The sequence below is a fragment of the Euleptes europaea genome, chromosome 17 (genome assembly GCF_029931775.1).
Source record: "Euleptes europaea isolate rEulEur1 chromosome 17, rEulEur1.hap1, whole genome shotgun sequence".
Lineage (NCBI taxonomy): Eukaryota > Metazoa > Chordata > Lepidosauria > Squamata > Sphaerodactylidae > Euleptes > Euleptes europaea.
Genome location: NC_079328.1, coordinates 42,228,530 through 42,299,499, shown reverse-complemented (window position 1 = coordinate 42,299,499; position 70,970 = coordinate 42,228,530). Strand labels below are relative to the sequence as shown.

The 70,970-nt window shown below is 44.5% G+C and overlaps 3 protein-coding genes across 3 annotated transcripts in view; 1 reads left to right on the top strand and 2 right to left on the bottom strand.

Moving 5' to 3' along the window:
- The window catches only part of HEATR3 (HEAT repeat containing 3), a 19,474-nt gene extending 11,614 nt beyond the window's left edge, over positions 1-7,860 (bottom strand). The window contains exons 1-6 of the mRNA XM_056862689.1: positions 7,738-7,860; positions 4,862-5,034; positions 3,860-3,947; positions 2,597-2,709; positions 1,113-1,222; positions 806-946 (exon numbers count right to left, since the gene is read on the bottom strand). Coding sequence (XP_056718667.1) covers positions 806-946; positions 1,113-1,222; positions 2,597-2,709; positions 3,860-3,947; positions 4,862-5,034; positions 7,738-7,860 — 748 coding nt within the window. The remainder of the gene's footprint in view (positions 1-805; positions 947-1,112; positions 1,223-2,596; positions 2,710-3,859; positions 3,948-4,861; positions 5,035-7,737) is intronic.
- Positions 7,861-14,607: 6,747 nt separating this feature from the next.
- CNEP1R1 (CTD nuclear envelope phosphatase 1 regulatory subunit 1) lies at positions 14,608-23,627 on the bottom strand. Its single transcript, XM_056862795.1, has 6 exons — positions 23,540-23,627; positions 19,621-19,692; positions 17,377-17,450; positions 16,670-16,779; positions 16,054-16,108; positions 14,608-14,671 (listed from the first exon to the last, which is right to left on the bottom strand). The coding sequence occupies exons 1-6, from the start codon at positions 23,562-23,564 to the stop codon at positions 14,630-14,632; spliced, it is 378 nt and encodes a 125-aa protein (XP_056718773.1). The 5' UTR covers positions 23,565-23,627; the 3' UTR covers positions 14,608-14,629.
- An 11,786-nt stretch (positions 23,628-35,413) lies between these two features.
- LOC130488737 (nuclear receptor coactivator 5-like) lies at positions 35,414-51,041 on the top strand. The gene is made up of 10 exons (XM_056862376.1): positions 35,414-35,478; positions 39,591-39,623; positions 41,159-41,239; positions 42,669-42,751; positions 43,380-43,506; positions 46,832-47,031; positions 47,835-48,110; positions 49,127-49,351; positions 49,634-49,759; positions 50,986-51,041. The coding sequence occupies exons 1-10, from the start codon at positions 35,420-35,422 to the stop codon at positions 51,039-51,041; spliced, it is 1,266 nt and encodes a 421-aa protein (XP_056718354.1). The 5' UTR covers positions 35,414-35,419.
- Positions 51,042-70,970: the final 19,929 nt, after the last annotated feature.

Here is a 70,970-nt window from a genome sequence, read left to right as displayed (position 1 = left end):
AAAAGGGAAGAGGTTGAGACAAACCAAGGCCAATCACCCGGAGTTACCACAGCGCTCAAACTGCGCAAAGCACAAACAGTGTAACGAAACCGAAGCTACAACAACCCGTTGGATCCAAACATGGCATGTTCTTTTTGTTAGGTGCACCAGCCTCATTACACCTGATCTACGCATGCGGTAGGACAAGGTAGTACACTCTTTCCTTGAACAGAACTCCAGCTCTTCCAACAATGGACTTCAACCCTTCCAAACCCAGGACCGATTGACTGCAAGCATATGGCAGGAAGTCATGTGACGACAGAGCCCTGTGATAGGAAGACAAGGAGCCAGAAGAACGAGGACCTACTAAACTTCAGGCATGTGACAGGGAGTCAGGAGATGTCACAGCCCAGTGACAGGAGGACACAGAGCCAGTACTATGACCTCACTAGTGCTGATTAAGAAAGGTACAACAGGTAGGAATACAGCATAGACCAGGGGTGTCAAACATAAGGCTCGTGGGCTGGATCTGGCCCCTTGAGAGCATTTATCCCACCCACAAGCCATCCGAGGCAGCCACCCCTCTCCACTCTCAATCTGGGCTGGTGAGGCATGGCCCGGCCTGACCAAGTGACATTTATGTCATATCCGACCCTTGTAACAATTGAGTTTGACACCCCTGGCATAGACTGTTTGGCTGATACTTCAAAAAGTCGTCATTATACACATAACTGCGTTGTTGGGATGCCATAATTATCTGTGCGAACCCAGACCAATAGTAATTCATCTACAGTTGTCGCCGTCCAGTTAAAAAAGAAAAATCTACCTGCCACCAGCGTCCGCAGAAGAACGTGCTCCATAGTTTTGTCCGACGACGCCATAGCCATTTCCAGCAACTGGTGCACGGAAGCATCGAAGGACGAAAGCAGATCCGGGTTATCTTCAGTGACGGCCTGCAAGCAAGAGGCTGTGGAAACCAAGAAACACGAGCAGCTTTTCACGTAGGCTCTCTGAGCCCTTTCTTTGACAGCATTGAACTGATTCGCCGGATTATATGGCTGTGACACTTTACATTTTTTACACGGTTTTAATCTTGTTGCTCCCTCCTGAGTCACTGTTTTCTTGCCACTTACCCACTGCAATAGCCAGGTCCACATTTGTCTGAAACCTCTTCAAATACTGGAGCACGATGTTCAGGCATCCTTCTCTGTTGAATATGGAGACAGCTGTACTGTTGCATTCGCTAACAGGGAAACAAAGAGCTTGAGAAAACTTGTCCTGATCCCCCCTAACAGTATACTAAAGAAAGTCACACAAACTAATGCATCTGCCTTATATTGAATCAGACCCTTGGTCCATCAAGGTCAGTACTGTCTACTCAGACTGGCAGTGATTCTCTAGAGAGCCAGCGTGGTGTAGTGGTTAAGAGCGGTGGACTCTGATCTGGAGAATGGGGTTCAATTCCCCACTCCTCCACATGAGCGGCGGAGGCTAATCTGGTGAACTGGTTTTGTCTCCCCACTCCTACACACAAAGCTACCTGGGTGACCTTGGGCTATTCACAGCTCTCTCAGCCTCACCGACCTCACAGGGTGTCTGTTGTGGGGAGGGGAAGGGAAGGTGATCATAAGCTGGTTTGAGTCTCCCTTAAGTGGTAGACAAAGTCGGCATATAAAAACCATCTCTTCTACTTCTTCTAGGGTCTCGGGCAGAGGTCTTTCACATCACCTGCTACCGTTAACTGGAGATGCCAGGGATTGAACTTGTGATTTTCTGCATGCCAAGCGGATGCTCTACCACTGAGTCACAGCCCCTCCTAAAGTCTACTTCTGTTCTGTTTTATCCCACGCTTCCTCCAAGGAGCTCAGTATGGGTCTCCCTGCCTTCCGTTTGTCTTTAAAACGATCCTGAGAGGTAGGCTGGGCTTAGAGAAAGTGACTGACCCTACGTCACCCATTGAGCACCATGGCCGACAACCAATTTGAATCTGGGTCTCCCCCATCCTGTCCAACCCCCTCCGATCATTTCATCAGACTGGGTCGCTACCACTTATATCTGTTCTGGCACAAAGCCAACATCAAGATACACACTCATTCAATAAAACAGAACCACAGACCACGTTAAAGGCGCCCGGTCGAGCGCATTATGTATTCGCAGCGATGTATTAAGAGTTTGAAAATGTTATAAAAAATACTGTTTGCACTTTCTATGTATTCCCACCGATGTATTAAGAGTTTGAAACTATTATAAAAAATACTGTTCGCACTTTGTTTGGCCCCTTTAGCTGTGAAGACGTCTTCCAAACATTTTTTAGCCGTGGCATCCAAAAACCCTTTTAAAGCAATGTTTTTTATAACATTTTCAAACTCTTAATACATCGCTGGGAATACATAATGCGGTAACCCCCTATGTTCTTAGCGCCATGAAGAAATTTTATGACGCAAGGATTTTCCCAGCATGCCCCATCGGTACCTTTCTCTACTCTGCTAAAGAAGAAGCATCCTTTGTCTGTTTCTTCGCAGCGACTGAACTTCGTCCCTCCACTTGTTTCTCAGAAGGGGTAAACAAAAAAAAAACACACACACACACACAGCAGCTATTTCCATTTGGCACTTACCACACATTCCACAACAGGTTCACGGCCTCGTTGGCTATGTCTTCAGTATAGTTCTTGACTGTGTCTTTGGGCTCTTTCACGGAGCCGTTGCTCTCTTCCAGCCCCGACTGGCACTATTGTGATCAAGGCAGTCCAAATAGAATAAAATAAAAATCAGTTGAGGCACACCTCACACCCACTGGAGAAGATATATTTGCAGGTTCCAAGGAAGAACGGTAAAACTAACTCTACTGAGCGAAGAACGACCTCTTTACTAGCCACTGGTAGCAGGTAACAGCCAGGACGGTGTGGCGATTAGAGCGTCGGATGAGAATCGGTCAGACTCAGGTTCGAATCCCAGGCCTGCCACGGCAGCTCACTGAGTAACCTCGGGCCCGTCGCACGCTCTCAGCCTCATTTACCTCACAGGGTTGTTGTGAGGATAAAACGGAGGACAATGTAAGCAGTTCTAGGTCCCCATCGAGGAAGAAGGTGGGATACAAATGAAGTGTACTCCTTCTGAAATCCCAGAATCACCCACAAGTTCGGGGACGGCTGGGTACAATGTACCAAGCGACGAAGGGAGCCAGCGTGGTGCAGTGGTTAAGAGCGGTGGTTTGGAGCGGTGGACTCTGATCTGGAGAACTGGGTTCGATTCCCCACTCCTCCACATGAGCAGCAGAAGCTAATCTGGTGAACTGGATTTGTTTCCCCACTCCTCCACATGAAGCCAACAGGGTGATCGTGGGCTAGTCACACTCTCTCAGCCCCACCTACCTCACAGGGTGTCTGTTGTGGGGAGGGGAGGGGAAGGCAATTGTAAGCCGGTTTGATTCTTCCTTAAGTGGTAGAGAAAGTCAGCATATAAAAACCAACTCTTCTTCTTCAATGTGCTGACTCAGTGTAAGGCAGATTCATTATGCCTACTATTGGCAGAGGAAAACAAAGTTGTTATTCGGATTTTGTTTGCTCGCACTTAACAGCCTTTAGGGAGTCACTTTACTTACTTCATTTACACTCCTCCTTTTACCCCAACAGGGACTCAAAGTGGCATACATCATTTTCCCCTCCTCCATTTTATCCTGACCACATCCCTGTGAGGTAGTTTAGGCTGAAAGTATGTGACTGGCCCAAGGTCACCCAGCAAGCTTCCAGGGCAGAGCGGGTAACTGAACCTAGGTCTCCCAGATTGCTAGTCTGGCGCGCTAACCACTATACCATGCGGACACAGCTCATTTTAATCCAGAAACTGGTGGAAACAAAGACCACAACAAGCCTGCGTACCTGCTTCAGCAGAGCCACGAGGGGCGTCATGACGTCTTTCGTAACCATGTCGTCACAGACGTCAAATCCTCCGCAGGCACTGAGATTGCTATAAACAAAGCCAAAAAATAGGTACATTTGAACTGGAAGGGACCTCAAAGGTCATCTAGTCCAACCCCCTGCGCAGTGCAGGAAATTCACAACTACTTCCTCCAGTGACCCCTGCTCTATGCTCAGAGGAAGGCAAAAAACATCCAGGATCTCTGGCCAATGAACATATGAAGTTGCCTTATACTGATCAGACCCTTGGTCCATCAAAATCAGTATTCCGGCCAGCATCAATAGGAGTATTGTGTCTAGATCAAGGGAAGTAACACTACCACTGTATTCTGCATTGGTCAGACCTCACTTGGAATACTGTGTCCAGTTTTGGGCTCCACAATTTAAGAAGGGTGTTGATAAGTTGGAGCATGTCCAGAGGAGGGCGACCAGAATGGTCAAAGGTCTGGAATCCATGCCCTATGAGGAGAGACTTAGGGAGCTGGGTTTGTTTTATTTGGAGAAGAGAAGGTTGAGGGGAGACATGATAGCCATGTTTAAATATTTGAAGGGATGTCATGTTGATGAGGGAACTAGCTTGTTCTCTGTTGCTCCAGAGACTAGGACACGGAGTAATGGATTTAAACTAATAGAAAAGCGATTCCACCTAAACATTAGGAAGAACTTCCTGACAGTGAGGACTGTTCGATGGTGGAATGCACTGCCTTGGAGGGTGGTGGAGTCCCCATCTTTGGAGGTCTTTAAGCAGAGGCTGGATGGCCATCTGTCGGGAGTGCTTTGATTGTGGGATCCTGCATTGCGGGACGAGGGTTGGGGTCACTGGGGATGTGGGGGGGAGGTAGTTGTTAGTTTCCTGCATTGTGCAGGGGGTTGGACTAGAAGACCCTGGTGGTCCCTTCCAACTCTATGATTCTAAGCCCTCGTTTGCCGGTCCCACCTCTCTGGAGGGGATCCAGGACTCACCGAAGTGCCCCCGTAGCCGTCTCTCGAACCGCCAGGCTCTGATCGAGCAGCATGGGCCCCAAACATCGGACAACATCCCTTTGGACAAAGGCCGGGATTGTCTGCTTCTGCTGCAGGAGTTTGGAAATGCTGGCACAAGCAAATTCTCTCACATCGGCACTCGGGTGCTGCAGCTATAAAAGATATATAGATATGCAGAGGGAAGTTAGAAGCTTACACAATCACGTCTTCCCTGTCCTACCCCTGCTGGGCCCAACCATCTGCAAGGCCAGGGTTGTGTCTTAACCCAGAATCTGAATCCATGGTTCAGGTTAGTTCATAGAGCAAGGTTTTGTTCTTTTACTGTGGTTTCCTTTCCCCCAGCAAAAAAACAAAACAAAAAAAACAATATGCCAATTTTTTAAACCATAGGCTGGCCCTGAAGTCCCACAACAAGAAAGAGCTGAAAGGAATTGTTCGGGTTTATAAAATCTTCTTTACCCAACGCTGGTAAGTTATAATAATTGATTACGCAATGTCATTTTAGAAGTTTGCTTCATCCTGTCTCAACCCGAAGGTCACTGATATTTAGCTTAAGTTTGCCCTGACTTGGATAGCCCAGGCTAGCCCGATCTCTGATCTCAGAAGCTATGTAGGGTCGGCCCTGGTTAGTACTTGGATGGGAGACCTCCAACAAAGTCCAGGGTTGCGACGCATAGGGAGGCAATGGCAAACCACCTGAACCTCTCTCGTCTTGAAAACCCTACAGGGTGTCCACACATCAGCTGCAACTTGATAGCACTTTCCACCACTACCATCCTAAATTCAGGTATCTGATAAAATCATCGAGTTGGAAGGGACCACCAGGGTCATCTAGTCCAACCCTCTGCACAATGCAGGAAATTCACAACTACCTCCCACACCCACACAGTGCCCAGAAGATGGCCAAGGTGCCCTCCCTCTCATGAACTGCCTAAGGTAATAGAATCAGCACCGCTGACAGATGGCCATCTAGCCTCTGCTTAAAAACCTCCAGGGAAGCCTTACCACCTCCCAAGGAAGCCTGTTCCACTGAGGAACCGTTCTAACGGATTTGTTGATATAAGTACAGTGAATGGTTTTAAAAACACTTAACAAATATTTGACTTACCAACTGATCTTTCTTTGCCCAGAGAAATGCTCTACCCAATTTTGGTCTAATGGATCTTTGGTCTGATCCACTCAAATTACCTTCAGTTTACAACAAAAAAGTAGTATATAAGTAAGTGGGGGCCCTACGATAACTCAGGGGGGAATCTCATTCTCTCACTCCGTCTCTCTCTTGGAGCATAGAGGGAGCACACTTCTCTCGCCACTGGTACTGGCACAGATCCCTGCTATGCCTCCCGGGATATTAGAAGAAAGCTTTAAGAAAACACACTTTGGAGATATACTAGCCCCAGATTCTTCCTGTAAAGAAGTCTGCAATGTAAGGCCCTCTAGTCATTGAACAAACGAACATTTAAGGAAACCTACCAGTTGAACAGGCATTTGATCTGCAGTAAACGGCAAGTAGCGGTGTGGTGTAGTGGTTACAGTATCAGATTAAGACTTGGGGAGACCCACGTTCAAATCCCTGCTCTGCGACTGGGTGACGATGGGAGACTCCATTCCCCCACCCCGAAGCCTAGCCTACCTCAAAGAGCTGTTGTGACAGTAGTGGAGGAAAGACCCATGCTTGAGAAGGATGCATTGGGTTTTTAAAAAAATGGCATTATGTAGTGGTTACAGCATCAAATTAAAACTGGGGAGACCCACATTGAAATCCTCACTCTGCCACTGTTGTGACAATAGAGAGCCAGTGTGGAGCAGTGGTTTAGAGCAGCAGACTCTGATCTGGAGAACCGGGTTGGATTCCCCACTCCTCCACCTGAGCGGCGGACTCTAAACTGGTGAACTGGATTTGTTTCCCCACTCCTACACAGGAAGCCAGCTGGGTGACCTTGGGCTAGTCACACACTCTCAGCCCCACCTACCTCACAGGGTGTCTGTTGTGGGGAGGGGAGGAAAGGTGATTGTAAGCCGGCTTGAGTCTCCCTGAAGTGGTAGAGAAAGTCGGCATATAAAAACCAACTCTTCTTCTAGCAGAGGAAAGAGGGGGGACACATACAGCACAGCCAGATGTCACACCCCCTACCCCGAAAAGCTCCGCCTGTTAGGATTTCTGCAGATCAAACCATTGCTGCCCTATGAGGAGCAGTTAAAACGCTTAGGGCTGTTTAGCTTGGAAAGAAGGAGGTTAAGGGGAGACCTGATAGAGGTCTATAACATTATGCATGGTTTGGAGAGAGTGGACAGGGAGAAGCTTTTCTCCCTCTCTCATAATACTAGAACACGGGGTCATCTGCTGAAGCTGCAGGGCGAGGGATTCAAAACAGACAAAAGGAAGTGTTTTTTTCACACCACACATAAACTGTGGAACTCCCTGCCCCAGGATGTGGTGATGGCTGCCAACTGGGAGGGCTTTAAGAAGGGAGCGGACGTGTCCATGGAGGAAACGGGCATTCATGGCTACTGGTAAAAATGGATACTGGCCATGATGCATCCCTATTCTCTCCAGGATCAGAGGAGCATGCCGAATAGATCAGGTACGGTGCAGCACAGGCAGGACGGTGCTGCTGCAGCCGTGGTGCTTGTGGGCTTCCTAGAAGCACCTGGCTGGCGAACAGACTGCTGGACTGGATGGGCCCGGGTCTGCTCCAGCAGGGCTTTTCTTGGGTTCTTATGCTTCCCCACCCCACCCCACCCCACCCCATGCACAGGAGCAAGCCAGGCCCGGTCAGCTGGCCGCCTCTGCAAGCGGCCGTGCACGCCTCCGCCTCCCGGGGCTGGGGAGAGGGAGCCCCTTCCCGGCTCACCTTCTGCAGCAGCTCGGCGGCCGCGGCCGCTTCCCCTGCTCCGGCCTGGCCGCCCGCCGGCCTGGGCTCCCCCGCGGGCGAGGAGGGCGGCCGGCGGAAGCGCTGCGGCTTGCTTTTGCCCATGCCCGCCGCCTCGGCGCCGCCGCTGCTGCTGCTGCTGCTGCTGCTGCAGCCGCCGGGAGGGACAGGACCCCGCGCGCCGCTGCGCTGCGCTGGGGAGAATGGAGCCCGGACAGCCTCGCCGCCGCCGCCGCCTCCTCTCCCCGCGTGTGCCGCGGCGCAGGCGCCGCGAGCCGGGCCCAGCGTCCGCCCCCGGAGGAGGCGGGCCTGCAGGAAGGAGGAAGAGCGCGGCAGGCCCGGCTGCCCCACGCGAGGCCTGCTTGCGCGGGAGGACGCGGGGGGCGGCGGGCCGAGCTCCGTGCTGCCCAGCAAGCCTGCGGGGCGTTGCAATCCTGTGCATGCTTAGTGCGGCAGCTAACCCCATTGAGATGACCTTTAAAAATGATGATAATAAATAATAATAATAATAATAATGGTTGCAATCCTGTGCATGCTTAATGCGGCAGCTAACCCCATTGAGATTACCTTTAAAAAGATGATGATGGTGATGATGATAATAAAGGTTGCAATCCTGTGCATGCTTAATCCGGTAGCTAACCCCAGTGAGCTTTTAATTATTATTATTATTATTATTAAATTTTTACAGGTAAGGGTTGCAATCCTGTGCATGCTTAATCCGGCACCTAACCCCATTGAGCTTTTAATTATTATTATTATTATTATTATTAAATTTTTAAAGGTAAGGGCTGCAATCCTGTGCATGCTTAATCCGGCACCTAACCCCATTGAGCTTTTAATTATTATTATTATTACTATTAAATTTTTAAAGGTAAGGGCTGCAATCCTGTGCATGCTTAATCCGGCACCTAACCCCATTGAGATTATTATTATTATTATTAAATTTTTAAAGGTAAAGGTTGCAATCCTGTGCATGCTTAATCCGGCAGCTAACCCCATTGAGCTTTAAAAATTAATAATAATAATAATAATAATATTTTAAAAGCTCAATGGGGTTAGCTGCCGGATTAAGCATGCACAGGATTGCAACCTTTACCTTTAAAAATTAATAATAATAATAATATTTTAAAAGGTAAAGGTTGCAATCCTGTGCATGCTGAATCCAGCAGCTAACCCCATTGAGCTTTTTTAAAATTATTATTATTATTAAATTTTTAAAGGTAAAGGTTGCAATCCTGTGTATGCCTAATCCGGCAGCTAACTCCATTGAGTTTTTATTATTATTATTATTATCATCATCACATTTTTAGGGTACAGAAACCTTTTTAAAAGGGAGAACCGGGGGAGGGCGAAATGGGGGAAACACATTAGATTTTTGTGTCAGAGTTTAGTAGGGTTGCCAGCCTCCAGGTAATAGCTGGAGATCTCCTGCTATTACAACAACTGATCTCCAGCTGATAGAGATCAGTTCACCTGGAGGAAATGGCCGCTCTGGCAATTGGACTCTATGGCATTGAAGTCCCTCCCCAAACCCTGCCCTCCTCAGGCTCCACCCCCCAAACCTCCCGCCGGTAGTGAAGGGGGACCTGGCAACCCTAAACTTTAGTCAATACAATCTTTGCCTCATAATTACAAATTAACTCATGGTGCAGCCACCCGGTCATCTAATCATTAAACCGTATATTAGTCTATCCATTAACCATTACACAAGTCAATGTGAGCGTGAGTTCTATCAATATCAAATATATAAGATTTTCTCAAATTTAAACAGTAGCAACCCCATTGAGTTTTGAGTGGGTGGACTTACTCTTAAGTAGGGCTGCCAAGCGCCGTGTGGTGGCTGAAGAAGAAGAGTTGGTTTTAATGTGCTGACTTTCTCTGCCACTTAAGGGAGACGCAAACCGGCTTACAATCCCTTTCCCCTCCCCACAACAGACACCCTGTGAGGTAGGTGGGGCTGAGAGAGCTCTAAGAGAGTTGTGACTGGCCCAAGTTCACCCAGCAGGCTTCATGTGGAGGAGTGGAGAATCAAACCCGGGTCTCCAGATTAGAGTCCGCCACTCTTCACCACCACACCATGCTGGCTCTCTGATAATCATGCCAAGACCCAACCATTTTCAACAAACCAACTGATCCAAAGTTCTAAAACTTTGTATACAGTTTTATACTTTGAGAGACGGGATAAATTTTAGGGCAAAGAGAAAGTAACTTTCCCGAAATACTATTGCACTCACCACTTTAAAAATTAGCCAATTTGCTCTCTCTTAGATCCACAGGAGCCTTCATAACCGCAGTGACACACCACGCTTTCATTCTCCTCCGTGCTATTCTAAAATGGCTATATTTGTTATCTGCTACCAATAACATGCTTTTTTTTCACGCTGAGAAAGGCAAAAAGCCTCTGCTACATCTTCCTCCTGTTTTTGGTTCCTGTTTTGTAATACGCCACATCAACGCTAACCCAAACTATTAGCCAAGCTAAAGAATTAAAAGCTTTATACCAGATTGTCCGCGGGAGCAGCCGCTTCCAGTCTTATGAAGATGGATGGAAGGGTCAGGAAATCTCTTCGTTATGTAGAAAAACTGAAACATTTTAAATCTCCCAGTGTCGTTCCAGATCCATTTCTTGATAACGTATCCCTCTTTCCATCCCGACGTAGCTCCCGACGTGAAGTTTCGTATTGTGTTTGTTGCTTCCAGTCCAAACCGTAAGGCTACAGTGAAGACCAAGGAAGATGGGGCTGGCGATTTCGCAGGAGGGGGGGGGCTTTTCTTTCCTGCTGAGGAGACATGTCGAGACAAGTTCCTGGGCCGATTGCAGGCCTGATCCGACTTATTACCTTTCATCAGAATGGCCATTAAACTTTGCGACCAAAGCAACTCACTGAATAAAAGTACATTACATTTTTGCATTTTATCCACTAAGGGTTGCAGAGCTGATGCTTTATCTCTGATCCATAGGCCATGCGTGAGACAAAATAAAGGACACCTTTTTAAGATTTGCAAAGATTTAAGATTTTGCAAAATGCTTTGCAAAATACGGCAAGTCTTGTGTGCTTGAACATTCTTAAATCAAGAAAAGAGATTCTATGGCCCTTCAGAATTCATTTGTTTTATTCAGTACATTTTAAAATCCCGTTTCTCCTGCAAAGAGGTCAAGGGGGGCATCCTTGGTTCTCCACTCCTCCATGTTATGCTCACAACAATCCTATGAGGTAGGCTAGGCTGACAGAGAATGACTGGCTCACCCAGTGATTTTTCCTGGTGAGTAGGGATTTGAACCTGGGTCTCCCAAGAAGCAATCCAATACTCTGATCACTATACTACACTGGACGACAAAGTTCATATAGGTACATACGCTGCAATATAGAAGTTAAAATTTGAGTAGGAAAAAGTACATCGCCTGACCCAGAATGGTGATGCTTTTATACAATAGACATTTTGTCCAATACATACAAACCTGATGTGGGAACGTATTTCAGAACATATTATTTTAAAAGTGTATATCCCACTTTTATTCAGAAAGATTTCAAGGCAGCACACAGAAAGGATGAAATAATGAAAAGTAACATAAAGAGACCAGCATAAATAACCTTAATTACATACCAGAGGACTAATTAAAAACTGGCCAGAAGCACTAGAACCAAATACACCATTAAAACAGCCAGCATAGTCTAATGGTCAGTGTTGGACAAGGATACGAAAGACCCACAATTGAATCCCCAATCTGCCATGGGGGCTCACTGGGTGACCTCGGGTGAGTCACACACTCTCAGCCTAGCCTACTTCACAGGGTTGTTGTGAAGGTAAAATGGAGATGAGAAGAACAATGTAAGTTGGTCTGAGTCTCCATTGAGGAGAAAGGCAGGATATAAATGAAAGTAGTAAGTAAATGCCTGGGTGCATAGTTTTAACGTGGTGTCTAAACAACAGCATCATTGGCACCATATGAAAATTGTTGGAGAGGTTATCCCGCAAACAGCGTGCCACCACAAAGAAGGCCTAGCCGCTGGACACCAGCAGCCTAACTGCAGGGGTGATCTGGAACGAAGCCTCAAAGAAGACTGCAGAGATCAGAGACGTTCATGGGGAGGAGACAGTTCTTCGGGTAGCTCGGTCTCATGCCCTTTAAAAGCTCTGTAGGCCAAAACCAGCACTTTTAAATTCTGGCTGGAAAACAGAGCAGAAGCCTCCGAAAAGTCCATTGATCCATTTGGATCGGCAACTCCCAAGCAACGGCCCGGTTACCGTAGTCTGAACCACGTGAAGTTTCCAAACCAAGAAGACGAGCTGGTTTTTATATGCTGACTTTCTCTACCACTTAAGGAAGAATCAAACTAGCTTACAACCATCCTCCCTTCCTCTCCCCACACCAGAGACCCTGTGAGGCAGGTGGGGCTGAGAGAGCTCGAAGAGAGCTGTGACTGGCCCAAGGCCACCCAGCTGGTGTCGTGTAGGAATGGGGAAACCAATCCAGTTCACCAGATTAGCCTCCGCTGCTCATGTGGAGGAGTGGGGAACCAAACCCGGTTCTCCAGATAAGGGTCCACTGCTCCAAAGCACCACTCTTAACCACTACACCAAGGTAGCCCCAGCCACAAAGATTTATGATAATCTAATGCAGAGAAAAACCGAGTGTTTGTTCAATTGCAACCCAATCCGTTGAATTATGTTCCCAAACATTTTGAGTCACGGACCACTTTTCAGGAAAGAAATTAGTCATGGAGCACTAATTTTCATCTAGCACCTACATACTAAACTGAACGACAGTAGTATTTCTCTTTCCAATCTCTTCACGGAGCACTAGGAAATGTTTTGCGGAGCACCAAGTGCTCCATGGAGCACAGTTTGGGAACCTCTGAATTAGGCTACTTATTCTTATAAAGTCATCTAAGCCAGGGGCAGAGTTCCAAGGTTACGACGCCTGGAATGCCCATTCTGCATGGTATTCTCAGACTGGACTCCGTGCCTTTTCTGCATCCATCCAATTGCAGAACAAGCCCAGCCCTGCATACGTGTGCTTGGATAGTCTGGGACAGTCAAAGGGTGCTCCACCCCAGTAATTTCACATCCAGCATTTATATGCTCACATTTTTAAAAAAAATGCCAGCAAACATAGCATTATAAATAAAGTTATTTATTTTTATACACATTTCCTACAAAAAAATGTACATCTATTTAAAAGCAAAATAAAAATAAGAGCGAGCATCTGTTGAAGACTTCAAGGGCACAGAGTTTTATTGCTGCAGCTACATATTTAGATTTAACACCAGCATTTTTTGGTTTCACGTTCTGTGTCGTGACGTCTTGCTTGCAGCGCGATGTTCCTATGCATTTGGCCACTGTGCGCTCTTAAAATGTTATACTCTATTAAAAACAGCTTGAAGTGGGGCCTCAAAAGGCATAGGGAGGGTTAAAAGTCAAATCGCAAATGGTTTCAAAACATACTGCATGTAACAAGCCACGTCTCGTAACACTTTTTAATCAGGTCGGTTCAGATTGTTAAATCGGCTGTACAAAGTGATTTATTTCATCCATTCTTTGGTGATACCACTGTGGAAGCTGCTGGTGAAGGATCGTGCACTCGACTCAAGGGCCACCATCTCTTTAGACAGCCTGGCTTTTAAGGCCTGCCAAGAAAATGTGACCACGGAACATTCAAAAGACCAAGTTCCATGCCATGGTGAAGAAAGAGAGATGCATGGGGAAATCGCAATTGCCATTAGGCAACCGAGAGTTCTCCATGGGCTCGTTTGAGCTTTCCCTCCCCCACCCCCAGCCCCTTTTTCGGTTTCACAACCAAAGTTAGCATTGTGCCTGCATCTTCACTAACCGCGGTTAGTGCCAAAGCAGAGCTTAGAAGGTTTGCAAAACTGTGGTTTGACACTAACTGTGTTTTAATAAAAATGAAGTGTGGATGTGACGGTAGCTACAGTTAGCTCCAAAACTGAGAGAGGAAAGGGAATACCAGTGCAAGATGAGAAACTGGCCAGAAGTCCCACTGTATCGTCTTGAACAGCTAGCCGTAGTTAGGTAACTGAGCAGCGTTAAGTCTCCACAGGGCCATAGTGAGGCCAAAGGATTACCCGAACCATTCTGCCTTCGAAAATGTGTGGCACTTTTTATCAAGTAGTTTGAGTCTGAAGTTAAGCAATACTAGTTTCATGGCCAAAGCTATCAGTGTCAATTTCATATACAATACGTTGCTCGTATCATGCCGCAGGAAGCAGCGTGCTTAAAGAGGTTTCCAACATAATAATCGTTTTAAAAACTAGTCATATTGAATTTGCTGAAAATATCAATGCGGGAAAGGTGAAGTGCTGTACCTTATGCGACAAAAGTTAAACGAAGGTTTGGCGCGAAAATAAGAGCAATTTACCATCGAGAGAGGAAAACAGTTATTTTATGCAGACTGGGGGACGGGTGTGCGCGAAAGACGGCTGTCACGAACAAAGGAGTGTGCTGGCAAAACCACGTACGACTGGAGAATTGAGCATTCCCTTCAAACACTGATTCTTGAGAACAAATCCATGCCGCGTTAATTCTTTCCGTCGCCAGCCTTAACGCTGGTGTTCGTTTTTCTATTTACAGAGCTTTGCTCTGTAAAAACAAGCAAGTCCCGTTTTCTGCCTCGGGGAACCACAATGCCAGTAGCATCGCTGTATTAATACTGTAAGGGGGAGGGGATTATTGAAAGTGCAGGCAACATGAGACAGAGAGTGTGAATAAATATACCGGCTGTTGCGCACTTCCTCCGTCAGTGGTTCAGTCACAACTGAACGCTGTTCAGTCCTGTTTGGCCTCGCAGCCATGATGAAAAAGTCTCTCGCTTTTTTGTTTCCGTGACGATAAAGAGTCAAAGGAAGATGGATGGCTACTGGACGTGAAGGCGGGGTTTCAATATCAGCTTTCCAGTCTGGGGAGGAAAGAAAAGAATTGGACTTCACATCGGCTCCAGCATTTCAGTTCCATTTATTGATCGACTTCAAAAGGTTTTAACCACTTACGACAACACCGAGTTAAAACACCGGATGGGGCATAACTGAGAAACGACCCCAAATACAGACAGTCAACTTGATAGTCAGCCAAAGGCGTGTCCATAAATCCCTTTATATGTTGGTCTTCTAACAGAGTGGGTGGTTGTCATTTGAAACCTTCGGGCCACGAGCAGCCTTCGATTAGAAGGGCACTTCCAGCTCGGTCAAATATTTGTCAGCCAATTAAGTAGCAGTCCCAAGCCAATTAAGTAGCAGAATAGGCAACGCAGAAAGAGGAGGATCTGACACATTCATGTTCTGAGTGGTAGAAAACGCATATGGTGGCCTCTACCCTGTTGCTCCACTATGCAAAGAGGATACCTCCCCTACCAGCCTTCATCAGCTTAAGTGATTATGGTTCCTCTGGAAGATTGACTCAAGTTGGGGTAAGGCTTCGAACTGTGTTGAGCAGGACAGTATGACACAAGCCATTCTCTCTTTGGTATTCAAGGTTTAATCTACGATACGTACACACCTAACAGATTGCGTAATCAGTACGGTCCCTTATCTGTTCTTTTTTAACATATTGGAATGGCAGCCCCTCTTTCTCAGCCTCGGGATAACAAACCTGGAACGTTAACGTAAGAGAAGCTGGACCAAAATGAGTGCCGACCAGTTCAGGTTAAGCATAAACACATGAGGCTGCCTTTTACTGAGTCAGATCATTGGTCTTTCATATTGTACATACGAACACATGAAGCTGCCTCATACTGAATCAGACCCTCGGTCCATCAAGGTCAGTATTATCTACTCAGACCGGCAGCGGCTCTCCAGGGTCTCAGGCAGGGGTCTTTCGCATCACCTACTTGCCTAGTTCCTTTAACTGGAGATGCCGGGGATTGAACCTGGGACCTTCTGCACGCCAAGCAGATGCTCCGCCACTGAGCCATGGCCTCTCCCTAATGTCTACTTTAAGTGGCAGCAGTTCCCCAGGGTCTCAGGTGGAGGTCTTTCCCATCAGTGGCTACCTGATCTTTTTACAGAGTTGCCAGGGACTGAAACGGGAACCCTCTGCATGCGGAACACATGCCCTATCACTGTGTCACAGCCCCACCACCTAAAACCTCAGGACCACATCCACCCCCATTCAGTAATTTCATCAAGCTTTCATGTCGCACAAGGGACTCTTTCAAAAGTGTTGCTAGTAAATTTAGAGCAGGGGTCCCCAAAGTGATGCCCAGGGGCACCAGGAGCCCATCTGCCCCACATTATATTTCCGTCCCCAACCCCAAAACTCACACATAAAGCTGGAACTACTTACATCATCACAAGACATATTGTACTCTGCCAGGACCGTCCGACATCGAGCAGCTATTCTGCACACGGTGTGTCAAAGGAATACACCGGTCTCTAGACTTAGAATAAGTAAAGCAAGACTTCACTGATGCATTACTAGTGTTCACGTGGCCATAGCAAAATCAGTTAGTTACTTCTGCAGGAGTTATTCCAGAACTGGGAGTGTTTTTCCTCCTATTATTTACTTTTCCACTCCTCTGCCCGGATGCTCCAATCACCTTGGTCAAGAGTTCCAAGGAGGAGATCAATGTTATTGGGCTAGGAGATTGAACCATCCCCACTATGGACTGGCAGCATCCTGTTTTGCTCGTGGATTGGCTGGAGAGAGATCTGGTGTCATCCAGGGAATCCTTATTTCTAAACAACATCTATATTTATATAATATGAAATAGACTAAAACCTTGTAAATGTGTTTGTGCTCTTTATGTGCTATGACTTACCACTCCCAGAAGAAACAGTAGTTAAAAATAAAAAAATTCTAACACCGAGTAACTCTATTTGCGAACAGGGTTAAATAAACGACAATTACTGTATGGCATGCATCTTGCTTTTTCAGCTAGGAAGCACTCTGAAAAGGATACATCGAGGGTGCCACGACTCTTTTATGTATTCCAGCAAAAAATAACCCTATCAGGGTAATACAGCTAATTGTGAAGAATGGGTGATTCCACAGCGATGTGAAAAAAGATACCTAGGAGACAACAAAAGATTGTCCTATTAAAACTCCCACTGATTTAAAAGAACAGTTAAAATACTACTAAAATTTTTTTAAAAAAAATCCAGAACACTTAACATTACAGTAGACAGAAATAACACACACACTCTGATGCTTCAATTCACCATCAGCTTCGCTCTACCAAAGGTAATTCATGGCACTGACGTTATTATCATGCAGAGTTACTCCACTGATTTCGATGGACTCAGGATGAAGAGTTTTTATATGCTGACTTTCTCTACCACTTAAGGCAGAATCAAACCGGCTTACAATCACCTTCCCTTCCCCTCCCCATAACAGACACTCTGTGAGGTAGGTGGGGCTGAGAGAGCTGTGACTAGCCCAAAGCCACCCAGCTGGCTTCATGTGGAGGAGTGGGAATCAAACCTGTTTCTCCAGATCAGAGTCCATCGCTCCAAACCACCACTCTTAACCACTACACCACGCTGGCTGGAGTAACTCTGCATTCAATCGCACTTGTTAGGACACACCAAGTGTTGTGTTTACAGCTAATTCAAAGAAATGCAACAGAAACCTCACACAGTTGAAACTTAATGGAAAGGTGTTACCTACCTTCTGTGTTTCTGGATCTATTAGCCAGTTCCAAGCACCAGTAGCTGTACATACAGACACCACTATAAGAATTACTAATGAAAAAGTGAAAATATTAAAATAAGTTTGCAAAAGAGCAATAGATAACTCATTGTTAGACACATCGTATCTAACACTTTTTGCATTGTTTCAAACTTTTGTTCTCCTAATCCTATTGTACTGCTTACTAGATGTCCCATCTTACTGACTGAATCGACGTACGCTGTGTAATCGGCCTTGAGTCCCCATTAGAAAGGTGGACGATGTAAGTCAGTAAATAAAAAGGAGTCACTTTTTTTAATTGAATCTTTTTTTATTTTTCATTAATAAGTAGATATACAGAGGGGAAAAATAGGGACAGGGAAGATAATATTATTTACATATCATTTTGTTGATATCTATCTCTACCCCTCTTTATAATACCATCTTCCATATTTTCTTAACATAACAGTAATTTGATTTGACTAGATCTTTTATCTGGTGCTTTTAATATATTCATAAAAGGATTTCCATCTGTCATGATTCTGTTCTCGTGTATTATCTTTCATATATTCTGTTAATTGTGCCATAGTAATATATTCTAGGGACTTATCTATTCATGTTTTAAGTTTTGGGATCTTATTTGTTTTCCAAAGTGATGCCAGGACTACTCTCGCCGCTGTTACAAGATATTTTAATACAATCTGTTGGTCCTCATTCATGGTATCTGGTGATTTATTCAGAAGAAAGAATTTGGGATCATATTTTATGCTCTGTCCTACGATGCCTTCGAGGTTCTTATTAATTTTTTTCCAATATTTCTGCACGACTTCACATGCCGCCAGCAGTGGAAAAAAGTGCCTCTGATTTTATGACATTTCCAACAGAGTCCCGAAGATTTGCTGTTCATATTCTGAATATCGCTAGGAGTAATATACCATCAGTGCAGCATCTTAAGGCAATTTTCCTGAATACTTTGACATAAAGTAAACTTAGAATTTTCCCAAAAGATCTGTTCCCATTCTTCTATCGTTATAGTTTCATTTAAGTTCTCCATCCATTCGATTTGGCAGACTTCAACTTGTTCTTCCTCTGTATCGAACGATATTAGGAGTTTATAGATCTTTCCTAAAATATGTTGTACTGGTTTGCTCATTAGTTGTTCAAATTCCATCTTTTTTCTCGACAAAAAGGAGTCACTTCGAATTAGTCACAGAGGACATTTTATCTGGACAAAGTTAGGTCAGGCATCATTTTGCAATAGTCAGTAAATTGCGCTGTCATTTCTAACAGGCACAGAAGAGTTGAATCTTTGATTGGGCCAACCAGTTTCTTAAGGAGGGTTGCAAATTTCTGAGCCCAAGAGATGTTTCTTTGAGGCATAGGTTACTTCTGCTCAAAACACTCATCTTTCCTAAATAGACGTAGTGGTGTTTCACTAGAACCCATGTGGAATCATCTCTTCTGCTATACCGTCTGCTTATCTACGTATCTAGGTGAGAACCAGTGTGCTGCAGTCAATACTCTGCTGAGCAAATCCAAATTCAAGCCCCTAATCTGCTATAAAGTGAGCAGGATAGTATTGGTCAGCCTCTCAGTCTAACTTCACTTTCAAGGCTGCTGTTACATTAAAAAAGAATTGCTTCTAAATGAAGGCATTTTTTTTCCTGTGTAGTATTCAAGTATGATGGCTTTCTACACTATTTTGCCTATTCATCCCTCCCCCTTTTCTGTAAAAAAAACTTTTTTCCCAATAAAATTAAAGCTTAAACTTTTCTATTATCTCTTTATTCAAAGGCGTGCTCCTTTCAAATATGAAATTTCTGAAGAAGGGAATTCTGACTCATGAAAGGTCTTCCTGAAATAAATTCAGTTAAGGTGCCACTGGACATCCGTTTTATTTTGCGACAACAGACTAACACAGCTACTGCTGTCTTTCCAGAATCCCAGAACAGTCCCTTTCTGCAAACCTGACAATAAGATTGTCAGCCTGACCCTGTATTTTACTTTCCCGTTTAAGCAAATATACAACATAATGGAACATTTGTACTAAAAAGGGCACCTATTAATGAGTTCTACAGTATTACCAAATGGTATTGCTGGTACTTTTCCCAGCCAAGTCTATTTCTCTCTCCCTCAATGTATTAATACAGCATGCTTTAAAAAATCGTTCTGAAAGTCTACTGGTACAATCTGATCCAAACATTAATACTCATTTCCACTCCCGATGGAAAGCCGCAGACTTACTTCTCCAGCGCCCTGTAGCTGGTTGCAAACAAGCTATGTATTCGGTAAGTCTCCTTTCAAAAGCCTTGAGATCTGAAACAGAGGAAATAAAAATCTAATTATGCTCGCCCTGTTTTAATTTGTGCTTTGGACTCCTGAGCCTCGTTTTCAAAAAATATAATAAAATAGGTGTGTCACAAAATACTTCCCCACGGAGTCTCACACATGCTCCCCCACCCCCGCATACTGAAAACTAGTAAAAAAAATGGCAGTACCCTGTTCTATTTTTTTGTTTTCCCTGTAGTTAGAAACGGGACAATATGGCGTTACTTGGACCAAGTGATAGGCAGGATTACCTTAGATGAAGGCTGTTCATTATTCCCTGATATTTGATGCAAGGTGCCTATTTTTAAATAAATAATAGTTTACAATACTTATCACTATCTTTGCTGCAAGTTATAATGCACTAGACTTGCCCAGTATTTCCAAATTCTCTCATATATTCAGCTTCACTTTTTGTTCTGGGTTCCGCCTTTCATTTACCCTGAACAAATGTCTAATAAATGAGGTTAACTGAAAAGGAGAGGTGAACGGAGTCTGCTGCTTGACCAGAAAAACAAGCACCCGATTCCAGAAGGGTAAAGTTAGCCTGTTAACTCCTTGGAAAAAGTACATGCTAACAATATGCTAAATAAATTAATACCCCCCACCTAATGTATTGCACAGGACTGTGAGGGTGACATGGAAGAGAGCATAATTACATGCACTGCTTTGAGATTGTTGAAGTGCATGTGGATAAGTGTCATCAAGTTGCTTCCGATTTAGGGCAACCCTATGAATTAATGTCTTCCAAAACATCTTATTAACAGCCTTGTTCAGGTCTCACAAACTGAGGGCCATGGCTTCCTTTATAGAGTCACTCTATCTCATGTTGGGTCTTCCTCTTTTCCCACTGCCTTTAACTTTCCCCAAAGTTATTGTCTTTTCCAGTGAGTCTCCTCATAATTCGACCAAAGTACGATAGCCTCCGTTTAGTAATTTGAGCTTCTAGAGAGCGTTTGGGCTTGATTTGATCTAGAACCCAGTGATTTGTCTTTTTGGCAGTCCACGGTATCTGTGATTCTTAATAGCAGGATAAAAATATTCTAAATAAATAAACCTCTCTCTCTCTCTCTTACACACAAGCTAGCCTACCTCACAGGGCTATTGAGGATGAACCATGTGTGCTAATCTGAGCCCCTGGGGGAAACAAAAGTTTTTTTTTTAAATGCACCAATAAACAAACATCAGCAACATTCACAGAAACCAGTAAAATGAAACAGCAGCATACCAGTAAGACCTCCCTCCCCACGGGAAAGAAAATAAATTCAGTTCAAACCAGTAAAAAGAAGAACAGCAGCTTGTGAAAAAGTTCCCCATTTTGAACAGCAGAAAGAGGTTCCAAAGACCTCCTGCGGAGATTTATTTGGTTACCTGCTTTAACCCAGATTGAAACGACATGTTTGTACCACCGCGCTGTTTGTTTTAAACAGTTCTCTCTCTTTAAATTATAATTCAACTTTTATTACAAGGTACGATGAAACTACAAAGGTTCCCCAAACTTACAAAAATCTTTAATCCGTTATCCAATGCCAAGTCAGAAGCCTAAAGTCAAAACCAAGTTATCAAAAGTTCACAGTGCCAACACAGACCAACCAAATTAGGGAAAAGGCAAACGGATCAGACAATAGTAGAAAAGGGCAAGAGTCCAGTAGCACCTTAAAGACTAACAAAAATATTTTCTGGTAGGGTATGAGCGTTCGTGAGCCACAGCTCACTTCTTCAGATACAGCTTAGAACAGTGGTTCCCAACTTTTTTTGACCAGGGACCACTAGGACTTTTTTGTTCGGTGCAGGGACCCCAAGGTTCAAAATAAAAATTCTGAGAATTTGAAAATAAACTTTAATCATAACTGTTAAACATTAAACTTAGAATAATATTTGAATATATATATTTTATAATAGAAATTTTAATTGAAAATATTAATTTATTATGGGTTTATAACTTTGTTTCGCGGACCTTAATTTAGTTCTCGCGGACCCCTGGGGGTCCACGGACCCCTGGTTGGGAACCAGTGGCTTAGAATGTGAATCCATCTGTCTTTAAGTAGAGGAGAGTGAATTCAGACAAGAATTAGTATGTAAATATTAACAGTATGTAAATGTGAATAGCAGGCGTGATGGGATAAGGTGTGGTATGCAGAAAAGTCTGTGATGTCCAGGGAGAGATGGGTGTGGAGAAATCAGCATTGGTAATGAGCCATGAATGCGAGGATCAGACAATATATTTGAAGCTGTAGGTACTGTCACAAGACAGTCTTTTGCCCTTGCAACGGCCACACAGTGGGGCCTCTTGAGGCCGGTGTGTCTTTTCTTCTGGGGGGGGGGGCTGTTTTAAACAGTTCTCAATTGTTGGTTGCCTGCTTGGACCACTTTGGGGCTAAGGCGGGGTGTGTGCGTGTGTGCGTGTGCAGAACTCCCCCCCCCCGCCTCCACCCCCAGATGAATGAACGAATAAGCAAAAGGGTCACTAGGCCAGGAAGAAGCAAGGGGGGAGATAAAAGATGTTACAATAATGTTATACATTTACTTAAAAGGGCAAGAGTCCAGTAGCACCTTAAAGACTAACAAGAATATTTTCTGGCAGGGTATGAGCTTTTGAGAGCTACAGCTCACTTCTTCAGATCTAGAACCCACTGATCTGAAGAAGTGAGCTGTGGCTCGCGAAAAGTCATACCCTGCCAGCAAATATTCTTGTTAGTCTTTAAGGTGCTACAGGAGGGGTAGAAAAGAGCAAGAGTCCAGTAGCACCTTAAAGACTAACAAGAATATTTTCTGGCATGGTATGAGCTTTCGTGAGCCACAGCTCACTTCTTCATTTGAAGAATTGAGCTGTGGCTCGCGTAAGCTCATACCCTGCCAGAAAATATTCTTGTTAGTCTTTAAGGTGATACAGTCTTTAAGGTGCTACAGGAGGGGTAGAAAAAAGCAAGAGTCCAGTAGCACCTTAAAGACTAACAAGAATATTTTCTGGCAGGGTACGAGCTGTTGTGAGCCACAGCTCACTTCTTCATCTGAAGAAGTGAGCTGTGGCTCGCGAAAGCTCATACCCTGCCAGAAAATATTCTTGTTAGTCTTTAAGGTGCTACAGGAGGGGTAGAAAAGAGCAAGAGTCCAGTAGCACCTTAAAGACTAACAAGAATATTTTCTGGCAGGGTTATGAGCTTTCTCATATCTGAAGAAGGGTATCTGAAGAAGTGAGCTGTGGCTCGCGAAAGCTCATACCCTGCCAGAAAATATTCTTGTTAGTCTTTAAGGTGCTACTGGACTCTTGCTCTTTTCTACCCCTCCTGTAGCACCTTAAAGACTAACAAGAATATTTTCTGGCAGGGTTATGAGCTTTCTCATATCTGAAGAAGGGTATCTGAAGAAGTGAGCTGTGGCTCGCGAAAGCTCATACCCTGCCAGAAAATATTCTTGTTAGTCTTTAAGGTGCTACTGGACTCTTGCTCTTTTCTACCCCTCCTGTAGCACCTTAAAGACTAACAAGAATATTTTCTGGCAGGGTATGAGCTTTCGCGAGCCACAGCTCACTTCTTCAGATACCCTTCTTCAGATATGAGAAAGCTCATAACCCTGCCAGAAAATATTCTTGTTAGTCTTTAAGGTGCTACTGGACTCTTGCCCTTTTCTACTATTACAGACAGACTAACACGGCTACCCGCTGTGAATTACATTTATTTAAGGCAGAACGAGTAGAAAAAAGCAGAAACTTTTAGGAGGAAACTGGAGTGGGAGGGTGGGGGGAGAGCCGGGCAAAGGCCCCTTTCCAAATGATGGCCCCTCCCACAGCCCTACTCTTCCCAGGGAGGGAAACCCCCACCCCCACCCCCCCATTTACCTTCCGCCTGCTCCAGCGAGTTCATTTCGAGGGGGAGCGAAGTGGACGACCGCGGCCACCCGACGTTCAGGCCCGAGGCCCCGAGCCCATAGCCGGCCCTGCGGTTTCCCTCCTCCTCGCTGCCATCCGTCCAGCTCCCGCGCTGCTTCATTGCGAGGGAATCGTCGCCTCTTCCTATTGGACCGGAGGCCCCCAATTTCCGGGCCGCTGTCGAGCAAGCGTCGCCTCCATTGGGCAGCTTCTGTTGAGGGCAAGAAGCCGAAGAAGAGCGGTTGAGGGAAAGGGAGAAGAAAGGCGCGCATGCGTGGCGTCAGGGCAAGAAGCCGAAGAGTGGTTAAGGGAAAGGGCGAAGAAAGGCGCGCATGCGTGGCGTGAGGGCAAGAAGCCGAAGAAGAGTGGTTAAGGGAAAGGGCGAAGAAAGGTGCGCATGCGTGGCGGCAAGAAGCCGAAGAAGAGTGGTTAAGGGAAAGGGCGAAGAAAGGCGCGCATGCGTGGCGTGAGGGCAAGAAGCCGAAGAAGAGTGGTGGAAAAGGGCAAGAGTCCAGTAGCAGCTTAAAGACCAACAAAAATATTTTCTGGTAGGGTATGAGCTTTCATGAGCCACAGCTCACTTCTTTAGGTATCTGAAGAAGTGAGCTGTGGCTCACGAAAGCTCATACCCTACCTGAAAATATTTTTGTTGGTCTTTAAGGTGCTACTGGACTCTTGCCCTACTACTGCAGACAGACTAACACAGCTACCCACTGTGAAGAAGAGTTGGTAAGGGAAAGGGAAGATGTGCATGCGTTGCAAGGAAATCGAAGGCATCCCACCGCTGCTATTTCTTTTTTAAAAAGGAGGGCTGACAATATTGTCATTATTGTACTCGTCATTGTTATTACTATTGATATTGTTGTTGTCATTATCTCTGTTTCCGCAAAGCAGCAGCGAAATTAATGCAACTTAGAAACCACTGTGTAATAAGGCTGTTTTTACGTTTGCATTCCAATGAAGCCAAAGCCTCATTAGCAGCAGACGTAATTTGGTTCCAGGCACACCGGCTGTGCGATTTACCTTTGTGAGGTTTCCGGCATAAAGCCAAATCATGTGAGAGCTGCCAGGGAGATTTAATGTTTTTTTAAAAAATAAAGGATTTAATAGGAGACTGTGTCACCGGTCACCAAGATTAAGTTAATTCATTCCATCATATTCCCTATTACTATGTATGGGTGTGAAAGCTGGACACTGAAGAAAGTTGATAGGAAGAAAGTACATTCCTTTGAAATGTGGTGTTGGAGGAGAGTGTTACAGATACCATGGACTGCCAAAAAGACAGATCAGTGGGTTATAGATCAAATCAAGCCTGAACTGACCCTAGAAGCTAAAATGACTAAACTGAGGCTATCATATTTTGGTCACATTATGAGAAGACAAGAGTCACTGGAAAAGACAGTCATGCTAGGAAAAGTTGAGGGCAGCAGGAAAAGAGGAAAACTCAACAAGAGATGGATTGACTCAATAAAGGAAGCCGCAGCCCTCAGTTTGCAAGATCTGAGCAAGGCTGTCAAAGATAGGATGTTTTGGAGAACATTGATTCATAGGGTCGCCATGAGTCAGAAGCCACTTGACGGCACTTAACACACACACAGGAGGATGATGTTAGTTCCCTATTTGACTCTAAAGGAGCAGATTTTTGTTTATTTGTTTAATTTCCTTTATAGACCACATTTCTGCCCAAAACTCAAGGCAGGTTTACAAAATACAGAAAACAATTCAATCAGCATAAAACATCCAATAAACAATAGAGGTTGGATTACAGAGACAGGAAACAACGCAGATAAAATGTCTACATCATGACACACCCTAATGCAGAAAGAGGATTACAAAGATAGAAGATAATGAGGTAAAAGCTAGGTGATACATACAACCAATACTGCAATGGACTACAATCCTCTTCCTTTACAAAAGAGTCTGGAGCTGTCCCATTATACCATCATTTTAATCCATTTATAAAAAGGCATTTCTGTTTTGCTCATTCTGCAAAATGATTGGAGGGGGCTTCCTGATGCAGTTTAAATGAGGACCTGAGAATTAAAGAGCCTCAACATAGCTTGTAGACCAATCAAAACCCAGGAAAAACTCTGAGAACCAGTGAGCATCCAGTCCAAAGCTTATGAATAGCTCTGTATCAGGACCATCTGAAAATCATATGGCCAAACCTAGGGTTGCCAGTCTCCAGGTGGGGCTGGAGTTCTCCTGGAATTACAGCTGATCTCCAGGCCACCAAGATCAGTCTGCCTGAAGAAATGGCAGATATGAGGGGAAGACTCTATAGTATACCATAGTATCTATGAGAAACTGAAGTCCTAGAGTAACAAAACACCCCTGCTGAGCTCCTTCCCCGCTCTGGTCACCGTTCCCAAATCTCCAGGGATTTCCCAACCTGAAAGTGGCAACCCTAGCTGGACCACCAATGCAGTGTAGTGGGAAAGAGTGCTGAAGTAGGATCTGGTAGACCTGGCTTCAAATTAGGGTTGCCAACCTATTCATTACATCCTTTGCCGCCTTTTACATAATGATCCCAGAGAGAAAGAAATTTCTTTTCTTAGTGTCATCACTACTAGGTGAACAGATATTGAAAAGAGCCACTATTTAGAGATGTATGACTTATGTGACTCTTGCAGTGCATTTCTAAGGAGAGTTACTCCCGTCTAAGCCCATTGAAATGAATGGGCTTAGACGGGAGTAACTCTCCTGAGGTACCTACGCACAGCCTGCTGCTATTTTAGTGGAGGCGACCACTTTATTACAATAAATATGCTATCCTGTATTGTTTTCCCTCTTCTGGTATACTGGTTAATTTATGAACATTTAGATTACTTCGGTGAATCCCTTTTCAGAATATATATATAGTTTTGCGATGACGAATGGTATTAAGCAAACAAATTGAACTGCATTCCCAAGTAAACATGCATAATATTGGTATTAATAAAGCAGTAAGTAGTACAGTGGTTAGAGTGTTGGGCGGGACTAGAGAGGCCAAGCTTCAAATTTCCATTCTGCCGTGAAGCTTCCCAGGAGTGCAATACTTTGCAGAGTTACTCCTCCCACCTTCTGACCTAGATATGAAGACTGATAGATCTTCATTCTTATTTGTATCTGACAGAGCGAGTTTGACTCACAACAACATATACCCTAGAAAATTATGTTGGCATCTAAGGTGCTACTAGAGTTGCCAGCCACCAGGTACTAGGTGGAGATCTCCTGCTATTACAACTGATCTCCAGCCGATAGAGATCACCTGGAGAAACTGGCAGCTTTGGTAATTGAACTCTGGCACTGAAGTCCCTCCCCAAACCCCGCCCTCAGCAGGCTCTATCCCAAACACCTTCCACCCATTGCAAAGAGGGACCTGGCAACCCTAGGTGTTACTGAACTCAGATATTGTTCCAGTAAAACAATGGGCTCTGCCTAGGATTGCACTCTGTTTGTGACCTTGGGCCAGTGGTTCTCTCTCAGCAGCCTCGTTTTCCTCAGAGGGTTGTTGTGAGGATCAAACGGATAAAGGGAGAACCGTGTTGCCCTAAGTTCCTCCAGAAGCAATTGCACAAAACAAACATTGCTCTAAATCAATATACCATCTGAGTGACTGCAATCCTAAACAGATTTTTGTGTGTGTTATTTGCCTTCGAGTCACTTCACGGTGTCCCTAGGAATTCACGACCTCCAAAAGGTCCCCATCATTAAACACCCTTCTAAATCAATGGAAGTCATTGAACCGCCCTGAGAAAAAAGCAGGCTGTAAAGTTGCCAACCTCCAGGCAGGACTTGGGAGATCTCCCAGAATTACAACCAATCTTCAGACTACAGAGACCAGCTTCCCTGGAGAAAACAGCTGCTTTGGAGGACGGGCGCTATGGCATTATACCCTGTTGAGGTCCTTCCCTTCCCCAAACCCAGGACTCCCCAAGCTCCATCACCAAATCTCCAGGAATTACTATTATTATTATTATTAATAATAATAATAATGGTCAAGCCCTGGGGCATGGTCCATTGAATCGTAGAAGTGTTGCAGTTCTGCTTAGGATTGCCCTGGTAGACATGTCTAAAATAAAACACTGCTGAGGTATCCTTCCCTTCCCCAAACCCAGGACTCCCTACGCTCCACCCCCAAATCTCCAGGAATTATTATTATTATTATTTATTATTATTATTATTATTATTAAGGTTAAGCCCTGGGGCACGGTCCATTGAATCAATTAAGGTAGAAGGGTTGTAATTCTGCTTAGCAGTGCATTCCTAAGGCGAGTTACTCCAGTCTAAGCCCATTCATTTCAATGGGCTTAGACTGGAGTAACTCTCCTTAGGAATGCACTGTAGGATTGCCCTGGTAGAAATGTCTAAAATAAAATATGGCGAAGGTGTCTCGCCCCTCTCCAAACCCAGGACTTCCCACGCTCCAACCCCAAGTCTCTAGGAATTGTTGTTGTTGTTGTTATTAAGGTCACGCCCTGGGGACTCCCCACACTCCACCCCCAAATCTCCAGGAATTATTATTATTATTATTTATTATTATAATTATTATTAGGGTCGAGCCCTGGGGACTCCCCACACTCCACCCCCAAATCTCCAGGAATTATTATTATTATTATTATTTATTATTTATTATTAGGGTCGAGCCCTGGGGACTCCCCACACTCCACCCCCAAATCTCCAGGAATTATTGTTATTATTATTTATTATTATTATTTATTATTAGGGTCGAGCCCTGGGGACTCCCCACACTCCATCCCCAAATCTCCAGGAATTATTATTATTATTTATTATAATAATTAAATATTAAGGTCGAGCCCTGGGGACTCCCCACACTCCACCCCAAAATCTCCAGGAATTATTATTATTTATTATAATTATTATTATTAGGGTCGAGCCCTGGGGACTCCCCACACTCCACCCCCAAATCTCCAGGAATTATTGTTATTATTTATTATTATTATTTATTATGGTCGAGCCCTGGGGACTCCCCACACTCTACCCCCAAATCTCCAGGAATTATTATTATTTATTATAATTATTATTATTAGGGTCGAGCCCTGGGGACTCCCCACACTCCACCTCCAAATCTCCAGGAATTATTGTTATTTATTATTATTATTAAGGTCGAGCCCTGGGGACTCCCCACACTCCACCCCCAAATCTCCAGGAATTATTGTTATTATTTATTATTATTATTATTATGGTCGAGCCCTGGGGACTCCCCACACTCCACCCCAAATCTCCAGGAATTATTGTTATTATTATTTATTATAATAATTATTATTATTAAGGTCGAGCCCTGGGGACTCCCCACACTCCACCCCCAAATCTCCAGGAATTATTATTATGATTTATTATAATAATTATTATTAAGGTCGAGCCCTGGGGACTCCCCACACTCCACCCCAAAATCTCCAGGAATTATTATTATTTATTATAATTATTATTATTAGGGTCGAGCCCTGGGGACTCCCCACACTCCACCCCCAAATCTCCAGGAATTATTGTTATTATTTATTATTATTATTTATTATGGTCGAGCCCTGGGGACTCCCCACACTCTACCCCCAAATCTCCAGGAATTATTATTATTTATTATTATTATTATTATTATTAGGGTCGAGCCCTGGGGACTCCCCACACTCCACCTCCAAATCTCCAGGAATTATTGTTATTATTTATTATTATTATTATTATTATTATTAAGGTCGAGCCCTGGGGACTCCCCACACTCCACCCCCAAATCTCCAGGAATTATTGTTATTAATTATTATTATTATTATTATTATTATTATGGTCGAGCCCTGGGGACTCCCCACACTCCACCCTCAAATCTCCAGGAATTATTGTTATTATTATTTATTATAATAATTATTATTATTAAGGTCGAGCCCTGGGGACTCCCCACACTCCACCCCCAAATCTCCAGGAATTATTATTATTATTTATTATAATAATTATTATTAAGGTCAAGCCCTGGGGACTCCCCACACTCCACCCCCAAATCTCCAGGAATTATTGTTATTATTTATTATTATTATTGTTGTTGTTGTTGTTGTTGTTATTATAATTATTATTAAGGTCGAGCCCTGGGGACTCCCCACACTCCACCCCCAAATCTCCAGGAACTTCCCACGCCAAAGTTGGCAACCCTAGCTTATGAACGACAACAACAGCAACAATAATAGTAATCACTGTTATTATTAGGGCGGTTGTAATTAACTGCTAGAGGAAAGCACTGGCCAACCGCCTCTGTGAGTCTCTTGCCATGAAAACTGATGGGAATTTTACCCTTGTTAGAGGTAGGTTACATCACCTTTGATCTGGTCAGCTTGGTTACAAACCGTTTAACCCTTGAGTGACTGAAATACAATGAAACTCGCTATCCAAAACCCAACAAAAAACCCCAAAAGGGGTCGCCATAAGTCGGCTGCGACTGGACGGCACTTGACACACACTCACACCATTAATTGCTATGATCAATTGTGGCTGTTCTGAAGGTCGAGGCCCGCCAACCGCCCGGGAGGCCTCGGCGTCGCCATGGCGACCGGGCAGGCCCGCGCTAGGCCGCGCTTCCCCTCGGTCCCGGCGGGCGGCGCTGCGCGAGGAGGCCGCGGGCTGGCTCCTTTCCCCCTTATGGGCGGGCGGAGGGGGGCGGCCCCGTCCCCGGCGGCCGCGGAAGAGGAGGAGCCGGCGAGGGGCGGCCGTGCTGGCCTCCCTTCCGCTGCGGGCTGCGGCGGCCGTTGGAGGAGGGCGGGGAAGGCCGAGGCGGGGAAGGGAGCTCCGCGGAGCCGAGGCCGAGCGAGGAGGACGAATTGGGGAGGGGCTTGCGAGGAGACCGCCGAGGTGATGTGCCTGTTTTGGGTGGGGGGCGACGTTGGAAGGTTTATAGGGTCAGCTCCCAAAGGCCATTGAAGGGGGGGGGGGGAAAGCGGCCTTCCTTTTCTCTACCCCCTTCCTCCCCCCACCCCCAATCCTACAGCATTTCAGGTTTATTTACCAGCACTTTCTTTAGTTATGAGGCTATTGGGGAGGGGGAAACGGCCTTAAAAATACACCCCTCCTCTCCCTGCCCTTGTTTTGCATTATTTATTACGATTTTTAAAAAATAAATATTATTATTATTTATTATGAAGCATCTTTCCAAGTGCATGACAATTGTGGGGGGGGGGGAGAAAATTCCAGACAGAAGAAAAAGTTTAAAAAGAAGGGAAGAATACTAATTTGACTCTTAATAGGGGAAAGGGGGGTAGAAGAAAAATAATATCAACTTAATTTTTTACTAGGGGGTATGTAAAGTTTTTTTTTATCGAATCCATTTTCTATGACAGAGAGGAGTGACTGGAGAAAATTATGTAAATGTGTTTTGTTATGTCTCTGTTTTTATTTTTAAAATGCTTTTTTTCTTCTTGTTCTCTCTTATTAATATTATATTAATATTGCTTATCGAAATATATTAAATAAGGGGAAAGTATAACATTAAAATAATGACTTATAAGGGTTAGAAAATATTAATACAAAGAGATACCAGATATTTGTAGGGAGGGAAGAAGTCGGTGGGGGAGTCAATTATAATTAATTATATTTAATACTGAAGACATGAACCTATTAATTTATTTTTTAATTTTTTTATCGCGTCAAAGATAGGTATATAGGATGTATTGTCAAATGAGATGTATAGTAATTATTGAAAAATAAGAAATATATATATTTAAAAAAAGACAATGAGGGGAGGAGAGACCAGAAATACCACGACAATATTTTTTTAATGTACTTCTCCTCTCTCTCTCTCCCCCCCCCCTACTTTGTAATGTTGTCAACAGCCTGCAGGGGAAACGTGTCTTATTGTTTTGCCTTATTTGTTATGAAGCATCTTTCCAAGTGCATGTCAATTGGGGGGGGGGCAAAAATACCACGACAGTGTTTTTTTAAAACGTGCTTTCCCACCCCCACACCAACTTTGTAAGGTTGTCAACAGCCTGCAGGGGAAACGTGCCTTATTGTTTTGCCTTATTTGTTATGAAGCATCTTTCCAAGTGCATGTCAATTTTTTTGGGGGGGGGAGAGACCAAAAATACCACGACAGTCTTTTTTTTAATGTACTTTTCCTTCTCTTCCCCCCCCCCCCACACCCAACTTCATAAGGTTGTCAACAGCCTGAAGGGGAAAAGCGCCCCACCTCTTTAATAGAGACATAATGGTATGGGAATGGGTAGGCGAAACGTTTGCATGGTGATCAAGAACAGGGCCGTTTGTGCCTGGGAGGTTTTGCCTTGGGTTTGTCAAGATGCGCATTTCCCCCATCTGAATTCTCAAAACTCAGCAATGAGCCCCCATGCAGAGTTTTGAGAATTTGGATGGGGAAAATCATAAAATCATAGAGTTGGAAGGGACCACCAAGGTCATCTAGTCCAACCCCCCTGTACAACGCAGGAAATTCACAACTACCTCCCCCACACACCCCCAGTGACCCCCACTCCATTCCCAGAAGATTTCAAGATGCCCTCCCTCTCATGAACTATCTAGGTCATTGAATCAGCATTGCTGACAGATGGCCATCTAGCTTCTGCTTAAAAACCTCGAGGGAAGGAGATGAAAATGTACATCTAGAGAGCAGCAAATCCAAGGCAAAACGTCCCATGCATAAATGGCCCAGGTGAATAACTTATCATTAATTTTCTATTCACAGAGCGGGAAATTTTCCCTCCTGGTTGTTGGCCACCCTACCGCGTTGCTTTGCCACTTTTATTCTTCAACGTCTTAGACCCTCTTTAGAGTAACTTTCCATAGGACTAGATTGCACGCTAGCCTCATTTGGATATACACAGTTCTCTGCTGTTTAGTTTTGATTATGCTCGATCTTTCCACTTTTCTTTTATGCTGTCCCTTTATGTAAAAGTGTATGAATTGAACGTCCTTTGCCTCTTTCCATTTCTGGAGACACAGGCTTAAGATCCCAAACAGACATGAGTTTGTACATGCTTAAAAGAAGGCTGTATGCATGTGCTGGGAGCAGTTGATGTACAGTACTTTAGAGGTGCAGGATTTCTCTGTCTCTGTTCTTTTCCTGTATATGTGTAAATTAAGCAAGTTGCCGCAAAAATGCCGTCAGCCTGTCATGCTCCGTCCTTCAGAAGGAACCAGCCCATGTAAATTACTGTTCTCAGAACTTCTCGCTGGTTGCAGAAGTGGAACGTTCATAACAGTATTTATTATTAGCAGCAACACCTCCTCAAACCCTTCCCTCTTTGATTTGCACATGCAGTTGAAGTGGTAAAATATGCACACGGTTTGCCCACTTATACTTATTATTTGACAACTCCTTTCTAGAGCCTTCTGTTTAGTTAGACTGAATGCTAACTCCTTTATGGTTATGCAAGGCAGAATTTTGAACATAACATACCAAGACAGGACATGTCCTTGCTCTTCTGCCTCTATTGATTCATTAGCTCATGCCCTTTTGGAATGCCGCTTTTATGAGGAACTTCAATCACGTTATTACCTCTCCCCTTTTAACATATACATCTAATACCTCTGTGTCTGGCATAATGCCTTTTTAATTAAGTGACAGGGATCCCAAGGCTACATTGTCAGTGGCAAGATTTATTTCAGTCCTCATATCCCTCAAACATTAGATTTAAAATCACGCTGCTCAAGATCAATGGATCTAAGGGATACAGGAAAGGAAAGGTAAAATATGCTGCACTGCCTCAGAGTGTGGACACTCTGCCTCCATGCAACTAAGTTCAGATGGTGGCCGTGTTATATATTTGAGCCTAGCAGCACCTTAGAGACCAGCAAGATTTTTGGGGTATGAGCTTTTGAGAATCAAAGCTGATGAAGGGAGCTTTGACTCTGAGAAGCTCATACCCCGGAAAAAAATCTTTTTTCCCCATGCTGTGTGTTGTTGTGTTGAAAACCAGCAGCTTTTAATTACATGTTCTGGGATAAAGTTCCCCTGAGAGACTATGATTTTTCAACCCCATTGGTATGGAAACCACAGGCAGTCAGTCCCTATTGGATGTATGTTCCTTATGGATTTTTAACTGTTTGTTCATGGAGGAGAGGGCTATTCATGGCTATTAGTAAAACTGGATGCTAGTCATGATGCATACTTATTCTCTCTAGGATCAGAGGAGCATGCCTGTTATGTTAGGTGCTTTGGAGCACAGGCAAGACAATGCTGCTGCGGTTGTCTTGGTTGTTGGCTTCCTAGAGGCACCTGGCTGGCCACTGTGTGAACAGACTGCTGGACTTGATGGCCCTTGGTCTGATCCAGCATTCCCTTTCTTATGTTCTTATGTATGGCCCAAATTAGGTGGAAAGGTGGGGTTTTAATGTTTAATAAATTACAGTGGGCTATGAGCAGAGAGGGAAGTAGTTCACTTCCAGGTAAGTGAAGCGAGCTGCTTACTACAGAGGAATGTGAATATTAGCAAACAGTTTGATCTAGAGGATGATTCTAACATAGACTCCTAACATGGGATGAAATTGTTAAGAGGCGGAGGTTAAATGATGTTTAGAGGGTTGGTTTTATTTGATCGACTGATTGATGGTATGCCAATAAAGGTATTGAAATTTGACTCCTAACATGGAATATGATCAGTAGAAATCAAGAGCATCTGGAGAGTGTCCTCCAAGGATGGGCTTATTCTGGTTCTTCTCATATACTGGCTCTGTTTTTGGAGTATATAAAAGGTACTGCAAGAGGAGATGGAAGAAGAAGTCTGTGAGTGAGGAGGTTCCCTAGTTAAGAACATAATGAGAGAAGATTAATGAGGTTGCTATGGGATAGTTGAACAAAACTGCCTTCATTTTGTTACAGTAGTACAGTACTGACAGAACAGTGCTTCTATTCTCTCGTGGCAGATATAGAATTTATGTAGCTAGCCAGGTCCCAAGTCGCTAGTCCTCAAAGAGGAGTTTGTGTCATTCAGCCATCTCCCAGCAAAAATCAGAAACTGTTCTCCGCTGTCACCATGGAAGATTTATTGAGAGATGCCAGTAAAGTCCCTCTGGAATCTTAAACCATCTCTCTGTGTGTGTCTTTAAAAGACTCTTCTGCAAATTAGCAGTTCCAGGTGTTTCCTGGCCACATTCTTCAGGCATTGGTACTCTTGGACCAAATTAGGGTTTTTGTGTGGATGCAGAGTGACCACAGCAACATCAACTTTATAAAAAGGAAAACTAATTTAAAGTCATTGATTACCAAAAAAAGGGGAAACTATATATTTAAGTAGCTACAACCACAGAGCAACAGGAAAAGTAAAAGAGTGATAAAGGCACTCTTCCCTCTCTAGTTCTAAAAGTTGGCCCTTTATGATGGTGGATTAAAAATTAGGTAGCATAATCTTAGTGCATTAAGAAGTAGGCAGCATAATCTTGCCCTGACCTGGATGGCCCAGGCTAGCCTGATCTCGTCAGATCTCAGAAGCTAAGCAGGGTCAGCCCTGGTTAGTATTTGGATGGGAGACCACCAAGGAAGTCCAGGGTTGCTGTGCAGAGGAAGGCACTGGCAAACCACCTCTGTTAGTCTCTTGCCATGAAAACCCCAAAAGGGGTCACCATAAGTCGGCTGCGACTTGAAGGCACTTTACACAGCATAATCTTAGTTATCAGATTTTGGTGTTTTTGCCATATTGGGATGATGATGATGATTGCCAGCTAGGCTTGAATGTGGCTTCTCTTCCCGTGCCTCATCTCTGAGGTCTGCTCCCCTGGAATTCCTGGCATTCCGAGACAGACAAAAACAATATACAGACTTTTCTTCCTTTGCCTTAACTGTGCAGATAATCATAAAACAATACTTTCTCACTTTGATTTCAAGGAAAATAACGCTTTCTTTTTTTTCTTTTAGAAATTAAAATGGCTTCATGGGTCAAGGTAACCACAGATCAAGCACCAATGCCCATTGCAGAAAAGAGGTAAACACAAATTGTATTATTCACATTTGTTTTCCACAGGTATTTTTTTGTTTGGTTGTAGTTAGAATTTTCCTAATCCCAGAAGCAAGCTTCACTTTGATTTCTACGTAGCTCCACTTTAAAGAGTTAGTGAAATGCTTTTAATTCTTTATTCCCAATTTAATGGGTCACTTCAATTAAAAAAAGTTATGCAATGTATGCTTAGTGTTTATCTTGAATAGATGGAAATTGGTATTTAAATATATGGGATGTAAGTCCATTGACATCATGGAGCCTGCACATAAATATCAGTGCTTGCATAATCCTTTAAAATATAAATCTTTTAAAAGTTGCAGATTGGTTTTCATGTACATCACATTCTGCCCCCCTTTCTCGTCACTGTCATTAAGTTCATTTATTTAAACGAAGAGCTTTCATTACCGTAAAAGCTTAGTTATATTTTAAATATTAGCAGAACAACAGATTAAGTTTGAATGTTCATAAACTATAATGACCCCTATAAGTACACATACTTATTATGGAATGCCCTTTTCTCATCTGTTTGCCTGGCACCAGGTTTGTTAAGGTTTTGGCCCTAGGTAGTGGTGTAGTAGTTAAGAACGGTGGTTTGGAGTGGTGGACTCTGATCTGGAGAACCGGGTTTGATTCCCCACTCCTCCACATGACCGGTGGAGGCTAATCAGGTGAACTGGATTTGTTTCCCCACTCCACACAAAGCCAGCTGGGTGACCTTGAGCTAGTTACAGCTCTGTTAGAGCTCTTTCAGCCCCACCTACCTCACAGGTTGTCTGTTGTGGGGAAGGGAAGGTGATTGTAAGCTGGTTTGAGTCTCCCTTAAGTGGTAGAGAAAGTTGGCATATAAAAATCAACTCTTCTTCTAGGTGAAGGCTTAATTATTTACCATGGCATTTTTGAGGGGTATTTTCCAACTAATTTGGAAGATGGTTTTTTTTGGGGGGGGTTGTTTTGTTTTTACTGGATGTTTTGGTTGTCTGTCTTGTGTTTTGCAAGCCACCTAGAGAGGCTGCATTTGTTGAGCAGTATGGGAGTTTAATCACTAAATTAAGTGCTGGGGGCACATTTAAGTACGGAGCGGGAAATGTTGAAAACTTTTAGAACATAAGCATTTCCATGCTGGCCCAAACGAAAGGTCTATATAATCCAATGCTCTGTTTCTGACATTGACCACCAAGATGCTTAAAATGTGCTTTGAGACTGATGATTAGGGAGCGTTAAAAACACACACGCTTTTTAACATGCAAAAGGTTTAGTTTATGCTAGGGCAGGGTAACTTCTTTCCTTGGGTATCAGTAATTCTCAGCAATGGCAAACATGTTTTCAGACTCCTCTCGTTGAGACGGACTTCCAGCACTTAGCAAAGTTTTGTAGCTAGCAGCTCCGCAATAAAACATTGATTTTTTTGTGCGATAGCCTGAAAAAGGTGGGGGAGGCTCATAGCAATATCAGGTTTCACTGCATGAATAGTTGCTGCAGGTGAACAGGTCCCCATGCAGATGTTGCTCAGAGAGGTTTTAAGCCACCATCATAAAGCAGCTAGTCACCTACAACAGCACTTAGAGTGTAATCCTACTCAAAGTTTCTCTGGCCTAATCCTATTAATTTCATTTGGCTTAGTTTCAGGTGGGTAGCCGTGTTGGTCTTCAGCAGAAGAGCAAGATTCAAGTCCAGTAGCACCTTAAAGACCAACCAAGGGTTCCAGAGTATAAGCTTTTGAGCGTCAGAGCTCCCTCCATCAGAAAGCTTGAACCCTGGGAGTCTTGCGCGCGCTACCGGACTCGGATCTTGCTGTTCATTTGGTGTAGCACAATCCTACACGGAGACACTCTGGTCTTGCCGTTTGTTTTGTAACCGAATGCCTCATGCTCCTGGGCCAAGTGGGCTTTCATTGCCAGTAAGGGACCCTGCCCGACCACTGTGGTCATCTTCAGAGGCCCAGCTTTGGGTGCCCCCCGGCCTTCTGAGATTAGGCGGGTGGCAACCTGGGAGAGGGCCTCGTTGGTCATGGCACCAAAGCTCTGGAACTCGCTGTCCAGAGAAATTCGTCTGTCCTCTTCTGTTGCCTCCACTTTTTTTGTTTGGCTTTCCCCTCAATGTTCCCTCCTTCCTAATCAATGCTTTTTCAGTTTTTTAATGTGTATTGACTCTGTTTTTTAACTCTTCTTTTAATGATGTGTGGGAGGGGGCTGACTTTAATAGTTTTAAATTGTGATTTTATTGTGTATGTTTTCAATTATTAACCATCTTGGTAGCCCTTGAGGGCTGAAAGGCAAGATTGTTGTTGTTATTAAATGCCCTCTCCACTCCTACTGCCCCTCGGTGAGAAACGTCAGTGGCAGATAGAAACTAGTTCTCAGTGAGCAAGAAAAGATCTTGAAGTTCTGGATTTACTGAAGAAAAGAAAGGGCCGGGAACCATTTTTAGAAGCCGAGAATAGCTTTCTCAGTTAGCTGCTAGTAACTGTTGTGTTGCGTGGTACCCTGATAAATTGCAAAGATAGATCTTCATAAGTAGACTCCTTAAGCAGATTCCTTATCAGGAAGACAGGCTCCCTGCCACTGTCTAGCACTGGCATTTGGCAAATGGCTGCCGTCATTGTGACATATTTGCTGGCGGCATTGTTTATTCCAAAGGGAGTTTGCATCTTGTTTTCTAGTTGGCTTAATCCTCCTGCAAAATCACAGCCCGATGGAGTGCTTCTGTACTTCAAGGGCAACTTGAGGACTGTGCTTAACACCAAACGGTTGAAGTTGATCACTATACTTAATTTCACCTCCACGAACACAGACCTTTTTTGGGTACCTGGGTCACAATACTTAGTGTGCTCTTTTGTGTATTTAGAATGGTCTTTATTTTGGGATTTTTCCGCTTCGTCGGTAGCCTCTTGATTAGTAGAACGAAATTAGATCTCGTTCGTTCTTGAGGACAGTTCCGGCAAATGAAGCAAGACCAAGCAGCTGTCATCCTTATTCTGCCTCTGGTACTTGGCTGATCTTTTACAGGCTGCACATCTGTCAGCCTCTTTTGCGGTGAGCTTCTCCGCCCATACCTGTACGTACATCAAACCTAGCAGTTAAAGAAAAATATTCGTTGAGTGATGTCGAGTTTATAGGAAATGATCCCATTAACTTTTTTCTCTACTCATTGACTTTGGTAGGTAAAAAATAATTACATTCTACTTGGTGTGAGTACATCTAGTGATTCATTTACATGGTTTCAGCATCCCATGCCTTCCTGTATCATCTCTTCCACCCCTGCTGCTTATTCTCTTTCTTTATGTGGCATAACCTGTTAGAGTGTTGTTGGTTTGTGCTCTTGAAAGTCTGGTGTTTTAGAGTTGTGTTGTTAAGATGTTGTTAAGAACATCTGTTCCTCTTTCAAGAAAAATAGGATTGTTTGGTATTATTTCCACGTGCTGTTGCAAGAAGTTTTCAAGTTGCTTCATTTCTCCGTGAGCTTTCAAAATTTCATGTACCTAAGGATTTAGACTTTTTCTCTGTAATAAGTAGTCCCATCGTTAAAAAAAAAAAAGGTTGTTCAGGGAATTTCTTCTGTAAAGTGATCAGCGTTTAGGATGTCTTAGCCAGGTTTATTTAGAAGTTTTTGTTAAGCACGCTGAGGCTTTACTGGCTGTAGTTCTGAGGGGAAGAAAAACCTTTGATATATTTAGTATGATATATATTGATATGTGCAGAGATGAGTCATATATGAGCTGTGTATGGAATATATGTGTAATATTCCATAGCACATTTACCAGTATTATTATTATTGACAGAATTTATATCCCACCTTTTTTTCCTGTACAAGGGCCACCAAGGCGGCTAACAATTTAAAAATCATACATAATTAACAGATGTATTTGTACATACTCTTGTGTCTAATAAGATTCTTCCAGACAGTAACTGGATTCTGTTCCACAATCACTTTTCTGTATCCACAGAGTATCTTCCTGTTTTATCCTTACAGTTTATTATTCCCTCATACAGCACTGCTTAAATCTGTAATAAGCCAACATTTTTACTATAATGTTGATGTGATGCTAGCAGGATATCTTCTGCGCAAGCTAACCATTGCTTTTTTCATTTTGAATTCAGGCAAAGACCCGGATGGATCCCACGACTTCTGGAGTAAGTAAATCATAATAGATGTGTTTCAGTCTTGTATGTGATTCTGCCCTTCTGTATTCCTTTAACAAAACACAAGTTATTTCAACCTGTTTTTCGTGGAAAAGAGTTGCCCAAAGTAGCTATTCACCTATAAACTTTATTTTAAAAATCATTTTTAAAGATAGCCTGTAATCTTTATTTTCAAAAGTGCCCTCTTCTGTGTTGAGTTCCTTGTTGCTCAGAAACAGCCTGAGAGAGTTCTTGACGAGTCCACACGTGTGAAGAGTTCACAATGGGCTGTGGACAAAAAACCTGCCTGAAAAGAGGTTTTATGTTAATGTAAACTTTGTTCTCTATCTGGTGGTAGGACTGTGGGTCAGATTATCTGCTTTGCATGCAAAAGACCCCCGGGTTTTATCCTTCACTTATCTGGTTAAAAGGATCTGGTAGCGGGTGATGTAAAAAGGCTGCCAAAGGCCCTGTCAAATGACTGCCAGGCAGAGTAGGCAATTCTGCCCATGGTAGACCAGTGGCTTGACTCAGTATTGGTGCGAGAGCCTCTTCACTGGTTTTCATAAAATTGATTTCTCATCCTAAGCTAAAATCAAGTGCTCAGCCTAGAGATTCTCTTGAAATTCCTCTTTTTTTTTTTTTTTTTTTAGAAGGAGTATCAAAGTCCTTACTGGAAACCTACCAACTTTGCTTTTATTTATGTCTGGGTTCAAAATGCTAGTAAACTTTGTTTGCATGTTTAGAGTGGTTTGATCATTGTTCTTCTCCAGCTTTTGAATGAAAGCCATACAGTTCTTAATGTGGCAGGACCCAGGTGTGAAAACTTTTTTTTTTTAACATTTGAAATTAAAGACCATGGGAATACCTCTGTTAGAGAAGGTCCTTGGGAGATGAACTCACTTCACTGAATAATGACCTTTCTGCAATTGGCAGAATGGTGTCCCGATACCAAGTAAATTAAGACTCGTGGGTCACCATACCAAAAAGGTTGGGGGGCACTGTTCTGGAAATTCCTTCGGGGTTGGGATATGCTGATACTTCCCACTGGCTAAGCACTTATTGCAGCACCTGGACAGTGAAAGGATAAGGCGTATTTTGCTTCCAGGTCAGTTCCCTGCTGTTTGCCACGCAAAATGTCAGCCAAAGGGTGCTCCTTGAAGAGCTTTGACCTGGGAAGAACGCGGTGTCTGATGTGTTTCCGTTTGAGTTGTTGGTGTTCGGTGCCCTTCCCTTTATATGTTCTCCCCTTACTATTTCTCGGTGCTCTCAAAGCATTTTCTGCACCCAGTGTGAGGGGTGGAGAAAGGAGGTCTCTTTTGGGTTGGTGAGCTCTGCTAATGCTGAGCTGAGAAGACAAGTCCTGAAGTCCTCTGTCAGTGTTTTGCCGGTAGAGAGTTAGAGTTCCAATTTCCAGTCTGAACTGCCTGAAACAGGATTCAGAACTCCCCAGGGAGAATGTCCTTTATATCCTCAAATAAAGAGTTCTGCTCTACTTAAACAAAAGGTTCTTCCGACAGTCATTGTATTTTTTTTTCTTCCTTTAGCATAAATCCCTACAAAACTGTTCAGAAGAGTACTTACTCGCCTCCAGACGGGTATTCAAAGGAATATGAAGATACTAACAGGTTAGAACAGTTTTTCTCAGTACTTATTTAAATTACAACTTGTCCCTGTCTCCAAGGCTCAGGGCAGGTAACTGTAGGTTGTTTCTTTGAAAGTAACTGGTAACACTGGGCTTTCTTGGCATAGCCTCTGCTCTCCAAAAAGAAACCCATCTAAGTCTTGCTTCTAAAGGTGAGAGCCAGCGGGTTTTGTAGTTAAGAGTAGCGGACTCTAATCTGTAGAACCAGGTTTGATTCCTGACTCTGCCACATGAGCGGCAGATTCTGATCTGCTGAACTGGGCTTGTTTCCCCGCTCCTCCACATGAAGCCTGCTGGGTGACCTTGGACTAGTCACAGTTCTCTCAGAACTCTCTCAACCCCACCTACCATCTTCAAGTACTTAAAGGGCTGTCATGTGGAGGATGGTGCCGGGTTGTTTTCTGTTGCCCCAGAAGGTCAGACCAGAACCAGCGGGTTGAAATTAAATCAAAAGAGTTTCCGTCTAGACATTAGGAAGAATTTTCTAACAGTTAGAGCGGTTCCTCAGTAGAACAGACTTCCTCGAGAGGTGGTAAGTGCTCCTTCTCTGGAGGTTTTTAAGCAGAGGCTAGATGGCCATCTGTCAGCAATGCTGATACTATGACCTTAGGCAGTTCATGAGAGGGAGGGCATCTTGGCCATCTTCTGGGCATGGAGTAGGGGACACTGGGGGTATGTGGTGGAGGTATTTGTGAATTTCCTGCATTGTGCAGGGGGTTGGACTAGATGACCCTGGTGGTCCCTTCCAACTCTATGATTCTATACCTCACAAGGTTATGTTGTGGGGAGGAGAAGGGAAGGCAGTTGGAAGCTACTTTCAGACTCCTTAAAGGTAGCGAAAAGCGGGGTATAAAAACCAACTCTTCTTCTTTTCTTCTTCTTAACACAAACCTTGGGAGAGCTTGGAAAATTAACCCATCTATAACAGCCAACACCTAACAATGTATGGTCGCATATGGTTTCTGTCTCACTAGTTGTATAGATTCACTGATGAGTAGTTCTTCATCCCATTGGTGAACTCTACTTCCAGCATAATGCTGGAAGACTTCAGTATCAAAGCATCGCTTCAATTAACCCCCCTCTTCCTTTTTGTTGCCTGTTAAATGTACCATGTCCCTGAGGATACTTACATCAGCCCTAGATAATCAGTATGGTCCTTTATTAAGAGAGCCGGAGCTACAGCTGTTAATGTTGAAGTAAGACGAGGGAATGTAGGTTCGGTTGTGAGGTTCACCGAGTGATTTTTGGAAGCAGGCTGGGATAAAGACAGGATGGATAGATCAAGAGTCATGACTGTGCACATGTTTGAGGTCCTCCCCCAGAGTACTCCCGTAAGAAAATGTATGGTAGAGCTCTTGTCTAAACTGCAGGAAACTGTATCTTCCTGATTTGCTTCTGTTGTATATGCTTAGCTTTGAAGAACTATTTGGACAGCAATACCACCCATCAACAGGGAATGAAGATAAGTACGAGAGATATCAGTATTCTCAGAAAGGTAAGAGATTATTTTTCTGGGGATGAAGCTATTCCCAGCTCTTTTATCAAGGGGGCTTTGCTGAAACAGCGCTTTTTTATGTCATCCAGTTTCTCGTTGTTGACCCTGTGTCCTAGAAGTTGGTTTTTCAATTACCGCTCTTAGAATGCACTGATTGGTCCTGGTCAAATGTCTGGGAGTTTTTAAAATGTGTCGTGTTGCCTTCAGCGAGCATTGCACTTGTATACAAATAGAGGAAGCTACATATGTAGGCATAAATGGAAGAGAATTTTGTTAGTCTTAAAGGTGTAGGCTTCCCATTTACCATGCACCAGGGGGGTAATTATCATCCCTAGTTTCTGGCTCCCAAGGAACTGAGGAGCGAGAGGAAGATGACTTCCATGTAATGACACTCTAGGAATTTCCCCTAGTCTTTGTGGTAAAGACCATGGAGACTTGATGAGGCAACCTAGAACGTCACCCGAAAGTGACATCACACGCAACCCCCAAAAATTTCCCAGCATTTGCCAAAGCAGTGTTGGGAACCCTCTAAAGGTGCTCTCAAGCTTCTGTTTGCTTATGCATTTAAGTGTCATCGCTGCTTTGCTAGTGGCACTTACTACTTCAGTCTGTTCGGGTTTCTTTCTAGATGATGATTTCGCCAAGGATATTCATCGGGAGAAGCTGTACTTGCAGTTCTATCAACAGATAGAAAAGGAGTTCAGTAAAGATAGACCTTCGGACTGTGTCATTGTCTCCATCAGCAAGGATCAAGCGTAGGTTTACTTTTAAAGATGCACTTGAGCCAACATTGATGCTTATTTATTTATTTTGTCTTGAGCAAGTGAACGGCGCAGGGGCTTGCAGGGTTCTTTCCTTTCCTTACCAAAACATTTTCTGAAACAGCACAGACCAGCAGTGGCTACCCTGAGGCCCAAATTACGAGTGGAAGCAGCAGACTCGTTGTCGTGTGTCAGTCGTGGTGGTGGGGATGATTTTCAGGAGGCAAGCTTGAACCCTCTCCTGCCTACAGCTTCTTTTCCTCCCCTTCTCACACACATTTCCAGCCAAAATCATTTTTGATATCTGAGCTTGTCTGGGAAAAGTACCTGGAGGGATGGAGTGGAGGCGGGCAGGTAAGCATAGTGAGAGGGTTCAGAACCTGCCTTTAGTGAGAATGGGGCAGAAGCACACCTGAAAACTTAGGTTTACCACTGTCAGGTGTAGTTTGGGCTTCATTCATGTTGAACATAGTAGGTCTTAACTCACATCCTTGGTGTGATTTCTATTCCTCGTGCTCAGTTTTTAATAGGGTGTCTTTAAACGAGCACTATAAAGTCTAGTCACAATAACCTCAGGCTCTTTCTTTGGTTAACTATCTGTATGAAATCGTTCCTGCCCCGTATATGTTCTCCCTGACCACTTTCTGAAATATCTGCTATTCCCTAAAGACACTCCTTTTTGCATATTAATTACAAGTTCCTGCATTAAATCCATTGCTATAGGGTTGAAATTTGGAACAACTGTATAAGATGATTTTTCCTCGATTTCCCAAACTGTGTAACTTGGATGTACGGTGTTGCTATTTAAGATTTTTTTAAACTCTCTTTTAAAACATTGTAAGGTGTTGAAATAATGATGTACAATTAAATGTTCCAAAATTCTGGTCTGGGTTGTGACAAGACCAATAATAATTTGTAATGGTGATGTTCTGGGAGTTTGCAAGATCACTTCCATCAGCAAGGCCTTGCCGTCCTTGACTAGTCATTGGGTTTGCATCTAGATGAAATTGGCAGTTTCCATCAGTTTCCCCTTTTAGCAGCAGTCTCTGCTCATGACATTCCTCAAGACCCCCTGTCACCCAGGAGCAATATTTTGTGGAAATCGGGACTGCAGGGGGGCGGGAGTCCCATTCTATCCTTGGAAAGTTTAGTCTGGATCCACCCCATGTTTATATGCTAGATACACTAGGAACTGCATTTTCAACATTTCCACTCCACAGTGCCTCTTAAATAGTTTATATTTCCTCACAGTCTTCCTAAAACAAAATACATATTCGTAGTCTCTCATACACGAAGCTCCTTGTTAGTGTCTTCCTATTTTAATTTTTTTAAAAACAGCAGGATAACTTTGTTTTCCTTGAAGATCTTACAGTACAAAAAAATGCTTGCCAGTTCAAGGCACATTTTGACGTTACTGCTTTGGTTAAATAATGAAAGTTTTTTGGGGAAAGTGACTCAGGCCCTTCTCACTTTGTCATTTCTCTCGGGCTCTTCAGTCTGTTGCTGGTGGTGTTAACCACAGCGTCTTAATTTGCATCCTCAAGTTATTTCCTCCCGAAAGCTCTTAACTTGATTCTCAGGTTCAGTACCTTCTGAAGCACACTTCCTGTCGCCTGCAGTCTCAACAAAAACACCGTAGTTTTTTCTGTAGGCCTTTGCTAAACAAGTCAGCAACATAACCTGGACGGTTGATTTACATGAAGCTATGCACGCTTGGTGACTTAAGCACAGTTTTTGTGTTCTTTTTTTACTGACTAGTCCCCCAGATTTTCACCCTCAAATAATATATTGGCCTGATGCCTTCAGTCTTCTGAGATGTGGCCCCTTTTTGCCCATCTTTCTTTCTAGACATGCAACCGCCCATACTTTTAAATCTAAAATAGCCATTCCCACCATAAATCCCATTAAATGCTTGTCCAAATGGCAATAACGCATGTTGCAATCTCAACAGTTCATCCTTTCAGAGCCAGGTAAGGTTAATGCATGTCACTGAAGCCTTCGTGTACTCCAACATCAGCTTCAAAATGGGTATCTGGTGTGATAACAGGCATGGGTTTTAGCATCTTGAACACAAAGTGGGAGCCCTCTGTTAAATGGCATTAATACATTTTATTTAAAAAAATCATGAGATAAGTCCACTGCCATTTATTTAAAACTGTTACGCAGGGACAGTGTACTTGTGGCAAGGGACAGTGCCATCTTATGGGTTAAATGGCTGCTTTTGTGTCCTACCTAACGGAACCAACCTGGGGGGCCCATGCAAATGCACCTTTTGTCTTTAGGTTAAAAGGAAGCTTTTCAAATTGTGTTAATGTTCATAGCTGATGGTGGGATGGTGCCAGAATTGGAGATTCTGTGATACTAGTCCATAACATGAAAAAAGAAATCCATGCTTCAGTGCCAGTCTGCAGTGCCCTAATCTTAAGTGATCATTTCCTTCAGTACCTTGAAATGTAATTGTTCCTGCCCAAATCCCTTTGTTCATGCTTTTTGGGGTTTTTTGTTTATTTGTTTCGTTTTAAAAATGTATGTTAAAATGCTAGAAGAAAGCATACTTGTATTTGGTTACATGTTTCCACATTCCTGTTTCCTAAAACAACAACGATGCAAGTTTGTTACTTTATGGGAATCCACACTTTAAAGTGTTTCCTATCTGTCGATAAACCTAATGTTCATAGTTGCCAAACTGTTGTTCACTAATACATAGGTTAGGCTTCTGCCGGCAGGAAGTTCTCTTGAAGTTGCCATTGAAATGATAAATAAGAATTGGTGTGTACCGGTTATCAATGGTTCTTGGTGCAGAACTTCCAGGAAGATAATACTCATCTAGTCGAATCCAGAATTCCATAAAATACTGTTTCTAACGATCTCTAAAACCAGCAAGGGCTTCACCATACGTTTTTGGTATAACAAACGTATGCTTCTGGGCTTCCGCATTTGGGAACACAAGCGAGAAAAATGGTGGTTTTCTTTTTATTTTAAAAGTCCCTTCATAGTTTTCATACATGTGCGCCGGTTGGGGGAACTCTGGCTTGCGCTGAAGCCATGAACGCTCTGTGAAGCTCTTGTTCACATGCACAACTTGCTGGTTAGTGCTAAAGCCTGAAATTCTGGAACTCTGACCCCGCCACTCCTGCCATTTCAAAAGGGTTGGCTGAATTCAAAAAAACACCTTGTTGTCAGACCTGTGCCACCTCGTTTCATGCAGCTAGCCCAGTGATCTAAAATTTCCTCATTTCATGCAGAACAGCAGCAACTTAGAACGGTTGCGCATCTCTCTAATTTGTAATGTAACCTGCTTCTTTTTTTCTCCTTCAAGGGAATACTCAACAGCCATAGGCCATCGGTTGCAGGATCATGGCCTTGTGGTGGAAATGATATACCTTACATCTGAATCAGGTCTCACGCGTGCCCTCCAAGAAGTTAAAAATGATGGTTCCCCATTTTGCGTTCTTGTTGAACCATCCAATGTAGCGCTTTGCTCTTGCACCGTAATCATGCTTCATCAGTCTATCAAAAGTAAGTTTAGCTTCAAGCCACCTCCCCGTTCACAAAATGCTGTCTAGATCACATGAACACATGAAGCTGCCTTTTACTGAATCAGACCCTTGGTCCATCCAAGTCAGTATTGTCTACTCTGACCGGCAGCGGCTCTCCAGGGTCTCAGGCAGAGGTCTTTCTCATCACCTACTTGCCTAGTCCCTTTAACTGGAGATGCCGGGGATTGAACCTGGGACCTTCTGCATGCCAAGCAGATGCTCTACAAACTGAGCCACAGCCCCTCCCCTTTTTACCATCTTTTTACCAATATCTTTACAGTCACCACATTTCTGGCCGAAAATTAAAATTCCCTGAAAAGACATGGCTGCTACTGCAGAATCAGCAAATAGTGTTTCATTAAAATATTTATGCAATTGTACGTTTCTACATATAGAGAACAGTACGATACACTTTAAAAAAAAATTCCCAGTCATGACTTCTACATTGAATTCTTAGTACTATTCTTCTCTTTGGGAACAATTTATAAAATTGTTCCAAGTATGAAATTAATATTATAAACGATTGAGCACATGCAGGACCGATCTGTTAAAAAGAGTTGTGTATTTTTATTAAAAAATTTAAAGCACCCACCAAACTTACCAGTATTAAATGTTTGTACTGAATCATGAACATATAACATCCAGTTAAAACTTAAACATGTTAATGTTACAGGAGGAGTTTGGTTTTTTCGACTTCACAGTTGAACGGTGTAAAAAAACACGTTTTTTTCCTTTGTCTTGATATAACGTTGTGAAAAAGCAAAGTATCTCTCTTCTCCGTAGTACACCGTAATATGCCCATGGAAGATGCACTGGCTCTGATAGCTAAAGAGTTTGAGAACATTTTTGCGGACCGCGAACAACAAGAACGCGCAGAGATCTCACACAAAGCAGCTGATCTGGCGGATGACTACTTAGAACGAGAGCTCTGTGAGAGTTACCATGTGCCACTAGGCATTAGACATCTCCTCTTTCTGTTAAGTGAGGGCAGACATTTATTTCTGGAAGAATTGAATTCAATAAGTGACTACTTGAAGACCAGGAGAAATAAGTTTGAAGGTATTCATGATTTCCCCTCCAACCTCTTCCCCCAGAACATCCCTGTAAAATCCCGCTATTCCAAAGCCATGTTCTATATATAAAAGTTGCAACATCTGTCATGTGAAAGTAAAAGCCCTGCTATCCATAAAAATCTCATTTAAATGCAAACGTTACTTAAAATCATCTTAAATGGTTTTCATACGCATACAGTTCCCATAGGCAATATTTCCCATAGGTCTAGCCTGGGTATGTGGTATTTAAAGTAGAGCTGCACACCACATACACACAGAGTTTTCTATGTACTCAACACCATATGCATGCGAACTGCCTATCTTTACCTGGTAGTCCTTACTTGAGCTGCCTCCCATCAAAGAAGATGCTCACTTGTGTGTAGAATCTTTGGCCCCCATTCACACAGCAGTATGGGGAAAATACAACCTGTCCCTTTGCGTGATACATTTAATCGTATTTGTGGGAGCGCAAACAGTTTCGGTTTCTGCTAAAAGCAGCAGCGGAACATTCCCACATTGTGGTGGCTCAGGGGAGCCACTACCACAAAGTGGGTTAGCGGGAAGCCATGATCTGCTCGCAGATCAGTAGTTATAAACCCCTGGTGCGTCCAGACGTCCTGAAGAGCAACCGCTTCCCCATCGCTGCCTGTCCCCCGATAACAGTCACCATTACATACCAAAAGCCATCACGTGCTTATTTTTAAAAGTTAGGTTAAGCGAAATCTTGCATTCGGGAAGGCAGTGGCTGACATCGACTGCCTGATTATCTTATTTTTTGCAAACCGGATAAAGAAAACCCTGAAAGCTTTGCGGCTTAAAACAGTCTTCCAACTTCTGTCCATCAAACTTGAGTCCTCTTAACCAGATCTTAAGTATTGGCTTGGCCAAAGGAAGCACGTGGCTTTAAAAAAAAAAAAAAAGAACACTACGAAAATATGCTGCCAAGCTACAGATCTTTGCCATTAGTTGGTTGTTCTCTGCTGAATGCGTACTGCTGGCTAACTCTCAGTTCTCCTAACCCAGGCTTCGTTCCAGAAGCTGTTCCTTTAGCGCCCGCAGTTGAAGATGCTGCCTTCCCACCAAGTGCCAGGCCGAGCACCAGCGCCCTCCCGCAGACCTTGAGTAAACCTCCACCTCTTCTTCCGACGCCCGGACGGAATCCGGCGATGGGGCAGTCTGCCATTGTACCTTCAGCTAAGCCTGCTTTGTTGGGTGAGAGGCCATTGGGGGGTCTTCTTCCAACACCAGGTTGGTAAACCTGATTGTTTTTTTTAAAAAAAACTTAAGTTTCAATTGATGTTTTTTTTTTTTTTTTTAAACCGAGTTGTGAAACGGCGCAAGACGTTCGTTTTGTCGGAATGAGCCGTTTTCGTATTTAATCCTTTAGGAGCGGCTTAGGCTGGAAGGCTGTTCGCTGCCGCAAATATTTCCAGATTCCAGAATATTTCCAGTTGTGAATAATTCCAGATATTAAAGGCCTTGATTTCACACCAACTAATTTCCCCTTTCTTTTTTTCCCTCCCTGGCCAGGCCCCAAAGGTAAACCACCGCCTCTTCTAACACATTCTGCTAAGAGACCAATCGCCTTGGGTCCTTCGGCACACCTGCCGGCCAAGCGGCCACTGCTTGGAAGACCTGGCCTGCTGCCGACACCAGGTGAGGGCTTGGCAGAGCATGGTTCCCTCAAAGAAATGGCGCCTAGGCCTGTTAGACTATTCTGACTTGGGGGCGTTGTCTCACAGATGATAATGACCAGGCCTGTATATCAAAAATTTTGCTTTGCTTACCCACTTTCTTTGGAAACGGGAGATGTTTCGCCTGTTTTTGATCAGAAATCCCAAAGTGGTTCATGCAGCACAAGATCTACTGCGAATGATCATTCAAGTTACAGAATATTCTTAGTTTCATACATCTTCAGAAAGAGTTGCAACCCCTGAGTAAATCCCTGTCTGTTCAAATGAGCATAAGAAAGAACTCCGGTTCTCAAACTTTGTAGCCAAGTAACTTCGCATGTAACTTTGCTTAGGATGGCGCTGTAAAAGGGTTTGAGACGTATCCCCTGGAGCCACTTGGTTTCCTGATGAAACCAGTATGAAACCTACTAGTTTCAGTTCAAAAATCTACTTTCCCACAACAAGGTTTCTAGAATCGGTCATTGCAGGTCTTTTGAATATGGTAGTAGAAAGTTCCATCAGGTTGCAGCCAACTTACAGCAACCCCATAGGGTTTTCAAGGCCAGAGGTGGTTTGCCGTTGCCTGCCTCTGCATAGCAACCCTGGACTTCCTTGGTGGTCTCCCATCCAAGTACCAACCAGGGCTGACCCTGCTTAGTTTCTGAGATCTGGCGAGATCCGGCAAGCCTGGGCCATCCAGGGCAGGGCGAGACTAGCGAGTGCGTTGTGTGGTATAGTGGTTAAGAGCGGTGGTTTGGAGTGGTGGACTCTGATCTGGAGAACCAGGTTTGATTCCCCACTCCTCCACATGAGCGGCGGACGTTAATCTGGTGAACTGGATTTGTTTCCCCCACTTGTACACATGAAGCCAGCTGGGTGACCTTGGGCTAGTCACAGTTCTCTCAGAACTCTCTCAGCCCACCTACCTCACAGGGTGTCTGTTGTGGGGAGAGGGAAAGAAGGTGATTGTAAGTTGGTTTGATTCTTCCTTAAGTGGTAGAGAAAGTCGGCATATAAAAACCAACTCTTCTTCATTGGCAAAGAGTGGAGTGGCAGTACTCTGTGCTGTAACTCCTTTGTCACTCTAGCCCCTGTTTCAAGCACTGGAGGAAGGCCTCTTTCTGCTTTCAGAACTTTTTGCTCTAAACGAGATGAAACACAGTAGCGGACTTCTTTTTTTCATTACTTCCTCTTGTCTTCGTTCCACAGCTCAGACAAGATCAGCACAGCACCATTGGGTACCCAAGCCGAAGTTTCTGGCTTGACTTGGACGCGCCCAGATTGATAATGCAATAAATGGCAAAGCCCAACGGAGGCTACCCTCTTCCAAGGCAGCAGTACTGGACAAAATGTGTGGTATTAGTACACCGGGCAAGTTTAAACACGTATCATTTTTTTTTCTTTGTACACATTCCTGAGAACACTCTTCCTCCCCCCCCCCCCCGAAGTGGAAGAGTGAAAATAGATGTTTGTGGAAAGGTCAGCTATTGTAGATGCCCAATGCTAACATTTTAAATCGGTGTAATCTCCAAATAAATAGCTCGTTTACAGATCTTCTCACTGGTTTCTTTGTCACCCAAGTGAGCGTCATTTTTGTGTTCGTCGAGCGAGAGGTCTCTTCCTCACTTCAGACAGCTCTCTTAAGGAGGCGTGAACTCGCCTTGAGAATACCTTGGCTAGCCTCTGGAGTACTGGTTTTCAGGTGCTCAGCAAGGCACTGCTGTGCTTGGTTCAGGATTTCTCAGGGAACTGGAACCGCAGGAGCCGACGTGAATCGTCTGGAAGTGCAGCAAGGGGAAGAGTTGCCTCGCTAATCGGTGTCACCGAAACATCTTGAGCGCTGTTGCCGCTTCCTTGTAGAGAACTGCTCATTCAAGAGAGAATCCTCCAGTTCTTAAGAGCCTGTCATCTAATCATTAGGTTTATTCTTCTTGCTTCTATATCTGACCACTGACTAACATTTTAACAGCATTTTGTCATGCTCTTAAGTTTTAAAAGGCATTTGAGAAGTGAAACCTTTTTTTTTTTTTTTTAATGATTTTACTTCCCCTTTCGGCTTTTCATTTTTCACAGCCTTTCATGCACCCTGGTATTTAATGGACTGTAATGTTACACAGGATGGTCATGGATGAAAAAATAGTTGGCTGAAAAATATTTTGCTAATATCTGAATGCCCTTCCCAGTTTCCTTGTCATTGCCTCCAGGTTTTATTATAGGGTTGCCAGCTTCTCCAGGTGGGGCCTGGAGTTCTCCTGGAACTACATCTGATCTCCCCCAAGTAGAGATCAGTTCTCCTGGAGAAAATGGCAGCTTCAAAGAGCAGGCGCTATGATATACCATAGAGTATTATAGTGTTTATAATAAACCAGAAGGAACCTACCTAGGTTATTTTCTTTTGTAGACATGTCAGCAGTATTTTATTTAGCCATTTCTACCAGTGCAATCCTAAACACTGATAAAAAAGTTTATTATAATATGGTATACCATAGAGTCTAAGTGAAATCCTCCCTCAATACCCCCCTCCACAGGTACTACCCCCAAATCTCTAGGAATTTCCCAGGTAGGAGTTGTCAGCCCTACCCCAAAACTTTATAATGCGCAGATGTCAAACATACGGCCCGGTGGCCAGATCCCCCGCCCCTTGAGGGATCTTATCGGGCCCGTGAGCCAGCCAAGGCAACCCACCCCCCAGTCCTGATCTGAGCTGGCGAGGCATGGTCCGGCCCAACCAAGTGTCACTTATGTCATATCCGGCCCTCGTGACAAATGTGTTTGACACCCCTGATATATAATGGGTATACAAATATTTGGTGGGGGGAAGGGAGGGGTCCCGATATGTGGGACCACCTTGTCCATATAGCTTCACCCCTTCACTGCTTAATTTTACTGTCCCGTATCTGCTGCATCAGCCTCCTGCAGTGTATCTGGTGCACATCAGCAGCTTCACAATGTGTCTCATGTGATGCCTTAACCTTTGTTTATCCTTGTGCGGCAAGGTGATTTGCCATGCAGTCCTAAACCAGAGTTATACCCTTGTGCGTCCATTGAATTGGTTAATGTAGAAAGAAGGGTTGTAATTCTGCTTGGGATTGCCCTGGTAAAAATGTCTAAAATAAAACCACTGCTGAGGTGTCTACAAGAGAAAGCAGTCTAGGTAACGTACCCCCTCTTCCCTCTGGCACAATGTCTTAACTGCCAGCTTAGATTAAAGTGTCCTTTACTCAGTTGAGGACCTTTTTTCATTCTGCCTCCCAAGACCAGCAACTCAGGTGATGGTGTGGTTTTGGAGCAATGTGTGCATATGCTCGGCCATCTGTGTTGTTTTTTTTCTTATTTTTTTGTTTTATAAAAGGGGTACAAAAGGAAAAAGAAGGGGAGAGGGAAAGAGTGAGGGTTTCCACAATACAATTTAAAAAATGAAAATACACATACATATCATATTGCCATGCTTTTTGAGCCATTATTAATATTAATTACCCAAAATCTGAAAAAAATAAAAAATTAGTCAGGCATTACTAATCATATAATCAAATAGTTACCCAAGTTATATAAAAATATTCAGACATTGTTAATTGTGTAATGTGGTCAAAAATGCTCCCCATGTTTTCTATCAGGAATATTTAATATCTCGACAATTAACATAGTTATTTAGATATAAAATAGGGTCAAATGTCACTGCCGTAGGATTATTTTTGGTTTTTGTTAGCATTAGACCTCATTTATAAAATAATTTCAATTTTTCATGAAACTGCTCATAACTTGTGTCATTTCTTATGTTCATCATGTTGGTCATTTTTGCCACAATGGCATACTCCATTAGTTTTTCTTTCCATTCTTCTATGTCCGGAAGAAGTGGCTGCTTCCATTTTTTCGCTAAAACTATTCTGGCAGCCAGATGCTCAACCATCTAGATCAGCGTTTCTCAACCAGGGTTTTGCGAGAAATCGCTAGGGGTTCTGTGAGAAATAGTGACTAGGCTAATCATATGTAATCAATATTATTTCAAGATTTCCGCAAGGGTAAAAAGGTTAAACGCTGATCCAGATTGTGACACCAGTCAAGAGTATCGCCTGGTTGCTTTTGTAAAATGTTTCACTGTGCACCTGTTAGATCTCCTTGGATGTAGATCAATTTTAGACGCTTCCAGGTACCTCCTGGCCATGATAGTGACACACTGGAAAATGAAGTACGATGTACCTGCTTGGAAGAGGTGTCTGTTGATAAAGGGGGTTTGGGAGCCACCGTTGCTGATCCTGTGCACAGCTGCTGCTGTCTCCCTTCTCCTATGCGTGTGGCGCAGCAGCTGTTGACACAGTTAACATCTGGCTGGTTGCATGTCGGATGTTCTTTTGAGGATAACTGGCACAATCTAAAACTGCTGAAGGAAACCAAAGTTTGGAAGCAGCCTTCTCAAAAAGTGTCTGACAGTTGCCTTCCCGTTTAAGCGAAAGACCAAACTCACAAGTAGTTTTAATGGATTATTCCCTAATGAAATATTGTCGAAGGCTTTCACGGTCAGAGTTCATTGGTTCTTGTAGGTTATCCGGGCTGTGTAACCGTGGTCTTGGAATTTTCTTTCCTGACGTTTCGCCAGCAACTGTGGCAGGCATCTTCAGAGTAGTAACACTGAAGGACAGTGTCTCTCAGTGGCAAGGGTGTAGGAAGAGTAATATATAGTCAGAAAGGGGTTGGGTTTGAGCTGAGTATTGTCCTGCAAAAGTATTGTCCTGTAAGTATCAAGATAATGTGCTAATGAGGGTATGGTATGTTAATATGGAACCATTGTATCCTGAAGTGATCTGTTAATGTGTGTAATCCAAAGCTAATCTGTATGGCTATTGTTGAATGTTGTCTTTGTCTGGAGGTTTTTCTTGGCTTGGCTTCCTGCCCTGAAAAACCTCCAGACAAAGACAACATTCAACAATAGCCATACAGATTAGCTTTGGATTACACACATTAACAGATCACTTCAGGATACAATGGTTCCATATTAACATACCATACCCTCATTAGCACATTATCTTGATACTTACAGGACAATACTTTTGCAGGACAATACTCAGCTCAAACCCAACCCCTTTCTGACTATATATTACTCTTCCTACACCCTTGACACTGAGAGACACTGTCCTTCAGTGTTACTACTCTGAAGATGCCTGCCACAGTTGCTGGCGAAACGTCAGGAAAGAAAATTCCAAGACCACGGTTACACAGCCCGGATAACCTACAAGAACCAATATTCCCTAATGGTCCCAACAAGAGAAGGGTCTAAATCAGGGGTGGGGAACCTTTTCTCCGCCAAGAGCCATTTCAATATTTATGACATTTGCAGGCCATACAAAATTATCAACTTAAAAATTAGCCGACCAAGCCCCAAGCAGGCAGCTGCCCCAGATGACCACCCCCCCAGCGCAGGCAAGCAGGCAGGCCTCCAACCATTGGCGCACTTGCCTACCTGGTGGTACAGGATGGTCTGTTGCATTAGCTGGGCATAGCCGTCCAGCCACACGCCAGATTTGCTCCTGCTCTGCATGGTCGTGGCCAGATTCTACAGCTGGCTCCTGCTACCTCCACCTGCAGGGGAGAAACGAGGACACACTGGCTAAGAACTCGCCCCCCCCCCCACATTCTGGCCCTGCCCCCTTTACCCCTTTATTGTCGCCACTTCCACCCCCAGCCCTCTTGTAGTACAGAGGGAATACGTTTCTCCACAGCCCGGGTGGGAAAGGGTTAACATAGTTTCTTGGGTGGTCCTAGCAGCTCCATAGCTAACTACTCTTCTGCAAGGGGGGGAAAAGGTTCCTTTTCTCGGCAAAACAAACATCCACCTTGAATAGCGGCTATTCCTGTCTGCAGGAGGAGGTGGATCACCAGTATTAGATCCTTCTGAGCTAGAGATCTGCCAGGACCCACGAAGGGCCAGACCAAATGATTTTGCGGGCCTTAGACGGCCCCCGGGCCTGACCTTCCCCACCCCTGGTCTAAATTATCTCTCTCCCCTCTCACACTGTGACTTTCAATTTAGCACATCTCAATGGAAAGAAATGCTGTAGTTTGGGTTTTTATAACAGCCTTCGTGTCTCTAGAACAGCTTTGCACAAGCATTAATTAGCTTCCCTTAATAAATAAAAACCTTCAGAGCAGCAATGCCTGGTACTTGAATACACACCTTTAAGATTAGCCTAAACTAGCCATAGTCCTCACCTTACCAGGAAAATTGCTGTTCACCAGAAGGGGGCAGCATTTGACTGGAAAAAAAGATCCTTTTTTAAAAAATGCACATGATAAAAGTAACAATGAGAGAAAAAGGTAATGTTTCTGTAACTCCAACCACCTTACGACCAGTATGTGACCCTTGCTCTTAATGCAGCTGGGAAGAGACAGAATTTATTTACAGGGTTAGTTTCGGTGAGATTACAAATTGTGCTGTTCTGTCGCCGTGGGGTTGTTGTGTTTTGTTTTGTTTTGAATAGGGGAAGCTGTTAAATTATGCCTGTTTCAAACTTGCTCTTAAAATCAGGTTCTCCCCTCCCCCCACCCCCAATAGCTAGTAAGGCATCATAGCACATGGTGGTTTGTTTCAGAGGTCTTCAACCTTTCTGGACCGGGGGGTGGGGCGGGGCTGAACCATGTGACCGGAAGTGGCATGTTGCAGAGAGGAAGTGGACAGAGTTATGACCTCATCGGTGGCAAGGTCAGAACCGTGGGAAACAAAGAAAGACCCGGGAACCGGAAGCCCAAGCTGAAAACCCAGAGCTGTGCTGTAAATGAGGAACAAGCCAAGCGTCACGGCCGCTCTGCTACTGAGCAGCTTCGGCTTCCTGTCCAGCTACTCTCAGCTCATGAACACACAAAGATACCTTATACTGACTCAGACCCTTGGTCCATCGAAGTCAGTATTGTCTGCTCAGTAGGGTTGCCAACCTCCAGGTAGTAGCTGGAGATCTCCTGCTGCTACAACTGATCTCCAGCCGATAGAGATCAGTTCACCTGGAGAAAATGGCCGCTTTGGCAATTGGACTCTATGACATTTAAAGTCCCTCCCCAAACCTTGCCCTCCTCAGGTTCCACCCCCAAAATCTCCCGCCGGTGGTGAAGAAGGACCAGGCAATCCTACTGCTCAGACTAGCAGCGGCTCTCCAGGGTTTCAGGCAGAGGTCTTTCACATCATCTACTTGCCTAGTCCCTTTAACTGGAGATGCTGGGGATTGACCTTGGACCTTCTGCATGCCAAACAAATGCTCTAACATTGAGCCACAGCTCCTCCTCAATCGAATTAGACCCTGGGTCCATCAAAGTCAGGACTGTCTACTCAGACCGGCAGCGGCTCTCCAGGGTCTCAGGCAGAGGTCTTTCACATCACCTACTTGCTTAGTCCCTTTAATTGGAGATGCCAGGGATTGAACTTCTGCATGCCAAGCAGATGCTTTGCCACTGAGCCACAGCCCCTCCCTAAGCAGGCATGATGTGGAACTCTTGGTTCCTACGTGTAAGTGGATCCCCCCCCCCAAAGAAAAATAGCCCTGGAGGGTCCTGCAAGCCAGCAAGTGCAGCATTGCTGTCTACTTGAAGATTACGATGAACCCATTTAAATACTGGCGCTTAACATAGGTGCCTGCCCAAAATAATTTAGTCACAATTGTGGAAGGAGATCAGAGGGATGGAAGAAGAAGCAAAGCAGATATGCAGTGATGCTGCCAGTGGGGCCAGAAGCCATAGCTGAGCGGCAGAGCTCCAGCATCTCCATTTTGAAAGCATCTCATAAGAACATAAGAAAAGCCGTGCTGGATCAGACTGAGACCCATCAAGTCCAGCAGTGTGTTCACACAGTGGCCAACCAGGTTCCTCTAGGAAGCCCACAAACAAGACAACTGCAGCAACATTGTCCTGTCTGTGTTTCACAGCACCTAATATATTCGGCATGCTCCTCTGATCCTGGAGAGAATAGGGATGCATCATGATTAGTATCCATTTTTACTAGTAGCCATGAATACTCTTTCCATGAACATGTCCACCCCCCTCTTCAAGCCTTCCAAGTTGGCAGCCCTCACCAAATCCTGGGGCAGGGAGTTCCACAATTTAACTATGCGTTGTGTAAAGTAATACTTCCTTTTATCAGTTTTGAATCTCGGACAGCAGTCTTGGGGGAACAGCCCTTGCAGCCGCCCGGGGACTTTGCTTAGGCTGTTATCAGTCGTTGTATTAACTCAGGATAAGATGGCGCCATGTATGTACTTAGCCGTCTGGAGCAGATGAAGGATGATGACGAAGAAGAAGAGTTGGTTTTTATATGCTGACTTTCTCTACCACTTAAGGGAGACTCAAACCAGCTTACATTCACCTTCCCTTCCCCTCCCCACAACAAGACACCTTGTGAGGTAGGTGGGGCTATGAGAGCCCTAAGAGATCTGTAACTTGCCCAAGGGCACCCAGCTGGCTTCATGTGGAGGAGTGGGGAAACCAATCCAGTTCACCAGATCAGAGTCCACCACTCCAAACCACCGCTCTTAACCACTACACCACGCTGGATGAGGAGGTTACATGTTTACCTGTCTCTCCCCCCCCCCCAAAAAAAAGAAACCGTAGCAGAGGGGTGCCGTTTTAGAAGTTCACCTCTGGTTCCTTTCAGGGAACAGCCTGCGAAAATCTTTATGATTGCAGGTGTTGGTTTACGATTGCCTCCAGGCTGATGGGCTCAGATGCAGCAGGAGTTTCTCGTTGCGGACGGCCTCCGGCACAGCCTTTTAGCAGTTTAGCAGCGCTTCTGCTGCTGGAAACCTGTCATATGCTTCCCCCTTCCCCGCTCGTGCTGTTTGGTTTCCCCGTGGTCTAGGATTTGTTGCCCCAATCTGTCCCTTTGCGAAGTAAAAGGATGGTTTGGGATGCCCAATATGCATCTAGGGACTTTGCGAGAGAATTAAATAGATGATTCATCAGACTCGAGTTTCTTCTGGGGCTGGGGAAAGTAGCCGCTTTTAAATGCATCTTAAGAAGCAGAAACAATGAGAAAGTGGTTGTTTTTACAAAAAAAATATATTTTTAGGGTTGTTTTTTCTTTCACTATTCGGGAAGGGGCCGTGGCTCAGTGGTAAAGCATCTGCTTGGCATGCAGAAGGTCCCAGGTTCAATCCCCAGCATCTCCAGTTAGGGACTAGGCAAGTAGGTGATGGGAAAGACCTCTGCCTGAGACCCTGGAGAACTGCTGCCGGTCTGAGTAGACAATAGTGATTTCAGGGAGGGGCCCTGGCTCAGGGGTAGAGCATCTGCTTGGCATGCAGAAGGTCCCAGGTTCAATCCCCGGCATCTCCAGTTAAAGGGACTAGGCAAGTAGGTGATGTGAAAGACCTCTGCCTGAGACCCTGGAGAGACGCTGCCGGGGGTCTGATTCAGTATAAGGCAGCTTCATGTGTGTTCATGTGTCCACTATTCTGTTTCCTGAATAGTGATGGCCGTGATCAAAAGGGGAAAGTAATCCATTTATTCTTATTGGGTTGTGATTAAAAAACAACAACTATGAAATGTGCTTTATAGGTAAAATAAAAAATTCTTCTAAATGGGCTGTATGAATCTTGTAAATATCATTAAACCCTCCCGCATTAAAATATTAGTTAAAATGAGCACATCTGTACAGGCCATCCTATACAAATGTATAGATTCAGAGGAGCTCCACAGATGCGCAAAGTCTTAAAATTATATCATAGTTCTAAACATCAAAATGTGCTTAAATGTTTATTTACTTCTTTTTATTACCTGCCTTTCTTACTGAGATGCCAGGCGGGTTCACCCTTGTGCGTCAAGGCCTTCTTAGTGGTGACATCCTGATTATGGAATAGCCTCCCCAGGCAGAGATCTGTGATGCACTGACCTTAATATTCCACTGTGAGAGAATGGCTGCGATCCTATGTACAGTTACTTGAGAATAAGACTCATTGAACTCAGTGGAGCTTGGTTCTGTGTAAACCTGCACAGTGTTATGTTTTGTCTCTGACATGGAGACCCAGGTTTGATTCCCCATTCCTCCACATGAGCGGCGGAGGCTAATCTGGAGAACTGGGTTTGATTCCCCAGTCCTACACATGAAGCCAGCTGGGTGACCTTGGGCTAGTCACACTCTTTCAGCCCCACCTACCTCACAGGGTGTCTGTTGAGGGGAAGGGAAGGTGACTGTAAGCCGGTTTCATTCTCCCTTAAGTGGTAGAGAAAGTTGGCATATAAAAAACAAAATCTTCTTTCTTCTTTCTCCCCCGCCAATAATTAAGTTGTGCCCACCGACTGACTAGGCGACCTCTGACGGTTGGAAACAGCACGCACAGTCCAATCAAAGACCCGAAATTGTCGGAGGGGTGACCCCGAGTGAAACAGCCATGCATAAAAGACCTGTGTTGCGTTTGCTGTTTTAGGTTAGACATAGATACTTGAATTGTGAAACTTACTACCTTGAGATGTGGGAATGGCCACTGGCATATAGATGGATTTAAAAGAGGGTTGGACAAATTTAAACCTGTAAGTGGGTGAGATAGGGTTGCCAACCTCCAGGTAGTAGCTGGAGATCTCCTGCTATTACAACTGATCTCCAGCCGGTAGAGATCAGTTTGCCTGGAGAAAATGGCCGCTTTGGCCATTGGACTCCATGGCATTGATGTCCCTCCCCAAATCCCACCCTCCTCAGGCACCACCCCAAAAACCTCTGGCCGGTTGCAAAGAGGGACCTGGCAACCCTAGGGTGGGAAGAGGCCCATATATAGAGTGGGGAGGGGTCATTTTAGGTCAGAAAGAAATCGGAAATGGAGAGGATCTCCCATGGTTTTGCATCTCTTGGCCCTTACCAAGCTGCACAGTGATTTTGCAGAGATCAGATAGCTCATCCCAAAGATTTAATGTAATTATCAACAGTTTATTCTCATCCAAATAATTTGATACCACCTACAGAGATAAAATATTTGCTTTTCTGAGCTTCAGCTTATTGAAGATTATTTCTCTCTCTCTCTATTGTACAAATTCAAGCAAAGTTCTAATCCACTTAAAATTTGGCACACCACTGCAAATACCTTCATGAAGAGCTCTCCCCATAGACCCCTGGGCATTGTAGTTCTAGGAGGGCAACTGGAATCCTGCTTTTATCGTTCCTGCTTCCTTACAAAGCTACAGTACCCCGAGTCCTTGTTCAGGATTTGACTATTGACTGAATTATTTTCGAAGGGCCAAACTAGATACAATGTGGAAAGAGCTGCGAATGGATCTTAACAGTGTAAATAATATCCATTTGAGGTTGTGTGGTGGGGGGATGGAGGTTTGCCTGTCTTTGTTTCTATTCCAGGGCTAAAAACAGCAAGATGAGGCCTTTTTTGATCAGCAAAACTGTGGAGGGGCAGCGTTAAACCCTAAAAAAGAAGAAGATAAAGATAGTACCCTGTGAAAGCACCAGGTCATTACTGACCCACAGGATAACATCACATCCCAGCGTTTACAAGACAAACTATGTGGTTTGCCAGTGCCTTCCCCAGTCGTCTACACTTTGCCCCCAGCAAGCTGGGTACTCATTTTACTGACCTCGGAAGGATGGCAGGCTGAGTCAACCTCAAGCTGGCTACCTGAAACTGACTTCAGGTTGTAAGCAGAGCTTTTGACTGCAGCACTGCAGCTTACCACTCTGCCCCATGGGGCTCTCCGTTAAACCCTGTGTGTGTGTAAAGTGCCGTCAAGTCGCAGCCAACTTATGGCAACCCCTTTTGGGGTTTTCATGGCAAGAGACTTAACAGAGGTGGTTTGCCAGTGCCTTCCTCTGCACAGCAACCCTGGCATTCCTTGGTGGTCTCCCATCCAAATACCAACCAGGGCTGATCCTGCTTAGCTTCTGAGATCTGACGAGATCAGGCTAGCCTGGGCCCTACCCAGCGTTAAATGAAACCACACTTTTCCCAGGGGTGGGGGGAAGCATGATCACAAAAGTCCAAGCTGCAAAAAATGGATTGGAGGTGGGTGGGAGTGGAAACTGAAGGAAACATTACGCTTGAGGAACAAAGGAGACTCAACATCCGCTCCAAGAAGAAAAGTTGGGTCATTTATGCACGGTCGCTTTACCCTCCTTTATTCCCCGTTTCTGCCAGGATCAAAGTAACCCGGGTTGGGGAAAACTGTATGCATCGGCTGGAATGATCAGGGACGAAACTGTGTGCTAATGGAGGCATGAATACAGAAAAGCAGTCTCCCAAGCTCAAATCAAGTCCCACCCCTTTAAATGCTGCTCTGTAATTGGCTTACTTTGCAACTCACCCTGAGAGAAGACTTCCTTCCCCCCCAGACCCAACTGCCACATAAAAAAGCATTTTAAGAACAAAAAAACAAAACACGGAGCAATCTGAAAGGGGGGGGGGAGAAATCCAAGCCATTTTTAAAAAGCCTTTCTTTTGCTCAGAAAGAACTCCGAGGTAGTAAGAAGCACTTGAATCCCTGCCTCTTTACACACTGTTTCGTGATTGGCTGTGCTTCCCCTGTTTGGCTTCCTTGAAGAAGGGTTTGGAAAAGGGTGGGGCGAAGCTCAACCCGAGAAAGGTGTACGCTCGCTCTGTGGCTCTGGAATGAGCCAGGAAGAACAATTTGACTTGGTCCAGAGGAGGAATGGGAAAAGCCGGGTTCGGTTTGCGTTGAAGCAGCGTTGAGCTTCCAAGGAATGAAGTAATGTGCATTCTGGCTGAAATGGAATAAAGGAGGGTTAAGCAACCATGCATAAAGCACCCTGGTTTTTATACCCAGATTTTCTCTACCTTTAAGGAGCCTTAAACCGGCTTACAATCACCTTCCCTTCCCCTCCCCAAAACAGTCTCGTTGTGTGGTAGGTGGGGCTGAGAGAGTTCGAACTGTGACTAGCCCAAGGGCACCCAGCAGGCTTCATGTGTAGGTGCGGGGGAAACAAACCCAATTCATCAAATTAGAGTCCGCCACTTATGTGTAGGAGTGGGGAAATCAAACCCAGTTCTCCAGAATAGAGTCCACACCAGAATAGAGACCACACCACACCACAGATCGGGGTAAAAGTGCTTAAAAAACCCAGGAAAAAACCAAGGCAAAAAACTAAAGGCACAAGAAAATGTGTGGAAATCGGGATAAACTGAAGCAGGATGGGGCCAGAATCGATGAAAAAACCTTGTGTTGGAAACACCCATGTTCCCCAATCCCTGTGTTTGGAAGACAGCATCATCTAGAGCAGTGGTTCCCAAAGTGGGCAGTACCACCCCCTGGGGGGCAGTGGGATTACCTAGGGGGGCACTAAGAGGCAAGAGGGCAGCAGGAGGGGCGCTAGAGGTGGGCCCCTTCAACTCATGTTGTTCACTAATTTACAATAGATCAAGCTACGGCACCATGCAGGCAAATTTGGTGGAAACTATCAGAGCTTGGTACCACTGGACCAAGTTCATCAGTTTTGTTGAATAAATTTCAACTAAAAATGTTTTAATTTGATTTTGAATTGATGTGCAGTTAATTGTTAACTGTTTCTAAATTTTATTGTTATTTTCTACTTTAGTGAGTCATGCAAACCCCTATTTTGAATAATGCTTTTTATAGGATAGGGTAGGGGGCTCTGGGGTTGAGTTTGTGGAACCAAAGGGGCGATGGCCTGAAAAGTTTGGGAACCGCTGGTCTAGAGGACAGTATTGTTAGGTTTGTTAACTGTGGAAAGAATACCATTAGCCAAACTTTTATCAGAAGTGTGCGGTAAGCAAGCATTCGTCTCTGGAAGGTTTACTTGGTCAGATTCTCCGATGCTTATTGGGGGGCTGCTGATTACTCAGGTATGCTTTGTTCATCGAGGAAAACCATAAAAAGGGAACACCGAATCCTCTCTTGCCTGCTCTTCTCTGGTCTTAATGAAGCGAGTGGAGATGGAGTGGCCAACAACAGGAGGAAAAGAAAATATCACTTTTTTGTGTTTTGAAAAGTTTAACCTTTCTTTGAGGGCATCTTGCAGCTGGCGTAGCGCGGGCCTTGCTCTGAGTAGGGTTGGCCGTGGGCGACATCTTCCTTCAAGGTGACGCTGCGGTCATGGAAGAGGCTACCGCTAGTTCCCTCCTTCGGCACTCTCAGCTGTCTGAAACTTCTTCGCTATTCAGCAGGGACTGCTTCTCCCAGAATACTTCTTCCCTCAAGAGCAGTAGCTCCTTCATTAAAGCGCATTCTCTCTCCTCTTAAGCTGCCCTCAGAAACCTCTCTCTCCTAGACCAAAGCCAGCTAAGATCTTACTGGAATCACCTTCTGTTCTGCTTCAAAGCATCCGCCTGGCAGAGACACCATCACTTAGACAATCTGAGGCATTGCTGAGAAGCGGGCGATTATGGCGTCTCGGCAGAAGAAATGCTCCGTCCCTTTCCCAGGCGTAACTTCCTCGCCCATTTGTAGCTGCAAATTGAGCAAAATGAAAATGTTAGCAAACTAGGAAGGCGAGCAAGTAGATTGCTGTTCCCCGGCATGCATAAAACATGACGAGAAGATGTTACTTCGAAGCGATGGTTTGTGGGAGCGAATGGCTTTGGATTGGTTTAATCTGACGGCTGACAACGCGCATAATGTCACTAAATGCCAGCGATGTTTCGGAGGCGTGTGGTAGTGTAGTGAGGACTCGGCTCTCTGCGGGCCGCAAACAGATCATTGGTTTGTTTGGAAAACGTTTAACAGGATGCTTAAATTAAAGAACAAGAGCATTCAAGGCCAGCCCCAGATTTTGGGGGACCACGGACAAGATACTTTTCAGTGTGCCCCTACTCAGTATGAATGTCACTTCCTTCACTGCCAGTTGCTTTCCTGTATGTTTGCGGGTGCACACATCACACACTACTTACCTGCTCACATTGGTGGGGTTTGTGCCGGCAGAGCTAAAGGAAGCTAGAGAGGAGGAAGAAGAAGAGTTGGCTTTTATATGCCAACTTTCTGTATCACTTAAGGAAGAATACTAGCAGGAGATCTGCTATTACAACTGATCTCCAGCTGATAGAGATCAGTTCACCGGGAGAAAATGGCCGCTTTGGCCATTGGACTCTATGGCATTGAAGTCCCTCCCCAAACCCCGCCCTCCTCAGGCTCCGCCCCCAAAAACTCCCACCGGTGGCGAAGAGCAACCTGGCAACCCTACCAATGATCAATCAGAAGCCCTGCCACGTTGGGGACCCCTGATCTTGAACCCTTGCTGCCACATTTCAGGTTGTCTATCTCAGCCGTTTCACAGATTGCATGGTGACAATTGACAGGGTTTTCTCTCCGGGGTACCTTCATCTAGGAGTAGCAGTCCACTGCCTTGGTATGCCAGGGAGAGTTCTGTTTGCTCACGTTCTAAAAAACACAAGTGTCCTGCTTGCAGAATAATGTGCAACTCTGTTCCAGAGTGACCTGGATTTCTTGAAAACGAGTTGTGGCCTCTTTAAGAAGTGCATGTATGCAGTGCCTTTCTACGCTCCTAGGAAATGATCTGAAAATACTTTTATGTTTTAATCCTCCTGGAAATCAAACACATTAAACTCCAAAATTATCCTGCTTTCCACTAGCCAACAGAGTGGGAATTTTAAGGTCATCCCCTGAACCCAGGTCTCTGAGCATAGCCGTTCAATAAACTGTTATGGCTTAGCTGTGCGAGCTAATTTTGCCTAATTGATTTTCTTTTTCCACTGAGTTTTTGTGCAAAAGTAAAAAAAGAAATGAAACGTTAGGTTTATTAAAGGCATTTTTTTTTACTTCTAAAGCAATTCTCTTAAAATGCCCTAAATACTTGCAACACACAACAAGCAGCTTGTGTGTATGTGTTTGTACACGAGGGATGGGAAACTGTAATTCTCTTGCATATATGAAATCTAATTTTGTTTCTTTTCTTTTTAAGGCTGGCCCAGACATCTCAGTGAGCCCAGAAGTCCACTTCTGGGTGTTTCTAAGGCACTCCTCTCAGTTTGAGGGATGATGAGGTCGGTAAGCTAATGCCCATTGCCAGCCCCACTAGGGATGCCAGCCTCCAGGTGGGACCTGGGGATCCCCTGGAATTACAACTCATCTACAGATATCAGTTCCCCTGGAGAAAATGGATGCTTTGGAGAGTGAATCATAGAATTGTACCCTACTGAGGTCCCTGTCCTCCCCTGGCTCCACCCCCAAAACCCAGGGGTTTCCCAACCTGAATCTGGCAACCCTACCTCCCCTTCCTCCATCGGTGAACAAGGAGGACCTGGCAATAGGGTTGCCAGCTCTGCATTGGAAAACATCTGGAGATATTGGGGGGGGGTGGAGCCTTAGGGGGCAGGGTTTGGAGAAGGGAGGGGACTTCAATGCCATAAAGTCCAATGGCCAAAGCGGCCATTTTCTCCAGGTGAACTGATCTCTGTTGCCTGGTGATCAGTTGTAATAGCGGGAGATCCCCAGCCACCACCTGGAGGTTGGCAACCCTAGGCCCCACTAAGCTGAGCGGCCCTGCAGTGTAGGTTTGTAGCACAGTAGAGGCCCCTCAGCTAGACTTGTAGGGTTGCCAGCCTCCAGGTGGTGGCTGGAGATAATCTCCCGCTCTTACAGTCGATCTCCAGGCGACGGAGATCAGTTCCCCTGGAAAAAATGGCCACTTCGGAGGGTGCACTCTAAGGTATTATATCCTGTTGAAGTCCCTCCCCTCCTCAAACCCCACCCTCCTCAGTAGGGTTGCCAGGTCCCTGTTCACCACTGCGGGAGGTTTTTGGGGCAGAGCCTGAGAAGGGAGGGGACTTCAATGCCATAGAGTCCAATGGCCAAAGCGGCCATTTTCTCCAGGTGAACTGATCTTTATCGGCTGGAGATCAGTTGTAATAGCAGATGGCCAGCTACTACCTGGAGGTTGGCACCCCTATTCCTCAGGCTCCACCCCAAAAATTTCCAGGTATTTCCCAACTTGGAGCTGGCAACTCTATTGACTTCTTCCAGTACTGTTTTTATCTCCCAATCAGTTCCTGACTGTAAGGAGGGTAAAATAATAAGGATAATAAGGCAGGATGGCACTGTTGCAGTTGTCTTGTTTGTGGGCCTCCTAGAGGCACTTGGTTGGCCATTGTGTGAACAGACTGCTGGACTTGATGGGCCTGGGTCTGATCCAGCAGGGCTTTTCTTATGTTCTTATGTTCTTCATATTGGGCGGGGGCAGGGAATGAAAGGTGCAAATGAAAACAGTCAGACTCCCCCAAAATACATTCAAATGCAACGGCTTACCCTCTCTGTCACCCACCCCTCCCCACCCTCCGTGTCTAGCTTCTACTTTTGGTTTCCATCCCTTCAGAAAGAATAACTCACCAGTCATTCACTTGTATTGTATGCAGGCAGCCCCAGCGGTTCATATAACCCGCTATGATGTAGTTCGTCAGGTGAGAAACCGCGATAGGATTTGTACCAAAAAAAAAAAAAAAAAAACACAACCAGAGACGGTCTTCCTGACGTGACGTATGACAAATAATGGTTTTGCTTTGTATTTCTGTCAAATAACGCTTAACTAATACTGAATTACTGTCAAAAGCTTCCAGGGCGTCCCCTTATATTCTCACCTGCATATCCAAATGAGTAAATGACAGTGAATTCTTAATAAGCGCTGGGTGGCTGGATGTTTAGAATGGCAGGGGGATTTTTTTTTTTTAATAAAAAAGGTCTTTGTTAGATTTGTTTAACTGCGCACTTGCCAATCTTCGCTGACGCACGTTCGGCTGCCTGCGTGAAACGGGACGACCGGCTGCCAGTCAATTGTTATTATCGGGCAACTGGTGTCCAAGTGGTGGTATTTGCTCAGAGGCTGACAGGCGGGCATAATTAACGTCTCTGACAGATATGATCAATGAACTGTAAGGGTGGGGAGATTCTCCGAGGGCGCTGGGGCTCGCTACGCTCCTGACCTGCCCAGACCAATTCTGGACCGGCAGCTGATCTACAGAACAAACCCAAGCAGGTCTATTCAGAATCCAGTTTAGTCGCTGCTAAGTTATGGCAACCCAGTGAATTAAATGACCTCAGGAACATCCTATCATTAACAGCCTTGCGCAGTCTTGCAAACTGAGGGCCGTGGCTTCTTTTATTGAGTCAGTCCATCTCATGTTGGGACTTTCCTCTTTTCCTGCTGCCTTCTAATTTTCCTAACGTTTGTCTTTTTCAGCGAGTCTTGTAATTTCAGAATCCTACTCGGGTCTACTCAACGGGGCTTACTCCCAGGAAAGCATTCTTAGAACTGCACTAAGTTGGTAGCAACAAAAATCACCAAGTACCTGTGTGTGTGTTAAGTGCCGTCAAGTCGCTTCTGACTCACGGCGACCCTATGAATGAAAGTCCTCCAAAATGTCGTATCTTTGACAGCCTTGCTTAGGCGAATTGAGGGCTTTATTGAGTCCATCCATCTCTTGTTGGGTCTTTCTCTTTTCCTGCTGCCCTCAGCTTCTCCTAGCATGACTGTCTTTTCCAGTGACTCTTGTCTTCTCATAATGTGACCAAAATACGACCGCCTCAGTTTAGTCATTTTAGCTTATAGGGTCAGATCAGGCTTGATTTGATCTATAACCCATACACTTCTGCAAATGAAAACCCACTCTTGTCATGTTGCATGGCTCTAGTCCACAAAATTTCATGCTGGAATTAAAAAAAAAACCTTTTCAAAATTATTAAATCTATTAACACAAAACAATATAAGAAGAAGAGTTGGCTCTTATTTGCCGACTTTCTCTGCCATTTAAGGAAGAATCAAATCGGCTTACAATCACCTTCCCTTCCCCTCCCCACAACAGATGCCCTGTGAGGTAGGTGGGTCTAAGAGAGCTCTAAGAGAGCTGTGACTAGCCCAAGGTCACCCAGCCGGCTTCATGTGTAGGAGTGGGGAAACCAACCCCGGTTCACCAGAGTAGAGTCCGCCGCTCATGTGGAGGAGTGGGGAATCAAACCTGGTTCTCCAGATCAGAGTCCACAGCTCCAAACCACCGCTCTTAACCATTACACCACACTGGCTCTCAACATATTAACAATAGAATCCAGTATTCACATATACTATAACAATAACACCAACAACATGATTTATTTCAGAACAGAAAAAGAATAAATATGCTTCTGATTTGTTATGCCGTTTCGTATTCTCTTCCCGATAACCAGTTGAAAACCTGTTATGGGTGTACATCCACAATTAGAAGAACTATTTTTTTTCCCCTTGTCATTCATCCAGCCCAAACCTTTGCATGCTTCATTACAAGAACACCCCTTCTTGAGTTTAATGGGCCGGATTCCAAGGTCAACCTGCGAAAACTGCAGCCCCTCTGTAACAGTGCAGTGCCTCTCCATACGCTCTTATTCTAATTGGTCATGCATCTATATTGCAGACTTAATCTGGTCTAACAGTCATTCCCTTGCCCAAAGGAACCATGGGAACTGTAGTTTTTGCCACAGGCCTTGGAATTCTCAGCAAACGAGAACCCTCAAGATTACATGGGGAATGTTGTGGCAGCTCAATTGGTCTAAAATTGATATAAGTTCATACCTTGGACACAGGCTGTATGTTTTTTTTTTTACCTCAACACCAGTCCCTCTGCCCCAAAATCATCTTCAGTTGTTGAAAGCCATGTTTAACGGCCACCATCTTGCTTTTGGTTATGGCTGCTTAATGATCATGGAGGCCTTTACCCCATGCTTGTGCGAAACACAACTCTTCGGCGACCAGAGTCTATCTTCAAACAGCCATTTTCATATTCCACACGCCCCTTGCCTAACTGTTCCTTCACTTTTCTTTCAGTGGCTAATGATCTGGGAGTTGGGAGGGCGGGTTGAAGAATGGGAACAATCCCGTAACTTTTCCTCCCCGTTAATGTCTGTTCCTCTTCCCCTTACTATCTCCTCTTTTATTTCCTTTGAATTGCCATCTGCAGAGCAACTTTGTTCGGGCAGTTATTGGCAAAGACCTAAAAAGTCAACCTTCCCATCCTTTCCCGGTGACGGGAACCGTCTCTACAGCAAATCAGAAGGACAAACGCAGAATAAGAAAGGGCAACAAGAGAGCAGAAGAAAGCAGCGGGCCCGGGAGAGTGGTACGAGGAGATAAAGAGAGACTCGGCGTTTGATGTATTCGTTTCCTCTTATTAATCGTATCCGTGTAGTTAATGCTCGGGTTGAGGTGGTTGACCTGTCCAGAAGTTAAGTGATCCACGCTCCCAATAGTGCAAGAAAGTACAAACATCACAGAACAGGGGAAAATAGCAGAAGTCGAGATGAAGGAAGAATCCACGGGCTGTAAGATGTGAACAGGAAGGAACCTTAAGTTTGTCCGAGTGGCGAGGGGGGTCTGTCTAAGGTTGTAGAGAATGGGGGAAGACACTTCTTAGCAATCTCAATTCCCGCCCCCCATATGTAAGCACAACCTCTACGCTGTTTTCTGTGCTGGGACTGATAAAGACTAGCCACGCTTGAAAAGAACCGGTGCGATACAAGGTCAGCGCCAATACAAACTCCTTGAATTGCCTTTTCATTTTAGAAGGCAATGATGGGCAAGAACAAGAGTGTTGAAGAAACCAAGAACAAATCCTTTCCTAAACCAGGTAGAATTCTTCCCACTCACCTGGGCTGTGGCTAGGGTTGCCATGTCCCTCTTCACCACCAGTGGGAGGTTTTTGGGGCAGAGCCTGAGGAGGGCGGGGTTTGGGGAGGGGAGGGACTTCAATGCCATAGAATCCAAATGCCAAAGCGGCCATTTTCTCCCGGGGAACTGATCTCCATCGGCTGGAGATCAGTTGTAATAGCAGATCTCCAGCTAGTCCCTGGAGGTTGGCAACCCTAGCTATGGCTTTCATATTCGGTGTTTGTGTGCACTGCCTGGAATGAGATTTGAGGGTGGATGGGTGAGCAGCTACGTTCCAAATTGGATTCCTACCATAAACATATATAGCTGCCTTATAATGAGTCAGACCCATTGGTCAGTTAAGGTCTAAACAGGAGTAGCTGCCCAGAATCTCAGGATGAGGTCTTTCCCATCACCTTCTGCCTGATCCTTTAAACTGGAGATGCCGGGGATTGAACCAGAGAGCTTCTGCATGCCAAGTAGACGCTCTACCACTGAGCCATGGGCCCTGAGTCTTTCTGAGATTCTTTAAATGGAGATGCTGGGGATTGAACCTGGGACCTTCTGCATATGAAGCAGATGCTCTGCCTCTGAGCCACAGCCTCCTCCAAGAGTACAGCTTAAACTC

What these genes read in the sequence shown, in the direction of transcription:
- CNEP1R1 (XM_056862795.1), bottom strand. Translation starts at nt 23,564, where the DNA reads ATGAACTCGCTGGAGCAGGCGGAAG. An exon ending in AGCTACAGGGCGCTGGAGAA is followed by an intron (nt 17,451 to 19,620) that starts GTAAGTCTGCGG and finishes CTTTTTCATTAG; the next exon opens with TAATTCTTATAGTGGTGTCT. An exon ending in AGAGTCGTGGCACCCTCGAT is followed by an intron (nt 16,109 to 16,669) that starts GTATCCTTTTCA and finishes CACCGTGTGCAG; the next exon opens with AATAGCTGCTCGATGTCGGA.
- LOC130488737 (XM_056862376.1), top strand. Translation starts at nt 35,420, where the DNA reads ATGGCTTCATGGGTCAAGGTAACCACAGATCAAGCACCAATGCCCATT. An exon ending in TGGATCCCACGACTTCTGGA is followed by an intron (nt 39,624 to 41,158) that starts GTAAGTAAATCA and finishes TTCTTCCTTTAG; the next exon opens with CATAAATCCCTACAAAACTG. An exon ending in GGGTCTTCTTCCAACACCAG is followed by an intron (nt 49,352 to 49,633) that starts GTTGGTAAACCT and finishes CTCCCTGGCCAG; the next exon opens with GCCCCAAAGGTAAACCACCG.